General features: G+C 43.3%; 3 protein-coding genes across 3 annotated transcripts; 2 read left to right on the forward strand and 1 right to left on the reverse strand.

Moving 5' to 3' along the window:
- Positions 1-3506: 3506 nt before the first annotated feature.
- On the reverse strand, positions 3507-4366 carry LOC110735321 (histone H1-like). Its single transcript, XM_021915494.1, has 3 exons — positions 4171-4366; positions 3931-4005; positions 3507-3625 (listed from the first exon to the last, which is right to left on the reverse strand). Exons 1-3 carry the CDS (start codon positions 4364-4366, stop codon positions 3507-3509), a joined length of 390 nt encoding a protein of 129 aa, XP_021771186.1.
- A 33926-nt stretch (positions 4367-38292) lies between these two features.
- Positions 38293-42278, forward strand: LOC110735322. Its single transcript, XM_021915495.1, has 3 exons — positions 38293-38302; positions 40844-41183; positions 41916-42278. The coding sequence occupies exons 2-3, from the start codon at positions 40845-40847 to the stop codon at positions 42276-42278; spliced, it is 702 nt and encodes a 233-aa protein (XP_021771187.1). The 5' UTR covers positions 38293-38302; position 40844.
- Positions 39319-40442, forward strand: LOC110735287. The gene is made up of 2 exons (XM_021915464.1): positions 39319-39774; positions 39862-40442. The coding sequence occupies exons 1-2, from the start codon at positions 39337-39339 to the stop codon at positions 40012-40014; spliced, it is 591 nt and encodes a 196-aa protein (XP_021771156.1). The 5' UTR covers positions 39319-39336; the 3' UTR covers positions 40015-40442.
- Positions 42279-72089: the final 29811 nt, after the last annotated feature.

Consider the following 72089-nt stretch of genomic DNA (forward strand, 5'->3'; position numbering starts at 1 on the left):
CCCATTATCCGGTCAAAGTCCACTACTTGCAAATCAGGTATGGAATTTTTCTCCGACCGGGTGAGGGTCCTCACCATCCCGTTTGGCGAAACCAACAAGACCCGGCTCGTCAGATGTAAGATCTGCACCAAAAGAAGTATAAGTACTTGGTGAGAAGGAAGCAGCATAGTTGGCATTCATCCGTTGCTGGCTGCTGACTGAACCCCCAGAGGGGTCTACCTTAGTCTTGACTCTCATGAAGTCAAGTGGCGAAGGTATTTCAATCTTGTCCTTACCTTGGGTATCCGGATGGGGCGCAGGAATCTCCTCCCCATTTGTTGCCGCACCGGCTGCAACATTAGGTGGCGGGCCACCCTTCGATGCTGTAGAGGCATCCGGCGCATTCTTCTGCGAGCGTTCTTAGTTTTCCCTCAGAATTTTCATTGCAGAAGGCGATTTGCCACCGGTCGTGGGTCGGTCGGTTTGGGCAGTAGAAGTTGACTTGGGGGAGGGGTCCCTCCTGGCGGCCTTGGCAGCCGGGGCCTTTTCCGGATCCTCTCCTTGCCTTTTGAAAAGCTTGGAGAAGGAGCGTGGAACGCGTTTAACAGAGTCTTGCAAATTAAGAGTTAAACATACCCAACCGGCGAAATGCCTTTGCAAAAAAAAAAAAAAAAAAAAAAAAAAAAAAAAACCTAAAGTCAGGCGGCCTTACCCCGCCTTTCTTGGTATCTTTAGCCTCAACGGTTGCTTTCTTTGCAAGAGCCGCTTCTTTGCGCAGCAACGCTGCTGACTTAGCCGGAGTTTTAGCTAGGTCAACCATTTTCAAGGCGTCAGCTGCGAGAAGAAAATAAAAGTTAGAAAAAATCATGAAAAGATTGTAGTACAATATAAAAACTACAGAAATGCCGGATACAAGTGGATCTACCCTTAGGAAACATGAGACTTAACCCACAGGCGGACATAAAGCATTCGTCTTTGAAGTAGTCCGGGTGGGGGATCCAGTTTTTTGGAACAATGATGTGAGACCCATCCCCAATGGGCTCAGTAGTGGTTTCAAAGAAACGCGACTCCATTATTTGCTCCCGGGTACTAGTAAAGAGCGCCGGGAGGGGGCATTTCCTGCCCTAAAGAACCAGTTCCTGATTGTACAGGCGTAGTGTCCGGTTGTGTCTCAGAGTTGGTGAAGAGATTAAGTAAAACTTGTCTTTCCACCCTGTCCACTTGGACACCTTGTCCAAACTCATTAAGTACTGGGGCAAGGTGGAAAGAGTGTACCAGCCCCGTGACCGCCTGGGGCTTTGCTCAAGTAGTGCATGTGAGCAAAGGCAGAGAAGTTAGGAGCAAGATTCTAAAACTCCCAGATCATACCCCTTCAGGATCTTTCTAATCCCGGTATGGAGGGGGAACCGGAGGCCGACTTCTATAACCGCCTCGTAGCAGACGAAATAGTGGTCTGCATACTCAATCTCATCGTCCGACGCCATCATTGCATCTGCAGGCGAGACGATAATATCCCACCCCTTCCCAAAGGGGTGCTTCTCCTTAAAATCCCTAAAGCCACTCTTCAACAGGGCTATGTCACCCGGAAGCCTTATCTTCTTCGGGTTGGGTTGTCAGCAACTTTCGCTGAATGTTGATAGTCAGCCGCGGAATTATCCTGATCAGAGCCAGAAGTTTCGGCCCTCGATCTTTCATCGGCCTCACTACCATCGGATCCATTAGAGGAGGCAACTTCTTCACCGCCTACCTCCCGTACGCTAGAGCTCCCGGAAGAAGAAGGAGCCTCTTCATCAGAATTGCCGCTATCCCCCAAATCCTCATGTTCCCGTTCCGGAACAACCTCGTCGGCAGGCATTTCCATAGTGTGCCGACTCTTAGATTTTCTGGCCGTTTTTTTAACTCTGGCCATTGTGTCTTGCACAGACACAGAGAGGGAGGAATTTGGAGTTGAGCTTAGCAGTTCCGACAGTCCAGAAAAGGCACCCCCTGTTCTAGACTCAGCCATTTTGGGAGATCGGCTGAGTGTCCTAGGAAATGCCAAGTTTGTCGATTGAGAACTCATTTTATTTCTAAGACAACTTATACAGACGAAAAAAAGAATGTATACAAGTTGGAAAAGAAAAACTAAAAATGGTACAGGCGGTTACCTTACTTTTTACTCTGGAAAATCTGAAAACAGCTACAGAAGTGACCGGGTGTTGCAATGTTAGCACACGGAAATCTGGAAAACTCTAACGCAGACGGAAGCAGAGAATCTCTCTCTAAAAAACTCTCTTTCTCTCTCTAGAAAGTCAAATGAAAATATGGTGAGGAGAGAGGGAAGGGGGGGGGGGGAAACTTCTATTTATAGAAGGTGAAATGGGGGCATCCTCGTTTCAATTTCAAATTTCACTATCCGTTGTTACTGTTCACCTTTGATAGGTGGACACGTATCACAAGCCTCACATGACATGCACGTGACCCCAGTGTGGGGAAAATGTTTAGGGTAAAAGTACCCTAGACATGTGGACCAATGAGAGGAGGCCACGTGTCGAGTTCAGGATGGCCCAAGTGGCCCAATAACCTTTTGACACGTGTCCCCTTCAGATAAGCCTCTGAAATGGCGGCCTTCAAGGACCCAAATCCCAAGAAGCGCCGTAATTCGGCATAGCTCACCAAAACCTTGGTCAAATGACCTAGATAGGGGCACTCCTACCAATGACCCTATAAATAGGGAGATATTTCCCCATTTTGGGGACACATTCAATCATTTATCAAACCTACTTTCTCTCTCATCAGAAAAACACCTGAGCTTGGAATCCAAGCAGATCCCCACCTAAATTTCTGTATTCTTTATTCTCTTTCAAGTTACTAACTTGATCGTTGGAGGCGGAGCTCCACCACTCGGAGTCTTCGTTGTTTTTGCAGGTACAGCTCAGCCTGACCAATCTTTGTGACGTAACTCTCCCGAGAGACAAAAACACCCAAAACATAATTGATTATCTTGTAATCAATCACTCTATTTGCAACAAGGGCCAAGAATGTGCTGCAAACATACATCACAAAGAATCTTTTAAAATCCTCCCCTCCTTCCTTTAGACTCTTTAATTTGTTCTCCAAATTATTCACAATTATCTCATCATCTTCCATTCTTTTTAAATCGGCAAGTTTGATAGAGGTTGCTTCCTTAACTGAAAACTCACCTTGCTCTCAGTTACATGTGGAAGCAAGAATATATCTTCAACATCGTAGGAACTCACTGAAAATTCTTCAATGTTGAACATGCAGCTGCTTTCATTGAAATGGTGACAAAGCCATGGAAGCATCTTTGTTGAAATTCTTCTTAACTTTAGTTCAAGCAGTCCTCCAAAACCAATACTTATGACATCTTTTTTTTTGCTGCTCACTAAAATTGTTGATTAAATCAACAACTGCATTGGGTCTGCATTGTGTTTTCTTAATTTCCAAATTACCATCATCATCATCATCATTAACATCAATAACTTCATGTACATCAAGGTCAGAATTGTCAAGCTTCATTTTTTTCTTTAATGAGCTTTTCCCTTTTTTCTGTCTTCTTCTGATGAACCATCAGAATCCTCATTTTGATCTTCTTCTGGTTCATAATTGCTATCTTTCACTTCAGATTTTACCCTGTTCTTTGTTCCTATAATTTGTTAAAACATGTTAACCAACTTTGAAAGCATTTATATTTACTTTATAAACATTTTTGTTAACTTTATTAAAGTTATCAATAAACATCATAGACATATAATGATTTACTTTAAAACAGTTTACTTTAAAATTGTTTTCATTTACTTTAGAAGAGTTTCTATTTACTTTATAACAATTTGTACTTATTTTATATCAATCTTCATTTACTTTATAAACTTTTATGTAATACCTTGGTGTAATACCTTGGTGCAATATAATACATAACATATGAATTTAATTATATAAACTTTTATGAACCTTTTGATGCTTCTAGTTCCTTAATTCTTCTCTTTATCAATATTCGCTTTTTTGAAATCCTTTGAAGCTTAGCACCTATTACATTTAGTTAACACAATCAGTTTATAAGTATAGACATATTAAATATCTTTTAAAACATATATATTTACCCTATAAGCTTTTTTAATGAAGATAAATGATTTACCTTATAAGTGTTTCTATTTACTTTATAACAGTCTCCATTTACTTTATATTATATACCTTTAATTGGAGATTGCTTTGTATTTGTAGGAACTTTCTTGGCTTTAGGAGTCACCTTGGCCGCATGAGATTTCTTGGTTGCAGGATATTTCTTGACTGCAGTAACTTTTTTACTTGCAGCAGCCTTCTTTGCTGTAGCAATATCCTTTGCTGGATCTGGTTTTGTTGTAGGTTTTTTCTTTGTAGTTTTGGCCATTTTAATTTGTGAACAATTCAAAACAAATATGAGATGACCAAGAATAATGTATAGGGTAATGTAATGAGCAATGATTATCATCATTTTTGATATGTTATACACAAGCCATAATAGTAACATCAATTGATTGATTTATACACAAGCTACAATAGCTATAGATTTCATAGTAATTCAGTAACAATTAATAAATTTACTTTTAGGCAATTTCTGTGTACTTTTAACAAATTTATATCTACTTTTAACAAATTTCTATGTACTTTTAAAAAATTATGCACTCAAAACTATAGAAACTCAAACAACTACTTTTAATTTACTTTTAGTCAGTTTCTATCTAATTTTAATAATATTTTATTTACTTTTAGCAAATTTCTGACACTCAAATAGTAGAACATAAGTACTATATCAACAATAATGCACTCAAATATTACTCATAAATTAACCAAAATTATTCTAAATTAGTATGAGTTTAAGTAAAATTACTTAAGTTCATAAATATAAACGGTTCTAAAGTTTTTCAAATATTTTTTCAAAAACACTTTACTATAATTTTATACCTAATTTATGAAAAACCTAATATTAATTTATGTAAAACTTTGAATAATTTTCTCATCCATGTCGATTTTGCCTAAAATTATTTTTCCGATTCAAGTTCTGCTACTTCAATTCTTACATAATCAAGCAAAAAAAAACATAAATATAATTAAAACTTTGAATAATTTTCACATGCATGTCGATATTAACCTAAATTACAACAAATTTGCACAGAAACGATAAGTTAATTAATCATAATTTGAACAAAAATGAACTAATTTGTGATAATACTTTTTTATGAAGAAATCGAACTGAAAACACTAAAATTGAACTTCGAAATTCTCGGATTCAAGTTTTGCTACTTTAATTCTAACATAATCAAGCAAAAAACACAAATATATGTATAAAATTGCAACAAAATAAAAAAAAAATAGTATGAACTTCGAAGTTGTGATAAAATACCTTTTATTCGTCAATTTTCAAAAATTTTTGTTCTAAAATTGAAAAATGTAGACAGTAGAACATGAAATTGTAATTTTATAGCAAAATTGAGTAGTTGATTTGACGGTTATGGCGGTTTTCAAAGGTTTTTGCTGTTGAAAATGGCGATCAAGAGAGAGAAAATCGCGGAAAGAGAGAGAAAATTGCGAAAAAAGATAGATAGATGGAGAGAGAGAGAGAGAGAGAGAGAGAGAGAGAGAGAGAGAGAGAGAGAGAGAGAGAGAGAGAGAAAAGGCGCCTGAATTGAATTTTGCATTTAATTTGTCTGAACAAATATGGGCCGTCAGATCGCGCGCCTCTTATCCTACATTTGACAATCCAGATTTGTACCTAGTTCCTATTCTAGAATAAGTTCTCATTATAACCTGGTCATATATATTGATTAGGGATTTTCCCCCACCAATCACCATCTGACAAGTGGACCAATCAGGTTCCGCCATGTGTCCGTCACATGGGCCAATAAGAGCCTGCCACGTGTCAAGCATTGATCCGTCCACTATGGACCAATTACGACACGACACGTGTCCTTCCCATGACACCTGGGATAACCGGTCACCTAGGCCCAACTTCCGAGGGAAGCCCAATCAGCCCAAGTTTAACCTAAACCTAGATTGACACGTTTCCCGAGGTTATAAATACCTCCCTTAATCCTCATTAAGGGAGATTACACGCTAAAAACGCAAATTACACACATTAAACACTCTCACCTAGAGAGACCCAATCACTTTAATTTCCGCATTAATTACTCCTTAATCAAGTACTAACTTGACTGTCGGAGGCGGATCTCCAATCATCCGGAGCATCCGTTTGTTTTGCAGGTACAGGCGTCCGGTTCCAGTCTCGGAATTGTAACTCTCCCGCAGGACATCGGAAAACTCCAAAACATATATATATATATTTATATATATTATATATACATATATATATATATGTATATATATACATATATATATATACATATATATACATATATACATGTATATATATACATATATACATGTATATATATACATATATATATATATATATATACATATATATATATATATATATATATATATATATATATATATATATATATATACATATATGTATATATACATATGTGACCAGGTTATAATGAGAACCAATCCTATGATAGGAACTAAGAACTAATCTAGACCGTCAAATCTAACACAAAAGGCGAGCGATCTAACGGTCTACATTAAATCAGACGAATTGAACGAGTTTCATGGAATTCTCTTCTCTGCCATTTATCTCTCCTCTTTCTCATATCATTTTACGCCATTTTCTCTCTCTAGAATTATTCAAGCTTCCTTAATTCAATCAACAACTCCAATATTAGGAAAAAGGTGCTACAATTTACATAATTCTTTAATATTGTGCTGAATTTGTTGCAAAATTTCTCGACAACACAGGTAAGCATTGAAATTTTATATTAATCGATGTTTAGGGTTTAATACTTTTTTTGCCTAATCATATTATATATTCTATCAATTTGGAGCATATATTTGCAAATTCGTCAACAATTTGGTGTTTTTTCAGTTTAGTTTAGTAATTATAACTTTTTTATGGTGAATTTGAAGTTCGTATATATGCGAGACTTCATAGATGTTGATTTGAATTTGTTTGATTTTTGGTAGTTTATGGTGATTATGATCAATTTAAGGTTCATTATAGTGAAATTCGAATTTAATTCAAAAATTTGAGGTAAAGAATGATTTTCGTGATTGATTTTCTTGCTTGAATCCTGAATAACTAGATCTGAACACTAGCATTTAAATTTAAAAATCAATTAAATCTAATTAAATCTGGTTGCAATATTGGTGAGAGAAGTGTGAAGTTTTGTATAAGCTGATTTTTTATCGTAAAAGTGGTATTAAATGTAATTCCACTTAAAGTAAACTACATAACTTTAATGTTGGGGTTTGGTAAGTCCAACTTACCGTGGAAACAACCCCGACCGAAAGAACCACTCGCAATTTATAAAACCATAAAGCATAACAAATAAACATAAAAGGATAAAATTGGAATTTACCTTTGACGCGTGCTTCGCCCTCAAAGACGAGCTCTTATTTGAAAGCTTAGCCCCGCTAACATGAGAGCCTCCAACAAAAGTCCACCCGCAAAAACTAATAGTGACTTTTAGGTCCGTTACCTCGAGGTTAGTGAGGTCCGACCAAAACCCGAGTATTATGTGAGTTTAAGATTTTTTGCTAATGCAATGCTCTATTGAACTCCTACTCTAGCACTCTTCCCAAAAATCCAAGATGGGTTTGTTTAGGGTAATTTTACCCCGCCACGTGGTCCAATCAGAGGATGACACGTGTCAGCCTTAGGATGGCCCAAAGTGGACCAATCCCTGCTTGACACGTGTCACTCCAGAAATTAAGGGAAAAAGGCGGCCTTCAGGCCCAAATCCCGAGAAAGCCGCAAAACGGCGTAGCCCACCAATGATTAGGGTCCAGTGACCTAATTAGGGGCACAAATCCCAAAGACCCTATAAATAGGGAGATGTTCCTCCTTTTGAGGACACGTTTTACCATTTATTACACCTGCATTCTCTCACATCAGAGAACGACCTGAGCTTGGAATCCGAGCAGATACCCACCTAAATTTCCGTACTTTATTCTCTCTTCAAGTTCCTAACTTGTGCGTCGGAGGCGGAGCACCACCCAACCAGTGTCTCCGTTTGTTTTGTAGGTACAGCTCACACCGGATCAGTCTTCGAGTTGTAACCCTCCCAAGGGACAAAAACACCCAAAATATTTGGCGCCGTCTGTGGGGAGAGTACCTCGAAGATGGTTCAAGAGTCTGTACCACCCCCTAACCGTCTGGGCAAAGACCTAGAATTCTTTACAGACCATGAGGATAAAGATCCTCAAATTGAAACCTTTACAGCCGAAGACGGCTCTCTCAGAATCAAGCGCATCCGGCCTAGAGAGACTTTGGAGCGGGGTGCCTCCCAGGCGGGTGCAAGTAGACCCCCTGGTTAGCCGGAAGGGGAAACCCTTACGGCAGCTGGATCAACGCCTGTCACCCGAGACGAGCTCATGAGATTCATGACAAGTTTCAAGGGTGAAATTAAAGAGCTGATCACCCAGAGCCGGGCTAGCCAAAGTAGAGGTCAGTCGGCCAAGAAGACTCCTCTGGAAAAGGGGAAGTCAGGCAAAGATCGGCAGCCCACTCCTCATCTAAAGGAGAAGGCAGCCGGGACCATTGATTGGTCCAAAATTCTTTTTCCTAAAGGGAATAACAATAACCCCCGCCTGACTAACAGCCGGTGAAAATAAGAAGTCATCTCTTGATGCCCGGGAGATCATCAACCGGAAGAGAAATCAGCAGCTGTCTGAGTCGGCTTCCACGTCGAACTTTCCTGTCAGCTTTAACAATACCTCTGCAGGGAATGCATCTTCCTTGCATGAGAGTCAGACAGGCGGTAATACCGTCCATTTTGGCCCTCATATGATTGGAGTTGTACCGTATGTGCCTACTCAGGTTTACAGCCAGTATCCCCCTCATTTCATGCAGTCGGCCCTCTTTGGAGGTCAGGCGGCATACCAAAATGTCCAACCACTGGAATGACAGCTTCGTTTGCTTCGCCTGGGTGAACAACCTTCTGCGTTCACCCGGGAGATAACCGAGGCGGCACAACCGTCCAAGGTTAAGAATGTGTTGTTTGGTACCTATGACGGTACCACCAATCCAGAAGACCATCTCATGGCTTATACCAACCTCATGTATCTGCAGGGGTTGGATGATGTCACTTGGTGTCGTTGCTTCCAGGCTACATTGAAGAGCATCGCCCAACAATGGTTTGGTAACCTGCTAGCTGGGTGCATTGACAATTTTTGGAAGCTTGCCTTCCTATTTGCTTCCAACTTCTCAATGAACATTCCTGCTAAAAAAACAAGCTTGGACTTGACACCATTAAGCAGAGGGAGAGAGAAGGGCTGCGCTCTTACGTCAGGTGGTTCAATCTAATTAGAATTCAGATTCAAGGACTGTCTGATGAGGTAGCTTTTACAGACTTTTTCAAAGGTCTGAGAGACGGGTCAACTTTTAAGTTCGACCTAGTCAGAAAAGGGGCTTTCACCTTACAGGCGGCCCTGAGGAAGGCGAAAAGTTACATTCAAGCTACCGACCTCTGCTCGCCTGGCAGCTAGTCGGACTCAAAGAGGTCCGACAAGCAGAAAGACAGCCGGCCTGCCCAGCCGGCCAAAAAGAAAGAAGACAACAAGAAGAGAAAAGAAATCTGGGCGGTTAGTGATTTTGACCAGCCGTCCCAGAAGAAGAAGAAAGAGTTTAAACCGTACGTCCCCAATTACGAGTTTAACAAGGACTGCAATTCCATCCTCATGGAAATTAAGGACCGGCTGTCCCTAGAGAAGCCGAATCCAATGAAAAGTTCCATTCAATCAAGGGACAAAAATAAATTCTGCCAATACCATGAGGAAGTCGGCCATGACACCAACGACTGCTTCAGCCTTCAAAGGGTGTTGGACCGTCTGGCTGACAAGGGAATGCTGAAGTCCTACATTTCCAAGTCCCCAGCCGGGGCAAAGAAGAAGAATATGAAAGGAATGGTGCCCTTCGAACAAGTGTACTATTCCGTTAGTGGGTTCAGAATTATTAGAAAACTAATATATTCAGTGAGGTCAAGTGATCGGAATGCCTGGGTGGAGGCCGCTTCCGATCAGTAATATTAATGAATAATTAATGATTAGGGGATTTTTATCCACCAATCACCGTTTGACAAGTGGACCAACCAGGTTCCGCCACGTGTCCTTCACGTAGGCCAATAGGAGCCTGCCACGTGTCAATCACAGATACGTCCTCTACGGACCAATTGAGACACGCCACGTGTCCACCCATGCCAAATGGGAAAACCGGCCAACAAGGCCCAATCCTGTCTAGAGGCCCGGTCAGCCCTAGGTTTACCCTAAACCTAGAGAGTGGCACGCTTCTCAAGACTATAAATACTTAATTAATCCTCATTAATCCAGCGATCAAGCAATTGAGAGAGCAATTGATCAAGCAACTAATCTCACCTGAAGAACGGAACAGAACAGAAACATTACGGAACACTAATAACCGGCTAATCTCGCTAACAACGCAGATTACCAACATTAAACACTCTCACCTAGAGAGATCTTATTACTTTAATTTCCGTATTAATTACTCCTTAATCAGGTACTAACTTGACCGTTGGAGGCGGAGCTCTCAGGAGTCTCCGTTATTTTGCAGGTACAGGCGTCCGGTTCCAGTCTCGGAATTGTAACTCTCCCGCAGGACATCAGAAAACCCCGAAACATTTGGCGCCGTCTGTGGGGAGAGTACTTCAGAGATGGCATCCAAGTCTGTACCGACTCCTGAAGAGAGGCGTCCCCTAAACGACCCTCAAGTTCAGTCGGACCATGACACCGAAAGTGAATTTGAAGTTGAAACTCATACAGCTCCAGACGGGACCCTAAGGGCCCGACGTACCCGTCATACCGAAAGAAGGGAACGGGAGCATCTTCAAACAGGAAGCGAGCCAGCAGGCGCACCGCCTGCTCGGCAACAGCCGACTGATGGGTCTGCTCCCATCACAAGGAACGAACTCATGACCTTCATGAGGGATTTCAAGGGAGAGATTCAAGAGTTGATCAACAGGAAGCCGTCTGCTTCAGTCAAGGAGCAGTCGGCCAAGAAACCTTCCACTTCACAGAAGAGGAAGCCAGTTCAAGGGCGAGAGGCGACTCCTCATCCTAAATCTAGGAAGCGGGAGCCACCTGCCTTTGATTTCACAAAATTTCGTTATCCTACAAGAAATAGGAAACCGGTTCGTCATATTCAAGCGGACGGGTCAAAGCAAACGTTCACAGATGCTCGGCTACTGCTAGAGCAGAAGAAGAGTGACCGATTGTCAGAGTCGGCTTCTACTTCAAATTTTCAAGACAGTTTGCGAAATGCCTCGATGAGGCATACACAGTCGTACCATGAGAGTCAGTCAGGCGGCACCTCCCGTCAGTCCGGCTTTCATAGTGCCCAGGCGGTACCAAACTTACCATTTGTGCCGCAACAACAGTATTTTATGCAGCCACCTCCATTTGGTGGACCTGTAGCAAAAAACGTCCAACCTATGGACTGGCAGCTACGGTTGCTTAGACTTGGTGAACAGCCGTCGGCCTTCTCCAAGGAAATTACTGAAGCTGCTCAGCCGGCCAAGGTAAAAAATGTACTAGTAGGCGCCTATGACGGCACTACTAACCCAGAAGACCATCTGATGGCATTCACCAACCTGATGTACCTTCAAGGGTTGGATGATCCCACTTGGTGCAAGTGTTTCCCAGCGACTCTCAAGGGAATCGCACAGCAATGGTTCGGCAACCTGCCGACTGGTTGTGTAAACAGCTTCAGGACGCTTGCTTACTTATTTGCCTCCAACTTCACCATGAACATCCCTGCGAAGAAAACGACCCTTGATTTGGGAACAATTCAGCAGGGCGAGAAGGAGGGGCTTCGCTCTTACATCAGTTGATTCAACCTGATGAGAATACAGATTCAAGGGTTACCGGATGAGGTAGCTTATACCGACTTTTTTAGAGGTCTCAAAGATGGGTCTACCTTCAAATTTGATTTGGTTCGAAAAAGGGTGGCGACTCTTCAAGAGGCCTTGATTGAAGCAGAAGCCTATATACAGACGACTGATCTGTGTACGATAAAACAGTCGGACGGGAAAAGATTCGACAAAAGAGAAGGACGACAGAAACAGTCGTCTAACAAAGATGAGAAAAGAAAAGAGGTCTGGGCGGCTGATTCCTCTAAACAGCCGGCCCAGAAAAAGAAAAAAGAATTCAAACCATACTCCCCAAAGTATGCGTTTAACAAGGATAACCAGTTTATCCTAAAAGAAATAAAGGGACGGATCTCAATTGAGAAGCCGGTCCCCATGAAGGGTTCTGCAAACAACCGGAACCAAGATAAAATCTGTGCTTATCATGATGACGTTGGTCATCACACCAATGACTGCATCAGTCTCATGCGGTACCTAGACCGCCTGGCTGAGCAAGGTGATCTTGACACTTACGTCAAGAAATCTACGGGGAACACTTCCTCAAAAAAGCAGTCGGCCAAAAAGAATCAACAGGCCGACAGCTCCGATACAGATGATGCAGTCGTCTACACCATTGCAGGCGGCTTCTCAGGAGGCGGCCCCACTATTAGGGGCAACAAAGATAATATAAGGCGGTTAGATGTAAATTCCGTTCACCAAGAACGGCCGTCCAAATATACATTTCCTGAGATTGTCATCACTGAAGAGGATCTAGGAGGAATAAGGGGGCCGCATGACGACCCTCTCGTTATTGAATGTAAAGTGGCCAACCAGAGAGTTGGCCGAATCCTCATAGATACCGGGAGCTCCTCAGATCTCATCAGCAGCAAATGTCTGTCAAAACTGAAATATAAGACGGACTGCATACATCCGGCCTCCCACCCTTTAATAGGGTTTGGAGGAGGAGTCGTCCACCCACTGGGACGAGTAGATTTACCCATTCGCCTGGGCGAAAAAGGGGAAGGACGACACATGGTAGTCCGGTTCCTAGTAGTAGAGGAACTCTCGGCCTACAACATGATTCTGGGTCGACCAACCCTGAATAATTCCAAGGCTGTTATAATCCCGTCTCTTATGCTGCTCAAGTTTGAGAGGGATAATGGAACAGTCGGCTCCCTAAGGGGAGATCAGAGGATGGCCCGAGAGTGCTATCTCTCGGATGTCAAGCCCACTGTTATGGCCACTGGGTCAAGTGGAGAAAAAACAGACCTTGACAATGTCAAGGAGAGTGCGCCTGTTCAAGAAACAGGCGACAAAAAGAGAAAGGTGTCCCAGACAGAGTCCGCAAGAAAAGCAAGAAAATAGCAATCATTGGCAGAGGAGCGGCCGGATGAGTTCCGCCCTCAGCCGGCTGGTGAGCATGCGGACCTGATCTTAGACGACTCACGTCCTGACCGAACAGTCAAAGTTGGGACGACTGCTCTGAGAAACCTTGGTGACGACTTTCACAACTTATTGAAAGAATACAAGGACATCTTTGCATTTGAAGTCCATGAAATGCCAGGCATTAGTCCTGATCTGGCGCTACATAAACTCGCTGTGGATCCGAAAAAGAAGCCGGTACGACAAAAGAAGCGGAACCATGGCGAATAAAGAAGTCAGGCGGCAGCCGCCGAAGTTAAAAAATTACTTGATGCAGGGTTCATTCGGCAATGTTACTTCCCAGACTGGGTTGCAAATGTGGTGCTCGTTAAAAAGCCGAATGGCACCTGGCGAATGTGTGTAGACTACACAGACTTAAACAAGGCGTGCCCCAAAGACAGTTACCCTCTGCCTAAAATTGACAACCTGGTCGACTCAACAGCCGGCCATGCCTTGATGAGTTTCATGGACGCCTATTCTGGTTTCCATCAAATTCCCTTATGGAAGAAAGATCAGGAGAAGACGGCCTTCGTCACTGATCAGGGGTTATACTGTTACACGGTCATGCCGTTTGGTCTTAAGAATGCCCCGGCTACCTTCCAACGAATGATAAACACTGTGTTCTTTGATCAGATTGGGAGAAACGTCGAGGCATATATTGATGATATGATTGTTAAGACTAAACTTCAGAAAGATCATCTGACGGACCTCCGAGAAACTTTCGCCACACTCAGGCGGCACCATGTCATGCTCAATCCCAAGAAATGTGTATTTGGAGTTGAGTCTGGGAAATTTCTCGGATTCCTTATCAATCAGAGAGGAATAGAAGCGAACCCTGAGAAGGTGCAGGCGGTCATCGACATGCAGTCGCCTCGTACCATCCGAGAGGTTCAGAAGTTAACAGGTTGTCTGGCGGCCTTGGGAAGATTTCTAAGCCGATCAGGCGACAAATGCCTATACTTTTTCCAGGCAATTAAGAAAAAGGCAAGGTTTGAATGGGGGCCGGATGCTGAGGCCGCCTTCCAGAAATTAAAAGTTCACTTGCATTCCTTGCCGAGGCTGGTCAGCCCTTTGCCCAAAGAGGATCTCTACATGTACCTGGCCGTCTCTGATCATGCGTTAAGCGCTGTTCTCCTTGCTGAAAGGGACGGCTGTCAGCACCCGGTTTACTTTGTCAGCCACGTACTGAAAAATGCCAAGTTGAGGTATCCCCTAGTGGAGAAATTTGGTCTTGCACTCTTCATGGCTGTTAAAAAATTGAAGCCCTACTTTTTGGCACATGCAGTCGTCGTGTATACAGACCAACCAATCAAGCGGCCCCTTACCATCATGGAGTCGTCAGGACGAATGATCAAATGGGCCATAGAAATACAGAGCCTCGAAGTTACTTTCGAGCCTAGAAAAGCAGTGAAGGGGCAAGCCTTTGCTGATTTTATTGTAGAGATGACTCGTCCTCCTGACTCTCAAGTTCCAGACCAAGTATGGAAGGTATATGTGGACGGAAGCTCTACTTCAAATGGTTGTGGAGCAGGCGTCGTATGTCAATCTCCAGAGGGCGACAGGTTCGAGTATGCTCTACGCTTCAGTTTTCAGGCTTCAAACAATGAGGCAGAATATGAAGCTTTACTAGCCGGGATCCGCATGTGCAAGGCGGCAGGGGCAAGAAAAATAGACGCCTGTTCTGATTCACAATTGATAGTGAGTCAGTACAATGGCGAATACGAAGCAACCCATCCGGCCATGATCAAGTATTTACAGGCGGTCCGACAAGCAGTCGGCTCCCTTGAGGATTTCCATCTGATCCAAGTGCCGAGATCAGAAAACAACCAGGCGGATGCACTGTCAAAATTAGCATCATCCGCCTCCTCCGATACTCCTCGAACTGTTTTTTGGGAAGTAATGGAGAAGAGAAGCATCGAGGAAAACCCTATTGGAATCCTAGACAGAAGCTCAACCTGGATGGATTCAATCAGGGCATATCTGACAAACGGTACACTGCCGGGTGATCCTCAACAGGCGGCAGCACTGAAAAAACGAGCCTCCTGTTTTGAAATGATACAGGGAGAACTTCACAAGAGGGGGTACCTTCAACCCTTTTTAAAGTGTGTTACTCCTGAAAAGGGACGAGAGATACTAGATGATCTTCACTCTGGTTACTGTGCTTCTCATATAGGTGGTAGGATGCTTGCTCAAAGGGCAAGGCGACAGGGCTACTTTTGGCCTACTTTGGAAGCAGATGCAATGGAGATGGTGAAAAAATGTGACAAGTGCCAAAGGTTTGGCAAATTAATTCACCGTCCGGCTACTGACCTCACCACCATTCACAGCCCACTACCGTTTGCTAAGTGGGGCTTGGACATTCTGGGTCCATATACGCCTGCTACAGGCGGCAGAAGGTATGTACTTGTTGTCGTTGACTACTTCACTAAATGGGTAGAGGCGGAGGCTGTAAAGGGAATCAAGACGAAAGATGTAATTTCATTCATTTGGAAAAACGTCATCACTCGGTTCGGGGTTCCCATGTCTATGGTTTTTGATAATGGTCCCCAATTTGAGACGCCTGTTCTCAAAAGCTGGTTGGGAGACCAAGGAATTGCACACTACTTTGCATCTGTCGGCCGTCCACAAGCAAACGGCCAGGTAGAAGCCTTTAATAAAATCATCTCAGACGGTCTCAAGAAAAAGATTGAACGAGCAGGCGGCCTATGGGCGGATGAACTACCACATGTTCTCTGGGCCATTAGGACGACTGAAAAAGGGGCGACTGGAGAAACTCCATTCCTCCTAACTTATGGTGCGGAAGCTGTTCTTCCAATAGAACACTACGAGCCGACTCTTCGAGTAATGCTATATGACGAAGAGGCAAACTGGGAAGCCATGCGCTTGGCATTAGACTCACTTCCTGAAAAGAGGGGCAATGCTGTTTTGCGCCATGAGATCTATCGCCTGAGAATGACTAGATCATACAACAAAAAAGTACACAGGCGTCCACTCAAAGTAGGGGACTTTGTACTTAGAAAAATGGAAGCAGTTGGTAGGGCTAATGAGTCTGGCAAACTAACTCCCATCTGGGAAGGACCCTACCGAATCTATGAGGAAGTCAGGGACGGTACCTACCGTCTGGAAACACCAGACGGACAACCGTTGCCTCGAACTTGGAATGTAGATAACCTTAAAAAATATTTCTTCTGAATGATGTAAAGTAAAGAGCTACTTAATAAAGTTTGCACTTACTATTCAATTTTGTATTACGAGGGGCATGCCGTCTGTACCTTTACAGTCGGCTACTCTCCATTGAGTTTTTTCACTCTATCTTCAGAGGGGCATGCCGTCTGTACCTTTACAGTCGGCTACTCTCCATTCAGTTTTTCACTCTATCTTCAGAGGGGCATGCCGTCTGTTCCTTTACAGTCGGCTACTCTCCATTGAGTATTTTACTCACAATACTTAGCTAAAAAGATTAGGGCCTGGCCGACCCTGTGCCTAACAGGCGGCTACCCTTCTTTTACTTAGCACCTACGTTCACCAAGAACTTACCAAGGCCACCGGCCGAATGATCAGACCAGGCGACAAGCCACCTGATCAAATCTACAAAACTAATACGACCTGTCCCAACATCATAGCAGGCGTCCGACGGCATCCCTCCGGATGAAATTCGTCGCAGAGAGCAGCTCCCTTTTGGGTGGAACATTGTTCTATAAACTAATTACACGGCACCTATACGACTGTCCCCAAGGGCAACCACGTAGCCGTTTTTGAGACAAGGATAACTCTATCACTAACCAAACCAGTGGTAGCAGTTGACATCTGAGTCAGATGATCGCCTGTATTACTTGGGATAAATGCAGGGGGTACCTATTGAGTTAATAGCCAACAAACATTGGCAAATCAAGGGGTCTAGCCGGCCTACGCCGCCTGGTACCTCTACTTCTCAAACAAAAGTGACGGCGACTGAGTAACTCCAACGTTAACTCATAGTCACTCCTTCAAATTTGGTATGGAACCTAAAAGGTTTGAGTCGTCCGCCTGTTTTAAACAAACAAGGGCACTCAAACCCCTATTCCTACTAGGTAACCTATTGAGTTAATAGCCAACAAACATTGGCAAATCAAGAGGATCAGCCGGCCTCCGCCGCCTGGTACCTCTACTATTCAATCTAGAGTGTGACGAAGACTAAGTAACTCCTATGTTAACTCAATAGTCACTCAAACTTAGTATGGAGCCTAAAAGGTATGAGTCGTCCGCCTGTTTTTAACAAACAAGGACTCTCAACCACTACTCTTGCTAGGTTAACAAATTACGAGTTAAAAGCCAACATTGGCAATAAAGGGAAACAACCGGTACCCGCCGCTTGTTATCCTACTTACTTAATTCCTTGGCGACTAGGTAATACTATTTACTTGGTCAGACCGATTGAATAAATAGTTCGAATACCGATTGAATAAATGGCCAACTGATCGTCTATCCTGGAAACAGACAACCAGTCGTCCAGGGGCATAGGCGGCGTACTTACTATTTGTACCTGTCTGCAACGTTCGGCCATGTACAACAGTCGGTCTAGTGAACAATGGGATATTAGATATGGAATACTTAGACAAATTTGAATCAAAACAAAAATTTGATTAAAAATAAGCCGGTCATTAAAGACCAGCAAAATATTCAAAGCCCCGGCCCCCTGGCCGGGTAAATACAAAGCAAACGGCACGCAGGCCGTGAAAAAAAAAATACATTAAGCTTAAGAAGGGGGCAGTTCAGTATTAGCAGCTGCCGCCTGGTCAGCACTCTTCTTGTTGGACTCGGCTTCAGTTGCATCCTCTTTTGATGCCTTACCCCCAAGTGGCACAAGCGCCACAACCGGCTCTTCCTCCTCCTCCAACGCATCTCCCAACGCCTCTTCTTCAGCAGCCGCCAGGATCTCTTGATTATATGTTTCCGAACACTGGCGGTACGTTCTTTCCCAAGAGGCAAAGTCGGCATTGGGGAACAGGCGGCCCCAGGTCATGCGCTGGATTTGAGTGGAGTCTTCCACCATCTCCCGGACGAGCTCTTTCTTCTCTTGCTCGGCCTTTTCCGAGAGCTCTTGGGTAAGACTCTTCTCTTGGCTCACCAGGCGTTCTTTTACGTTGGCCAAAGATTTCTCCATGGCTTCGTAAGAGTGCATTTTTTGGCGAAGAGGTTTCAGCTCGGCCTTAAGATTTGTGACGGTCGCCTCCAGCTCGTCATTCTTCTTCTGGGCCGCCTCTAACTGAGCCCGAACAGCGGCGGTAGCCTGCGCCTGATAATAAAGAATATCAATGGTCAGTACTTCATTTTGGGCAATTTGAAACATTGCCTTATCACAGTTGGAGGCGGCCATAGCTTTTGCAGCCTTTACCTCTTTGTTTTTCCGATCAAGCGGCTTGCGAAGGCTGTTAACTCGGAGCAGGGCCTAAGTACAAAAAGAAAACAGGCGTCAGAGTCCAAACAAAAAAGATAACAGGCGTCCTGGAATTCAAATACTCAAAAAAGTATACCTCAGCAAGGACCCCTGCAATCCCATCAAGGTCAAGGGTGCCGGCACCCCTGACCGCCTCCCTTTCAGATGGAGGAACTACTTTGATCATGGACTTGGCTACCTCAACCAAGTCAAGCCCCTGAGGGCCGGCTGCATCAAGCGCAAAAAAGCAAGTTAGATCTAGTCAAGAAGGAAGCAAGTGTAAAAGTTTTTACAAGTAATTGTCCATACTTCTAGGCGGCCCCGCCGGGGTTTTAGAAGAAGTGGCCGGCTGCTTCTCAGCCGCCACTGTTTTCCTGGAAGACCCAGGAGAGCTTGCAACAGTCGTCCTCCGGGCCTTGGGGTCCGGCTGTTGCGAGGAAGAAGCTCTTGGAGTGCCCGACTGAAAATAAAAAGAGTTAGTATATGCATAAGACAACTCCTAAAAGCAGAAGAGTTTTCGAAGCCTACCAAGGGTGCCCCCTTGTTGGGGGAGTCGGTACAAGACTGTTGCATAAGAGAGGCCCGCAACATGGCCGCCGCAGTCTTGGATGCTGTTATTTTACTCATGGCGTCAGCTGCAAAAAATGAACAGCAAAGTTAGAAAAATCCCAAGTAAACAAAGCGTGAAAAAACAGAGTATTTGACAGGCCGGCTACCTCTAGAGCACCTACTGCTGAGGCCACAGGCGGCCAAAAAGTACTCGTCATAGAGCCACTTGAAGCTCGGGACGCAGTTTAGGGGTACTTGCTCTCGTACCCCTGAAGTAGAGTTCACCCTAGTCTCTACTTTGAAGAGTCCTTTGTCTAGGATCTCTTTTTTAGCCTTTGGGGGAACAGGTGGCATGCTGCGGCCGCCTGCGAGAAGAGGTGGATCCCTATTCCACTTGTTAAAGCGTTGGTTCAGCTCCGTGTCTGAACCCTCGATGATAAGGAAGGTGTTCCGCCAGTCCTTCCATTTGTTCGCCTTACCTCTCGTCATGAGGTAACCCCTATGGCTTGTTAATTGATACCAGCCGGTACCTCCCGACTTAGGGGTCCGGCTGAGATAGTTCATGTGGGCGAAAGCCTCAAAGCTTGGCTCCACCCCGTACATTTCGCACCCGGCCACATAGCCGAGTACGTTTACCCAAGAGTTGGGGGCTAACTTCCATAACCCCAAATCATACCCATCTAAAATCCGCTGAACAACCGGATGTAATGGGAAGCGCAGTCCAGCTTTGATAGCCGCCACATAGCAGCCAAAGCAACTGTCATCATAGCTGGTACCAGCCGGCCAGACGACAATGTCTTCTGGATCCGGCACGAACAGTAAAAATTCCGGGCCCATTCTGTGGTTAGCAATAAAGCTCTCCACTTTGTCTTGCATGGTTGCGATCCGGCCCCGGGGTACCATGCAGTAGTAGGGGGCGTTTTCCTCTCTGTAAGAGGCGGACGGCTCCGCCCAATTGTCCCCCTTCTCAACTGCATAAGAAAGCCTCGCCTCTTGTAGGCGGCTGTTTCTTTCTTCTGAGCCTGGAGAACTGTGGCCAGAAGAGCTGGACTCGGACTCGTCCTCTGACGAGTCCGAAGAGGACGACTCCTCCCCTCTCCCAGAGGGGCCTGCCTCCTCTCTCTTAGAAGGAGCAGGAGGAAAATTAGACATATCAACGGTCAAATGGGAAGGGACCACCTTGACCCCTCTCTCAGAACTGTCGGCTTGGCAGTCGCCTCGTTTCACTTCTACATCTGGCGCCTGGTCAGATGTTTCACTAATGAGCACCCTTTGGGAGGAGCCGTCCGAGTTTGAGATCATAGCAGTCTTTTTTGTTCTGGCCATCACGTTCTGCATAGACACAGATACAGTCGGACTTTGTATAAAGGGCAAAGATGGGTCCAGAAAAGGGCAGGCGGCACTCCTAGTCCTAGATTCAGCCGTCCCCGGTGACCGGCTGATCACTAACTTAGGTCGTGTCGTGTGCTTCCGTGGTGCCATTTCAAAAATTAAAAAGAAAATTAAGAGTAAGAGAACTGAGTTACCTGAACGAGTGACGGTTGATGAAGTTCTGGAAATCCGGTGCAGTCGGCTTGTCAGAACAGGCGGTAGGCAGAAAAGGTCCGAAATGTCAGAGCAAGTTCAGGGGTCCGAATGTTCTCGCAAAGTTCTCAAAAGTGAAAATGACCGAAGTCAGCACTTCCTTATATAGGCAAAGTGAGTGGACCAATCACCGTTTGACAAGTGGACCAACCAGGTTCCGCCACGTGTCCTTCACGTAGGCCAATAGGAGCCTGCCACGTGTCAATCACAGATACGTCCTCTACGGACCAATTGAGACACGCCACGTGTCCACCCATGCCAAATGGGAAAACCGGCCAACAAGGCCCAATCCTGTCTAGAGGCCCGGTCAGCCCTAGGTTTACCCTAAACCTAGAGAGTGGCACGCTTCTCAAGACTATAAATACTTAATTAATCCTCATTAATCCAGCGATCAAGCAATTGAGAGAGCAATTGATCAAGCAACTAATCTCACCTGAAGAACGGAACAGAACAGAAACATTACGGAACACTAATAACCGACTAATCTCGCTAACAACGCAGATTACCAACATTAAACACTCTCACCTAGAGAGATCTTATTACTTTAATTTCCGTATTAATTACTCCTTAATCAGGTACTAACTTGACCGTTGGAGGCGGAGCTCTCAGGAGTCTCCGTTATTTTGCAGGTACAGGCGTCCGGTTCCAGTCTCGGAATTGTAACTCTCCCGCAGGACATCAGAAAACCCCGAAACAATTAATATTATAGCTTAATCTTGACTGAACCCTTCGGGTCACACCCAAGCATTCAACAAACCGAAACGACGAATTAATTCGGAAGGAATTAATGAGTCGACCGAGTAATATTTATTTAGACGTCGGAAATTCGAGCATAGAGCGTCGAAACCGAGCGTTGGAAGTCAAGTCAAAAAATAGTGAAAGACGAGATGAGAAATAGTAATAAATCAACAAAAGACCAAAATACCCCTAGCATCGGAATGCCCAAGCAAACCGAGTGCTAAGGGCGTATGGCCTAGCATGGTGGCTAGCATGAGCACCAAGCCGAGCCTAGGCTGGCTGTTGCGTGCTAGCGCACCCATGCTAGCATCGCAAGGCTAGGCGTTGCCTAGTGCGTGCTAGCATGCTAGGCGCAGCCTTGTGCGCGCAATGGCTAGCAAGCCATGCCGCAACAAGCTGCAGCAGCTAGCACGCTCGGCGCGCCAGCTTGCCATAGCTAGCAGCAGCATGGCTAGGCCACTGCTTGCTGCCTAGCAGCGCTGGCCAAGGCACAAGGCCAGCAGCAGCCCGCACAAGCATGTTGGGCTTGCTGGCCAGCAGCGTCTGGCAGCCCGCATGCGAGTGCTGGGCCTGCTGGGCTTGCTGGGCGTGGCTGCCACGGACAGCAGCACATGGCAGCCAACCTTGGCTGCCTTAGTGCCCAAGGGTGGGTGCCATGTGGCTAGTGGTCCTTGAGTGTGTGTGGAGTGAGGTGGCCGGTTATGGGAGAGGGCGTGGGGAGCAAGTTTGGTCCCCCCCTTCTCCAAACGGTCCTCACCTAACCGCTCACATGAGCTTGCCACTTGTTGATTTATTACTAGCTTGATTATTAATTTTATTTTAGTTTTAAAATAAAATGGAAAAATCATACTATCCCACATTGCTGGGAGAGTAAATAATACTCCCATCATTCCTATAAATACCCAAGTATGAGCATTAGGAATGATGCTTGAGTAAGAGTTGGAAAAGGCATCACAATTAGTGAAAACCTTTGAACTCAATATAATTACTCGGGTTTTATTAGTCGGGTCTTCCTAACCCCAAGACATTGGACCTAGTCGGTTTTGTTGGTGCGGGTGGACTTCGTTGGAGGTCTGCGTGTGAGCGGGACTTGAAGCTTTTAAGTAAGAGGTCATTTTGGAGCGAAGCATGGTTAAAGGTAATTAGCTTATCTTAATCTTGTGATTAATATAATTATGTTTATGGTTTTATTTATTGCGAGTGCGGTCTTGTTTTTGGGTTTGTTTCCGCGGTGAGTCGGACTCACCATAAGGGTCCTTTCTCCAAGACTACCCCCCAGCCTGCTAGTAGCTCGGATACCGACAAGGAGCCGGTCTACACAATAGCAGGCGGGTTCTCCTGTGGTGGTCCTACCATCCGGGGCGCCAAGAGCCATCTTCAAAAGATGGACAAGGATGATGATGAGCAGGCGTCTGCAAGCACCTCCTTCCCAGACGTCTTGATCACAGAGAAGGACAGGGGCAGCGTCCGCCGTCCGCATGATGACCCGGTCGTCATTGAATGTAAGGTTGCCAACCAGCTGTTTGGACGGATCCTTATTGACACCGGCAGCTCATCAGACATCATCAGCCTTCTGTGCTTGCAAAAGCTGAAATATAATGTTAGCAGCATGCATCCGGTCACTCACCCCTTTGTTTGTTTTGGGGGTGGGATGGTTTACCCAGCCGGAAGAATTGACTTACCCATCCGGCTGGGAGAGAAAGGCCAAGGACGACATATTGTCGTCAGGTCGTTAAGGAGTTAACCGCCTACAACATTATCCTTGGCCGGCCGACCCTCAACGTAGCCAAGGCAGTAATCATCTTGTCTCTCATGCTCATCAAGTATGTGAGGGATGACGGCACTGTTGGTTCCCTAAATGGGGATCAGAAGACGGCCCGAGAGTGCTATCTCTCAGCCGTCAGAGACATTGTGGCCCCAGGCGGCCAGGAACCAATAGACCTTGACAATGTCAAGGATACCGACCCAGCGCCTGCCCCACCAGCAGCCGGGAAGAAAAGAAAGGCACCTCTGTTGGTGGAGGTAAAGAAAGAGAAGAAATAACAATCACTGACTGGTGAATGGTCAGATGAGCTCCGTCCCCAATCGGCTGGTGAACATATTGATATACCTCTGGACGACAGCCGTCCAGAGCGTACCGTGAAGGTTGGGACGGTTGCTTATGCTAAGTTGGGTGTAGACTTGCACCTTTTGCTGAAAGAATTCAAAGACATTTTTGCCTTTGATGTGGAAGTGATGCCAGGCGTCAGCCCGGATCTTGTCGTCCACAAGCTCGCTGTGGATCCTAAAAAGAAGCCCATCCGGCAAAAGAAAAGAAACCACGGTGAGGAAAGAAGTCAGGCGGCAGCTGCCGAAGTCAAAAAGCTGCTAGACGCCAGGTTCATTCGGCCTTGTAACTTCCCCGACTAGGTGGCCAATGTGGTTCTTGTTAAGAAACCGAATAGGACCTGGCGCATGTGTGTTGATTACACAGACCTCAACAAGGCGTGTCCAAAGGATAGTTATCCGCTTCCAAAGATCGACAGTCTAGTCGATTCTACAGCCGGTCACGCCTTGATGAGCTTTATGGATGCCTACTCCGGCTTTCATCAGATACCTCTGTGGAAAAAGGATCAAGAGAAGACGGCCTTCGTCACTGATCAGGGGTTATTCTATTATATTGTGATTCCGTTTGGCTTGAAAAATGCGCCTGCCACTTTCCAACGGATGATTAATACGGTCTTCATTAATCAAATTGGGAGGAAGGTGGAGGCGTACATCGATGACATGATAGACATGAAGTCAACCCGTTCTTTCAAGGAAGTGCAGAGACTCACCAGTTGTCTGGCCGCCTTGGGGAGGTTCCTCAGCCGGTCAGGCAACAACTGCCTCTACTTCTTCCAAGCAATTAGGAAGAAGGCCAGATTTGAATGGGGGGATGATGCTGAGGCGGCATTCCAGAGGTTGAAAGAGCATTTACACTCTCTACCTAGGTTGGTCAGTCCCTTGCCTAGGGAGACGTTGTACATATATTTAGCTGTCTCAGATCATGCCCTCAGTGCCGTTCTCCTTACTGAGCGAGACGGCGTGCAGCTCTCGGTTTACTTCATTAGACATGTTCTTAAAAATGATTAACTCCGGTACCCCATGGTTGAAAAATTTGGCCTTGCTTTGTATATGGCTTTCAAAAAACTGATGCCTTACTTTTTGGCACATCTGGTGGTGATTTACACCGACCAGCCACTCAAGCGGCCAATGTCTACCTTGGACTCATCCGGGAGAATGTTGAAATGGGCTATTGAAATACAAAGTCTTGAAATCACTTACGAACCAAGAAAGGCAGTGAAAGGTCAGGCGTTTGCCGACTTCATTGTTGAAATGACCCGTCCGGTGGCTCCGGATAATCTTGATCAGGTTTGGAAAGTGTATGTAGACGAGAGCTCTACAAAGAACGGCTGTGGTGCAGGCGTAATCTACGAGTCTCCTGAAGGGGACTGATTTGAGTATGCACTACGCTTCAAGTTTCAGGCCTCTAACAATGCGGCGGAATATGAAGCCCTGCTAGCCGGCATTCGCATGTGTAAGGCGGCATGGGCGACGAAAATTGACGCCTACTCTGATTCTCAATTGGTTGTTAGCCAGTATGAGGGAAGCTACGAGGCTACTCAACCGGCTATGATCAAATACCTTAAGGCAGTCAAAGAAGAGGCCGGGGCACTTGAAGAATTTCGGCTAAATCTAGTTCCTAGGTCGGAAAACAACCAGGCGGATGCATTGTCAAAACTGGCGTCTTCCGCTTGCCATGATACGCCTCGGTCAGTCTTTTGGGAAGTTCTTGAAAAGAGAAGCATCTATGAAGATCCCATTGGAATTCTGGACCAAAGCTCTACCTGGATGGATGGCATCCGGTCCTATCTCTAAGACGGTACACTTCCTGATTCGCCACAGGAAGCAGACGTCCTGAAAAAGCGAGCTGCAAGCTTCGAGTTGAAAAATGGAGAACTCTTCAAGGTGGGGTTTCTGAAGCCTTTGTTGAAGTGTGTCACCCCAGAAAAGGGGAAGGAAGTTCTTGAGGACTTGCACTCGGGATTCTGTGCCTCCCATATAGGCGGCAGGTCCCTAGCCGTCAGAGCCAGACGACATTATTTTTGGCCTACTCTTAAGGCAGACGCCAGGGAGCAGGTAAAGAAATGTGAGAAGTGCCAAAAATTCGGCAAACTCATTCACTGTCTGGCTACTGACCTGACGGCCATCCACAGCCCAATCCCGTTTGCAAAATGAGGCATGGACATTCTAGGTCCTTACACGCCTGCTCCAGGCGGAAAGCGCTACATTTTGGTGGCTGTGGATTATTTCACCAAGTGGGTAGAAGCTGAGGCAGTTAAAAACATCAAAACCTCAGACGTGATTTCCTTCATTTGGAAAAACATTATCACCCGGTATGGGGTACCTATGTCTATGGTGTTTGATAATGCTCCTCAGTTTGAGACGCCTCAGCTAAAAACTTGGTTGGGAGATCAAGGGATCTCAAGCTATTTTGCATCTGTTGGCCGGCCCCAAGCAAACGGCCAAGTTGAAGCCTTCAATAAACTCATCTCAGACGGCATTAAGAAGAAAATAGAGAGAGCCGGTGGCTTATGGGCAGAAGAGTTAATCCATGTCCTATGGGCCATCCGGACAACAGCGAAGGGGGCAACCGGTGAAACCCCGTTTCTCATGGTTTATGGTGCTGAAGCCGTCTTGCCCATTGAACATTACGAGCCGACTCTCAGAGTCATGCTATATGATGAAGAGGCAAACTGGGAAGCAATGCGCCTGGCATTGGATTCACTCCCGGAGCGCAGGGGCAATGCCGCCTTGCATCATGAGATTTACCGTTTGAGAATGACGAGAGCCTACAACAAAAAATTACACAAGCGTCCCTTGAAAGTTGATGACTTAGTGTTACGAAAAATGGAGGCAACCGATAGGGCCAATGAGCTGGGGGAAGCTAACTTCAAATTGGGAAGGCCCCAACCGGATCTATGAAGAAGTAAGGGACGACACCTACCGCCTGGAAACTCCAGATGGAAGGCGCCTGCCTAGAACTTGGAATGTAGACAATCTGAAAAAGTACTACTTCCGAGAATGTAAATTTTTTGTAAACAATGAGTTTGTTAATGAAGATTCAGACTTTGTTTGCAAAATTGATTTGTTGTTTTTTAATTATCCATCCGGGTAATACCCAGACGGATTCTTCTTTTACCTAACTAAGTTCGATACTTAGTAAAGGTTACATTTGTTTGACCGCCTGGGTAATACTCGGATCCCTTGTTTATTTAAGTTTGATACTTTGTTTATTTAACTAAGTTTGATTATCCGCCTGGGTAATACTCAGACGGATTTTTCATTTACCTAACTAAGTTTGATACTTGGTATGATTCAATAATTGCCTGTCCGTCTCGGTAATACCCAGACAAACTCGTTTGTTTAAACAACTAAGTTCGACACTTGGTGTAATTCGGCCAATGCTCCGATTAAAAACTAAGCACAAAAATGCTTAGTGGCTATACAACCGGTCCTAAACAAGACCAAAGGCTGAATTGGCCGGATGGTTGCTCATTTTATAAAATCGCCTGTCCCAGCATGGACAAAGGCGTCCGGCGACACCCCTCCGGGTGCAATCATCGCAGAGAACAGACTATTTATCGGTTCTACGTACCCATGCAGACGGCAAAAATTGAACGACCAAATTAGTCAACTCATAGCCGTCTGACCAGAATGATCTGTGATGAATGATCAAGTGACCAATACCGGATGCCCTGGGGCATCAATCGGTCTCTGACTGAAGTTCTCACAGGTTATTTATTCCAAAATTTCACTCTCTATCCCAATTAGGGCAAAATAGTTATTCAATGGCTATGAAATCTCTACCAAGATGGACAAAAAGCCGTCTACGTAGTGACTGGAACGCCTGTTGGTGAACGGATGTGCACTTGGTTTGGGGTAATCACTATTGTGATTGATTGACTTACACAACGTATCATGCTCTTTGCAGCATCATACATTTCCAAGTCAATCAATCTCCACTTGAAACCAATCACACAGCCGTCCAGGGGCAAGGAGAGTCGGACTATTGATTAGTTAGGCAAAAAATCGCCGCATGCTTTTGATAAGTTTGGCAAAAATGAAAAATTAAAATTTGCAAAAATTAAAATTCAGACACAAAATGATCAAAACCGACTTAGTCGGTGCATTTCATAAAAGTCCACCCAACCAAACGGTTGTAGTGGATTAAATGTTAACCGGACCTCGTCCGGGAGAAAGAGAAATTGTTAATTAACCCGGCTCCTTAACCGGTAAATACAAATATACTCGGCACGTAGGCTGGAAAAAACAAGTTTTGGCATACTGCCGCTGAAAGGTCACTTCTTGCCTGCAGACGGTGCCTCCTAGTCCTCCTCCTCGTCATCTGACGGTATATCTTGTGCTTCACCCGGACCAGGTAGCTGAGGCGCGGAAGGCTCGTTGTTGGAGTTGACCCAGGCTTCAAAAGAGTCAGGATTTGGCTCGCCTCTATCCCTTAAGTACACCACGTACTCGGCATAGCTGTGAGCCAGTGCCCAGACGCTGTAATCCGCGTTTGGGTACAGAGCAGCCCAGAAGATCTTCATACGGGCGTAATTATCAGCGTCACTCTCAGCAACCAGGCGGTTTTGCTCCGCCTCCAGGGTTGCTGCAAAGTTTTTCTGAGCCTGAGCAGCCTCCTTCTCCAGCCTCGCAACCTTGGTCTTCATCTTGGTGTTCTCTTCAGAAACACCTTGAAGTGTGCCAAGGTCCGTCTGGGCCTTCTTGAGCTCCTCATTAGCCTTCTTCAGGCTCTCATCCGCTTTCTTATGGGCCTCCTCCGCCTTCTTCTGGGTCGTCTCAGCATCCTTCGCCCGCTGTTTGGCCGTCTCCAGATCCACCTCCAGCTGCTGGATTCTAGACGCTTGTGTCATTATGATTGCTGTAGTTTCAAGTTCATTTACGATAGTTGAGTGTAAAGCAATATTATCAGCGTCTATGGAGGACTTCTTGGCCCTTTTTACCTCTTCCCATTTGCGGGAATAAGGACTTTTGAGCCCGTCCACTCGCAGCATAGCTTGCAAAAAAGCAAGCGGTATGAGTATTGCAGGCGGGATAAAACACTTGGAAAAAATAAAATTGGAAAGTTTCTTACCTCAGCCAGAAGGGATAGAATGTGTTCCAAATTGAACGTCTCTATCCCAGGGATGTTGTCTTTATCCCTCTTCCGGACGGCGTCAAGCATGGCCTTGGCATGCTTCTAGACGTATGGCCAGTAGGGAGATTGATCTGCACCACAATCAATACGTGGTGAGTGCGAAACTAAGGCAACACCTATTTGTTGCCGACCGTCTGAAGACGACGTCTATTGAGAGTGGGATTTCACCCGCAAAGGCCACCCCAACTCAAGCGGGGATTCAAAAGGGTTCTTACCTTCAGAGCCAGCCAAGCGAGAACCGCTTGCAAGCGTGGTGAACCCTGACAAGGTAAAGTCGTATCCCCTAATCAAAAGTAAATACCTATATTTGAGTATGAAACAAAACTACAAAGAATAGGAATAGGGAGAAAACAATATAAAAAAGGATCTAGGGCATAGGTTCACCAATAAATAATACTTCAGGGTAAAACATAGTAAGCAATCATTGACATTGCATAAATAACATGATTAATAGGCTCTCGCAATTTATTAATCAACATAGATCTAACAGGCTCTCGCAATTTACTAGATCTAAGTTCTTATTGAAAATAGCCTTTAATATCAAATTAAGATCTGCTCGATTCATCAATTTAATATTGCTATACTTTTACAAGCCGCAATTGTAAAACATTAAAACAATTCAATAGGAAATTATCATGCAATATCAATAATCAATAATAGTCAATCATCAATGCATCAATTAACCATATTGTAAAGGGCTTTCGCTACGTATTACAATCACAGAATTAATCTACCGGTATTAAATCTCATCTCTCGAATCTCGACTTAACCATTTATAAATTTATCTTCCTATTGAAACTTGACCTGAACATCAATTCTCATCTCTCGAATCTTGAATCAATATTGTCAAACTCATGCATAAAAGATAGGCCTAATCTAGTCACAGAGCATTAAATCAATCAATAGGAAATTAATCTAGCATTGATAATTAACAACAACAAATTACCCCTTCATATTAATTATTAGATCCCCATAAACCCTAGAAATAAAACTACTCACACATATTAAAAACTAAACAAATCAAAGCAATAAAATAAGACATGATTAAAGGAATAGAATAAATAACTAAGATTAAGAGAAGAGGAATCGTTACCAAAATAAATCTGGAATTAAGAGTAGAATTAAGAACAAAGGTTTAGAGAGAAAATTCTAAGAGAATAATTAAGAGAGTAAAGAAAATAAGAGGAGAAGAAGAAGAGGTACTAAAATCGTATTACGGAGGAGAATTTATACTCCGTGCAAAATACTGAATTAAAACAAATTAAAACTACGTTAAACATCTTCTAAGAAATACATGCGCCCGATCGGGCGCCAGCGTTTTTGGCCGGGCGGCTCTCTTGGGCCACCATTTGGACTACGATTGGGCTCCAATTCTTCGGGCCAATCTGGGTTTCCTCTTTGGGTCTTGAATACTCGGTCCAAATGAGCCGGTATCACCTACACCGAGCCCTTAATCACCGGTTCGATGGCTTTAACCGGCCCTGGGCTATAAACTCTGGTCGTGCTTCTCCATTGTTCGTGATTGCTCCAAAATATCTCGGGAAAATACTCCAAAAGCATAAATCCCTGCAAAAGTCAACCAAATCTACGAAAACACTAGAAAACACCAATTAGTAATAAAAGTGGCTCTAAAGAGCCAAAAACAGTACTAATTACGACCAAGGGACGGGGGTAAAATAAAATATAAAATAGACATATCAAACTCCCCCAAGCCAAACTTTTGCTTGTCCCTAAGCAAAGATCTCATCAATGAATCAATAAATATACTTCACCCCAAAAGTAAAAATCAAGCACAAACGATCCAGGGTAAATCAAATAAGCATGCTTCAGAATCAACCAATCAAATCCCTCTAATTACCAATCTTCCCTAACAATTGTCAAACAGAGCAAACCACAAGAGCATATAGAATTCAAGACTAGTGCTCACACACTCAACTCCCATTTATGTGGCGAGTAAAAGATGTACTCGATCGCTCTCCAACCACCCCTCTATGTGAACAATGGCCTCCCAACTCACACTCTCGTGTGTATAAAACAATGAACGCTCAATCCTACTAGTCGACTAGAAATATGCCAAATCATAACTTGCATTGATAAACAACACTTTCACATTCATACAATTATATGCACAAAGGTCGAAAGGTCTTTAAAGCTTGTAATGTAAGGCTAGGGAAAAGGGTAGGATAAATTTGGGAATAAGTGAGAGTAAAGCTATGCTTAAGGGAGCAAATCCTAATAAACATGATCAAAATAAATAATGATAAACATCTCCTACATAACCAACTCTAACATTAACCAAATATACTCCAATCATAATAAATAATCCCAACACTTACAATTTCACTCACAAAATATAATAATGAAGAAGTAGAGTGAATAAACAAACTTTATTTTCCAAACTTTAATTTTTCATTGAAGTTCTTATTTTTTCCTTTGATCAACCTCCAAATAGAACATTTGAACATTTTTTTTCTTTCATAATATCATGCTTTTTTCAAGAAAATATAACTCTCAAACTCATCAAAAATAAACATGAATAACAACAAAACAACTTCTCAAACCCCACCAAAGTTGTGCAAATAATAAGCACACAACAAACTCCCTCACCTCACTCCCTAATAGCTCCCCCAAGCCAAGCTTAGGACTAGTAACCAATGGGGCAAAATAGGCTTGTAATGTGGCTAATAAACAACAAAAGAAAACAAGCAACAACATGGGTAGCAAGAAGGGAACGAATGCATCTACAATCATCTAGAGGCTACCTAAAAGAACAAATGCCTTCGTCCTCCACAATGTGCATAATAATGAATCATACAAACATTACTCATAGTAGCAACCCAATACTCAAATTCATTGACATACCAGGAATTATGGAACTATCACACATTCCTTACCAAATCACCTAGTCAAGCACTATATTCACAAGTAGTTGGACAAAATTGATGCATGTTAAGGTTTCAAGGCAATCAAACATCAAATCATGATTAACTAATCCACAATGCCTATCATCAAATACCAAGAATCAAAACAATTTTCTCAAGTAAGGGGCACATGGAAGCATAATTTATAATTCATTGGAACGTATTTTTGGATAATTTTTTTTGTTTTTTTTGTATTTTTATATATAAGAAAGCAATAAAAACTACACTAGGAAAGCAAGAAATCTAACCTAAGAAAACACACAAAAAATAAAAGAAAAGAGAAAAAGAAAAATACCAAACCAAAATCTCCCCCAAGACAGAATCAAACAATGTCCTTATTGGCTTGGAAACTAGCCCAACATAGCTAGTCCTCATCATCCTCATCCATCGAGCCGAAACCCGCACCTCCACTTCCACCTGCACCACCTGCACTAGAAGAGCTACCACCAAAATAATCAGCGTGAAAAGTCCCCCCCGCCGGTCCCCCGAAAGGAATGTCCTGCCCGTACCCGAAGAAAGAAGAATAGTCAGTGTAAATACCACGGGCAGTGGGATCCCTATCGTATCCCTGGGGTGGTGGATGAAACCAGTCAGGGTGAATAGCGTCGTCGGGAATGTTGCCCCGATGAGCATAATCATCGTACAGAGGGTAGAGAGCTCTACCCTGGTTCCTCTCTAGATACCCTAACCTCTGGTCTAAGGAGCCTACCATCCTCCTAAGGTCAGTATGTGAATGCTCGATACGGCCTAGGGCCTGACCTATACTCTGAAGATCCTAAACTGGGTCAGAGTCAACATGAGGGACGGAATGGAACATATGAGGTTGAGAGAATGCCACCTCGGGCTGAGGCTGGGGTGGTGGAACTGGTGGTGGTGGTGCCTGCCCCCTAGCGTTGGCAACTAAAGCATCGTAAGTGTAAGAATGTTGCCTTGGGGGAAAGGCGGTCAAGCCTGGACTAGGTAGGGGAAAAATGGGCAAGGGTTACTCGTTCCCATTCCGAATACACCAAAAGGGTGTTTTCTCGCTATCCGGTCTAACCCACCCCACATCCTCAAAATACCTAGCATTCATGTAGGTATCTGGTCCACAGTTAGTCAGCTGGTGGGGTCCGTCTACTACAAAACCGGCCTTTTTCACCGCTATTCGAGTGATAAGGCCACCTAAACAGATAGGGGACTTGGAAGTGGTGCTGGCTGTGGCATGCCTACTAAAATGGTGAACTGTAAACCTGCCTATGTTCAATTCCCCGAACCCGTACACATAATGTCCTATGACAGCTAGTTCATTTGTTTGAGCATTATGAGGCTCGACCCTACCTAAAAAACACAAACCCGCAAATCTTTGCCAGATTTTTGGGACAGGGTGGTGAATAGGTTTGGTACTAGCATGCTGGGGGTCGGGGACAGGTAAACTAGTCAAAGCATAATATAAGTCACCCATTTTATAGTTCGCATGCCACTGGTGAGACAATTCAGAATTTAATTCAAAAATTTAACAAAATTCAACAAAAGTTAAACTAATATTTCTATTATTTAACCTGAAAAATAAATTAGGCCCATTCCTACTACTAACAACATGAAAAGTGGACAGGAATTCACAGGTAAGTTCTCGGTATGTAGGATAGTGCATGTCAACAAATTTTCTCATGCCAATGTCATTCAAAAATCGTTTAACAAAATCATATAAACCAAATGATTCTAAGGTAGGGCGGTGTAACCACCGAGAAGGAATTACCTCACGATCGACCAAATGCTCCAATCGTTCCTTTTGTTCCCGGCTCACAATCCGGATCGTCGGCCAATACAGGAGTTGCAAGTCCGGGTCGTATTCCTCCCTCGAACTGGAGCTCCTACCAAAAATGGACCTAGCTCTTTTTGAAGCCATGTTGAAGAAATGGGTTGAAAATTTATTGAATTAAAACTGAAATTTTTTTATATGAAAGAGAAGAGGGTGAAGAGAGGATCACAAATATGTAAAGAGTTTTGAATTTGGGTTGGTAATGGAGGAGAAATCTTAGAGAGAAGTTACAGAAAATTTGAGTTTTAGAGAGAGAGAGTAATGAAGGAAAGAAGAAATGGAGAAAGAAAGAAGAAAAGGGGGAAGAAGAAGACGCGGATGTGCTCGCGCCCGGTCGGGCGGTGGGTCGCCCGTTCGGGCGATCTGTGCTATTTTGTGAGTTCGTTCTCGCGCCCGGTCGGGCGTACGTAGCCTGGTCGGGCGTACGTGGCCCGATCGGGCGTACGTAGCCCGGTCTGGCGATCTTATACGCATTGATTCGTAACCTTTGGCGCCCGGTCGGGCGCCACTCGCCCGGTCGGGCGATCTAATAACTTTAATTCTTCTTGCTCTCACGCCCGGTCGGGCGCCAGTCACCCGATCGGGCGATTTTTTAATCCAAAATTTTCGCCCTTCTAGCGCCTGGTCGGGCAAGGCTTGCTTGATTAGGCGGACAAATTAGTCCGTATACGACAAATTTCGCGCCCGGTCGGGCGCCACTCGCTTGGTCGGGTGAAATTACTTTATTTTTGAACCTTGCTCTCGATATTTTCTTCTTTTCTCCAAAATTTGGCTAACTCTTTCCTTCAAACCTGTACAAACACTTATAAAACTTATTAAATTCCCTCATTTCTCCTCTCATAAGAAAAAGAAAAGAAAAACTAGTCTAAAAAGCATTAAAAATACGGGTTGCCTCCCGCAAAGTGCTGTTTTATCTAGGTCCCGCACGACCTTCTTACCAAGTACAATTTCTAGGACCCTTGGCCTAACGCTTGATCAGGTGGTTTCTCACCCGGTCTAGCGATGTTTAAGCTGCGATGCAGCTTCCTGACATAACCTGTGGGACTTTAAGTCGCCTTATCTGGTGGATCCTCCTTGTCTTGGACTGGGGGTTCTTCAATGTTACGCACTAAAAACCCTTTTTCAATCGAATGTTGCTTCAAATTGTCATTGCGTTCAACACTTGCAACTCGATCTGGCGGAACACTTACTGTAGGCTCGATTTGCACAACTTGCTCGATCGGTTCCACTTGTTCATCCTCGAAACCAAGACCAACATTGTAGAGTGCTTTTTCTATTGCATCAACTTCCTTCTGCCATTTGTCTATCTCATCTGAAAAAGATGCAACACAAGATACCGCCTCCAAGGGATCTTTTTCAAGAGCTTGGGGCTTGTTAGAATAATTTACAACCACATTAACACTGAAACATTTCTCCTCAATCATGGAGCTTTTAGGGGCATTATTTAGATTAAAAACAACTTTATCATCCCCTACTGATAGTGTTAACTTACCACTTCTTACATCTATGACTGCTCGTGCAGTGTTAAGGATTGGTCTACCCAAAATAATTGGGGTTTGCATATCCTCAGCCATATCAAGAACAACAAAATCTAAAGGTATATAAAATTTACCTACTCTAACGGGGACATCCTCTAAAACACCTAAGGGGTATTTGAAAGAACGCTCGGCCATTTGTAGAGTTATATTAGTAGCTTTTAATTTACCCATATTCAACTTAGAACATACAGATAATGGCATGACGCTAACACTAGCACCCAAATCACATAATGCATTATCAATCAAGATATTGCAAATATGACAAGGGATAGAAAACTACCCGGATCTTTTAATTTCGGTGGAGACTTATTTTGAAGTACGACACTACACTCTGCAGTGAAAGCTACTGTCTCTACCTCACTAATAGACCTTTTTCTCGTCAAAATTTCTTTCATAAATTTTGCATATGAGGGGATTTGTGTGATCAATTCAGTAAAGGGAACTGTTACCTTCAAATCTTTAACCACCTCCAGGAACTTACCAAACTGCTTATCCAAGTTTGACTTCAATTGACGATTGGGGAAAGGAAGTTTGACGATTGGCTTTGGAGCATTCTTATTCTTGTCTGGAGTAGCCACCTTCTTTGGAGTTGTACCCAGTAATTTAGAGTTAGATATGTTAGCATTATCCGTTAGCCTTGCAGGGCTATCAACTACATTGTTTAGTTTAATGGAATCAAGATTAGCATTATTTGGTAAAACAGGTTCATCAACTCTGGGCATAGAGGGCCCTTCATAGTTCGAACCACTCCTTAGAGTAATTGCAAATGCTTGATCCGTAGGCCTTGTAGGCTGTGCCGGCAAGGGTCCCTGTTGGCGACCTTGTAAAGTAGCGGAGAGTTGCGCAATTTGATTATCTACAATTTTATTATGCGCTAAAATTTGATCAATTGTCGCATCTCTGCTCTCCATGTGCTTTTGCATATTGACCAACATTGCTACAATTTCCGCCAGAGAAGGGTCGGAAGATGAGGAGGGTTGTTGTGGTTGGTTCTTCTGGCTAACATTGGGATGATAATATTTCTGCTGCTGTTGCTGTGGCGCCTGTGGTTCTTGTGGTGGTGGATTTTGAATATTAGTGCTCCGGTAGGAAAGGTATGGATGATTCCGATACCTAGGATTGTAAGTGTTGGAGTATGGGTTATTCTGCCTATAAGCTTGGAAGGCATTAACTTGCTCCACGGAACTCCTGCAATTCTGCTCCCAATGACCTACAATACCACAATTTTCACAGAAAGCCTCATTAGAATTATTATTAATCGCAGAAACATTAGCTACATTAGCAGTGCTCAGGTTATCTAATTTTTGGCAAATAGAGGTTAATTGAGCTTGCAAAAAGGATACAGAGTCGACACTATGCTTCCCCTTGTTAGAAAATCCTCTAGGATTCCCATGTTGGGAATTGTGTATCTCCATATCTTCAATAACCTGACCTGCATCATCAACATTAAGATTCATAAATCTCCCACTAGCTGTAGAGTCTAAAATTATTCTAGAGGAATTTCCAATGCCGTTATAAAAGGCTTGGATTAACTGCCATTGTGCTAAATTATGGTGAGGGCATTCTCTTTGTAAGTCCTTGAACCTCTCCCAAGCCTCATATAAAGACTCATCGGCTTCTTGGGCAAAGTTCTGAATCGCATTCCGTAGTACTGCTGTTCTCTCTGCAGGATAATACTTGTTATAGAAATTCATAACAAGAGTTTCCCAGTCAGTTATACCAAGTGTAATTCTATTTAATCCATTAAACCACAATTTAGCTTTTCCAGTTAAAGAGAAAGGAAAGAGAATCTCCCTGATTTGGTCTTGAGTGACCCCGGCTTGCCTGATGGTGTTGCAATATTGACAATAGTCGGCAATGTGAAGATTTGGGTCTTCACCCTTGGCTCCACTGAATTGCTTCCTCTCTATCATCGTTATAAATTGAGGTTTGATTTCAAATTGAACCCCATCAAGAGCCGGAGTAGGGGTGAGATGTGGAAAATCCGTAAGCTTTGGTTGTGAATAATCACTAAGCTTCTTTGGAGCCGTCATCTCTGATTCTGCGTCTGATGATGCCACTAAATCGCTGGAATCAGTTGGAGGGTCGCGGTGATTATTGTTATTATCACCAGAATCCGCTAGGATTTGCTTGTAGAAGTTTTTCTGTCTATGGAAGGAACGTTCGATCTCAGGATCGAATGGGATGTAACCTGATTTGGAACACCTGGGCATAAACAAAAAAAAAAAAACTAGAAGCAAATGTGAGACTTGTCTCATAGAACTAACGCTCTCTGAGACAAAAGGGGAAATAATCTAGACTACAAAAACAATCAGAAATAAAAATAAAACCGTTCCCCGACAACGGCGCTAAATTTTGACAAGGTAAAGTCGTGTCCCCTAATCAAAAGTAAATACCTAAATCCTCTAACTAAAGTAGAAAGGGAAGTAGGCTCGATCTCCACAGGGAAACAAGTCTTTTTACTCCTAATTAATTAATCTAAGTAACCGATATTTATATTTGAGTATGAAACTAAACTACAAAGAATAGGAATAGGGAGAAAACAATATAAAAAAGGATCTAGGGCATAGGTTCACCAATAAATAATACTTCAGGGTAAAACATAGTAATCAATCATTGACATTGCATAAATAACATGATTAACAGGCTCTCCCAATTTATTAATCAACATAGATCTAACAGGCTCTCGCAATTTACTAGATCTAAGTTCTTATTGAAAATAGCCTTTAATATCAAAATAAGATCTGCTCGATTCATCAATTTAATATTGCTATACTTTTACAAGCCGCAATTGTAAAACATTAAGGGGATGTTTGGTATGGGTTTTTGATAGAGTTCGAAACGGAATCTGTTACCGTTTCCTTTACATTGTGTTTGTTTAATGGGTAAAGAAACAAAAACCGTTTCTTGGCTCTAACCCTTTCCATCATTTTGTTTCCAGAGGAAAGCAAAGGGAAACAAATACCTTTCCTTACTGTAACAAAAGAAAACAAAGTTTTCTCTCTCCTCTCTCCTCTCATCCAACCCTTCTCCTGAGAATTCCCAACCTCCTTCGACATTTTTTCTGAAAATTTTCCTATGAAAATTGCAATTCTCCTGATTTCGCTGCAAAATTTTCAATTTTCTACCTAAAATCTACATAAATCTACAATCTCAAGTACGGCAAATTCTTTAATTTCGCTTACTCAATTACTAGGGTTTATATGATATCAATTTCGCTTTCTGATTTGAATTCCTTATTTGCTTGTTCGATTGAAGTTTTCTCTTCTCTTTCGTTGATATTTTGCTGAATTTGATTGTATATATTACTATTATTGCATGTAATTGTTGGCTATTTTGTGGTTCCCCAATTTGATGGTATATATTGCTATTATTGCTTGTAATTGTTGGTTATTATTGCCTGTGATTGCTTTGACATGAGTAGAATACAATCGCCATGACACGTGAAATCGAATAAATGCAAGTTTTGAACTTATGATACTTGGAACTTTGGAAGGGGTTTTGAAGCAGAACTTTCCTTGTCATCATAAACTGATTGCTGAGGAACTTAGGTAGTGGCCAATCTTGAATGGCTTTTATCGTCTTAGGTTGAAGGCAGTTAGTCTCTTAATACTACATGAAGGGTAATTTGTATTCATATTTTTATTTTCTCCATTATATTATTGATTTGCTGCCAAAATAATAATAATGATTTGGTTATTATAAATTTTGAGACATTGTAATTTGTTTAGATGATTCCAACAATCTTGAGCAATTGGGTTGATGTATATTGTATAATGTTCATGTGGATGTATTGGATGTGTTGTATTAGCTCTAATCCTTTGGTAGCTTATTCCCATCAAGTAGTTTGTCTCTAGACTGCCTTGAATCTGCTGCTCTTTTTTTTTCTTTTTTTTTTCTTTTTTTTTTCTGAAGACTGTAATGCAAAACTGAATGCTATTGAAGGCCAATCTATAGTTTTACTGCTAGACAGTTCATATGAGCAGAGAGCTTAGTCAGAATCTGATTTCCAACTCTGAATAAGGAGTTTATTATTTTGATGTTATTTGTGATACTAGTGTATATTGATACTATTGTATATTTTTTGGACTAGTTTTTCAAGATTTCTACAATGCCCCGACTTATGCGTTCCACAAGGAAGAGAAAGCTAAAACAAATACAACTAGTTATTTCAATGATTATTATTATTTAATGATGTATTGGATGTGGCATATGATGTGTGTTGTTACAATAAAGGGTGTTCAATTGAAAGAAAGAAAAAGAAACAAAAAGTTGCTACGAATGTTAGTTTTGAGAGGGCTTTATAAAGAGAGTGATGTGAAATGCAAGAGTGAGCTTCGCGTTAATAGAAGAACTTTCAATATTATTTGTGAGATGCTTAGAGACATTGGGGATTTGAGTGGAACAAAAAATATGTCACTTCAAGAGATCGTAGCCATGTTTTTATACACGTTGGCTCACCATAAGAAGAATAGGTCTATTGGACAATATTTCTTTAGAAGTGGAGAAACCGTGAGCCGACAATTTTACCTTTGTCTAAGGGCTCTTCTCAAATTACATGAAGTATTACTTTACAATCCCACACCAATATTGGATGATTGTGAAGATGAAAGGTGGAAATTTTTCAAGGTATTGGTCTTTTTTAAGCCCCTAAATTTTGCTAGGATTTTCTTATTTTTGATTGTATGTAAGTAATATTTTTTCTTATTTTTGTAGAATTGTTTAGGGGCATTAGATGGGACTTACATTAATGTAAATGTGCCTTCACAAGAACGACCAAAGTATAGAACAAGAAAAGGAACAATTGCTATGAATGTATTGGGTGTTTGTGCACCCAATTTGCAATTTATTTATGTTCTTCCTGGTTAGGAAGGTTCGGCCCATGATATGCGTGTACTTCGCAATGCTCTCTCTAGACCAAACGGTTTTAGGGTAACTCGAGGTAAGTGAAGCTCATTCTTTTGTGAATGTATAAGTTTTGTTAGTTTTGGTAGGTAGTAATCCTTTCCTTTAATAACTTTGAAGGTAATTATTATTTGGTTGATGCGGGATATACGAATTGTGAGGGTTTTCTTGCTCCATATAAAGGTCAAAGATACCATTTAAAAGAATGGACGGATCGACAACCCAAAAGTGTCGAGGAGTTCTATAACATGAAACATGCTAGGGCGCGAAATGTGATTGAGAGATGTTTTGGCCTACTTAAAGGAAGATGGAGTATTCTTATAAGTCCTTCATTTTTCCCTATAAGAACTCATGGACGTATCGTGATGGATTGTTGCTTATTGCATAATCTACTTAGAAAATGCATGCCTACCGATGATATAAACGAAGATGAATTGAATGAATCCGATGATGATTCCGAAAGTGATTCTGATGATGAAAGGGAATTTATTACAAGTGTTGCTACTTCAGATCATTGGACCAATTTTAGAAACAAATTAGCCCAAGATATGTTTAATGATTGGAGGGCGAGAGGTAGACATGGTCAATAGCAAAAAATGTATGATTTTTTTTTACCTTCGATTATATTATACATATAGATGCATTTTTTTTTGTTTTTGTGCATTTTAAAGCCACTGCCAATTTGAATCTGCCTTTTTGTTCTGTTCATTTCTAATCTGCCTTATGTTCTGTTTATTTCTAATTTGTCTTCTATTATTTCTAATCTGCGTTATGTTATTTCTAATTTGCTTAGGATGGAGGCTAGCAATCGAGGAAGAGGTAAAAATAAAAGGTATTGGACGTATGAAGAAGATGCGGTTCTAATAAGATATTTGCATGAGTTGAGTTGCGATCCGAAGTGGAAGTGTGAGAATGGGTTTAAGAATGGTTACATGAATAAGTTGGAAGAGATGATCAATGGTGTACTTCCTAATTGTGGCTTGAGAGCGGTTCCCCACATTGAGTCGAGGATCAAGCATTGGTCGGAGAAATATAGTGCATTTGCAGAAATGTTATCCACCTCAGGATTTGGATGGGATGCTGAAAAGAAATTGTTGCAAGTAGACAAGGTCGTGTACGATGAATGGGTGAAGGTATGAACTGCTATTTCATTCCTCTTTGTTCATTTTTTTCAATTACACTTTAGAACTGCTGATGGACAGTTCATATGACCTGAGAGAATTGATGCTCATAGTGAATATGAGAGAAGTAGGGAGAGAAGCAGTGTGTGTAAGGGAAGGGGGCAGGGAGGGGAATAGGTGATAGGGGAGGGGATAACTGATAGTTAAGGTTCTCGAAGTCCATCTTCACTGATTTGAGTTTTTGAGTTACCTTGAACATAACAGTCCCTTGTCTAGTTTGCACCCATGAATCCTCCACAACTTTACTGAAACTAGCATATTCAGCCCAAACATTGAAGAAGTTGATTTATTAATTTACTGTTTTAAGTTGATTTTATGATTTTGCAATTCTGAGTTGTTTGAAACAGATTGGTTCACAATGTGATTAACAACTTTGTCAAAGTTTGGTTGGGATTTATTCATTGTAGATGGAGTAATTGTATCTTGTTTATGATCACTTGACGGTGTGATTCTATTACTTTTTTTTTATAAGCTGTATTTATTTTAAAATTATTAAGCTGTCTTTGTTTTTGAATTTTTAGTTTTTGCAGCGATATGGGAATATGTAGGATAAGCAGAAAGTTTATATCTCAGAATCTAGTATGTACTGCTGCTGAAGCACTCTGCTACAGTATGTGTGGTTATAGTTGCTTGGTTCAATTCTGATTTTCATGTTTTGACTTGTTGCATTCTCTTATATGGCAGACTCATAAGAAAGCTAAAGGGTTGTTTGGAGTTCCATTCATTCACTATGAAACTCTTGCGGAGATATACGCAAAAGACAAAGCTACCGGAGATGCAAGTGAGTCGTTTGTTGATGCTATAGAAGAAATGGATCAAGAGATTGATAAGCAACCATTCAATGTCCAGAGTGATGAAGAAGATGATGTGAGTTCTACTCATTCGGACACTTATTCTTCTATAAGTCAATCCGGAAAACGCCCCATGAAGATAGAGGATGATCATATAACTCCTTCAAAAATGGAAAAAGTGAAGGCTTCTACAATTCATTCTTCCGCAAGTGATTCTACTACTCAATCCGGAAAAACCCTCTATAAAGGCAAATGAGACTAAGGTGAAAGGAAAGAACAAGGTAAATTTGAAGAGTTTGTGTAGGAATGATGATGATGATTTGGTGGCCTCCCTCCGTGATTGTTCCAACAATTTTGGGAAGATATTTGAAAATATCAATGTTAATCTCGGGACTATGGCTAGTGCATGGTCTAAAGCGGAAGAAAGGGAGCAAAGGATGGATGAAAAGGTGAACAAGGTATTGGACGAGGTGATGAAGTTAGATGGCATTTCTCCATCCGAAGCTTTAGAGGTTGCTACTATTCTCATGGTGGAAGAACATAAGCTTCGCATCTTCTATCAAGCACCATTAAATATGAAAAAACAATATGCAATTGATCTTCTTAAGAAGTAACAACTTGAGCAATGTCTTTGTTTTTTTGTTAAACATATGCAACTTGAGCAATATAGGTTATGTCTTAGGATTATTCTTATGATGATTGACATATTATTAGTCAATGTTTGGATAATTAATGAGTGCCAACTTTGCTTTATATATTTATATGCAATACAAGTTATTTATTTATTTTTATCTTTTTTTTACCGTAAAATATGTAGCATAGACAATATTGTATTATTCTTTCTTATTTTTCATTTCCGTTTGTTATACCAAACAAGAGGAAATGGAATGGTGATAACTGTTTCCGTTTCCTTTGATGTACCAAACAACTAGTAAGGGTAACACTATTTGTTACCCTTTCCCCTCCTAATTTATTTCCATTCCGTTTCCTATACTAACTCCATACCAAACACCCCCTAAAACAATTCAATAGGAAATTATCATGAAATATCAATAATCAATAATAGTCAATCATCAATGCATCAATTAACCAGATTGTAAAGGGCTATCGCTACGTATTACAATCACAGAATTAATCTACCGGTATTAAATCTCATCTCTCGAATCTCGACTTAACCATTTATAAATTTATCCGCCTATTGAAACCAGACCTAAACATCAATTCTCATCTCTCGAATCTTGAATCAATATTGTCAAACTCATGCATAAAAGATAGGCCTAATCTAGTCACAGCGCAATAAATCAATCAATAGGAAATTAATCTAGCATTGATAATTAACAACAACAAATTACCCCTTCATATTATTTATTAGATCCCCATAAACCCTAGAAATAAAACTACTCACACATATTAAAAACTAAAAAAATCAAAGCAATAAAATAAGACATGATTAAAAGAATAGAATAAATAACTAAGATTAAGAGAAGAGGAATCGTTACAAAAATAAATCTGGAATTAAGAGTAGAATTAAGAACAAAGGTTTAGAGAGAGAATTCTAAGAGAATAATTAAGAGAGTAAAGAAAGTAAAGAGGAGAAGAAGAAGAGGTACTAAAATCGTATTACGGAGGAGTATTTATACTCCGTACAAAATACTAAATTAAAACAAATTAAAACTACGTTAAACATCGGGCGGCTCTCTTGGGCCACCATTTGGACTACGATTGGGCTCCAATTCTTCGGGCCAATCTGGGTTTCCTCTTTGGGTCTTGAATACTCGGTCCAAATGAGCCGGTATCACCTACACCGAGCCCTTAATCACCGGTTCGATGGCTCTAACCGGCCCTGGGCTATAAACTCTGGTCGTGCTTCTCCAATGTTTGTGATTGCTCCAAAATATCTCGGGAAAATACTCCAAAAGCATAAATCCCTGCAAAAGTCAACCAAATCTACGAAAACACTAGAAAACACCAATTAGTTATAAAAGTGGCTCTAAAGAGCCAAAAACACTACTAATTACGACCAAGGGACGGGGGTAAAATAAAATATAAAATAGACACATCAAACCCCCCGGTCGCTGTTACGGGGTTAACGAGGTCGATACCCAGGCTACCGCCTACCCTCTCGATCTGCCCCGCTATCCGTAATTGTTGTTTCCCGGCTGAGGCGCTAGGAGTTGAGGCTGAGGTAGATTTTTTGATTTTGTTGAGAACGGAGGGGGTCTCCTCCCTAGCCCGTTTGAGTTGTTTCTCAAACATTTTTCCAACCTCTCCTCCTTGCGGAAATAACCAAGTCAAAGTTAGCATCCGGGAGAAATAATTTTTAAGATTGATTTACGAAAGGGTCAGGCGTTTATTACCTTGACTTTGACCTCAGCCCCAGCTTTCTCCGCAAGCTCCTTGCGGATGACTGTAGAGGACCGCTTGGGAGTCTTCTCTGTCTGTAACATTTTCAATGCTTCTTCTGCAAAAAGAAAGAAATTGATCAGCATCATAAATCAATTTTGGTACAAAAGCACTACAGGCATATATAAACTCAAGCGCATACGTTTGGGGAACATATGCCCTAGCCTGCAGGCGGCTAGGAAGCACTCATCCTTGAACCAGGTGCTTTTGGGGATCTAGTTCTTGGGAACTTTTATTGTTTCCCTGGTTGACAAGGTCACATCTGTGAGGCCAAAAAAGTCTGCCTCAATTATCTTGTCAAAATCCTCCTCAGGGATTCGGGGAAGAGCGCACTTCCGGCCCATCAAGTCGGGCTTCTTATTGTACAGACAATATTCATAATTCTCCCGTCTGCTTAGAGCTGACATCAGGTAGAACCTGTCTTTCCAGCCGTCGAATTTAGAGACCTTGTCCAAGGTCATCATGTATTGGGGATGAGTGGTTAGAGTATACCACGCCCTCCAGCCGCCTGGGCTTCTGCTAAGATAGTGCATACTAGCAAAAGCCTCCCAGCCGGGGTTAAGCCCCTAGAACTCGCAGGCGGAAACATACCCCATAATGTTGTCCAAGAGTTGGGGGTAAGTTGCCAGACTCCGAGGCCGTAGCCTCTCATAATTGCCTTCACCGCCTGGTGAAAAGGGAAGCGAATACCAGCCTTGAACGCCCCCTCATAACAGCCGAAATAGATGTTGGCGTTTCTTAATCGTCCTCCCAGGCGATGGTGCCATTCTTAGGCAGCACCCAGATCCTATTGTTGGGGTTTGGTGAGTCCGACTAATCGCGGAAACAAACCCAAGAACAAGACCGCACTCGCAATAAATGAAACCATAAACATAATTAAATTAATCACAAGATTAAGATAAGCTAATTACCTTTGACGCGTGCTTCGCTCCAAAATAAGCTCTTACTTGAAAGCTTCAAGTCCCGCTCACACGGAGACCTCCAACGAAGTCCACCCGCACCAACAAAACCGACTAGGTCCAATGTCTTGGGGTTAGCAAGACTCGACCAATAAAACCCGAGTAATTATATTGAGTTCAAAGGTTTTCACTAATTGTGATGCCTTTTTCAACTCTTACTCAAGCAACATTCCCAATGCCCATACTTGGGTATTTATAGGAAATGAGGGGAGTATCATTTACTCTCCCATCAATGTGGGATAGTATGATTTTTCCATTTTATTGTAAATCTAAAATAAAATTAATAATCAAGCTAGTAATAAATCAGCAAGTGGCAAGCTCATGTGAGTGGTTAAGTGAGGACCACTTGGAGAAGGGGGGAACCAAACTTGCTCCCCACGCCCTCTCCCATAATCGGCCACCTCACTCCACACACACTCAAGGACCACTAGCCACATGGCACCCAACCTCGGGCACCAAGGCAGCAAAGGTGGGCTGCCATGTGCTGCTGTCTGTGGCAGCCACGCCCAGGAAGCCCAGCAGGCCTAGCACTCGCATGCGGCCTACCAGGCGCTGCTGGCCAGCAAGCCCAGTATGCTTGTGCGGGCTGCTGCTGGCCTTGTGCCTTGGCCAGCGCTGCTAGCTGCTGCAGCTTGTTGTGGCATGGCTTGCTAGCCATTGCGCGCACCAGGCTGCGCCTAGCATGCTAGCACGCACTAGGCAGCGCCTAGCCTTGCGATGCTAACATGGGTGCGCTAGCACGCACCAGCCAGCTTAGGCTCGGCTTAGTGTGCATGCTAGCCACCATGCTAGGCCATACGCCCTTAGCACTCAGTTTGATTGGGCATTCCGATGCTAGGGGTATTTTGGTCTTTTGTTGATTTATTACTATTTCTCGTCTCGTCTTTCACTATTTTTCGACTCGACTTCCGACGCTCGGTTTCGACGCTCTAAGCTCGAATTTCCGACGTCTAAATAAATATTACTCGGTCGACTCATTAATTCCTTCCGAATTAATTTGTCGGTTCGGCTTGTTGAATGCTTGGGTGTGACCCGAAGGGTTCAGTCAAGATTAAGCTGTAATATTAATTATTCATTAATATTACTGATCGGAAGCGGCCTCCACCCAGGCATTCTAATCACTTGACCTCACTGAATATATTAGCTTTCTAATAATTCTGAACCCACTAACGGAATAGTACACTTGTTCGAAGGACACCATTCCTTTCAATCTCCCACTTGTCCTTCCGGACAAGTGCGCATTTTGTGTACAGCCATTTTCCTATGTCGCTTAATGTCTCTTCATGAACTATAAGGTAAGATTTGTTTTGTCATCCTTATTACGTCTAGAAGTGTTTCCCGATTCCGAGTCCGACTGTCAATAAACAGATGATTTCTAAAATCCATCCGAGCACGGCCATGCATTTTTACAGTCTCGCTCCACGAGAGGCCTTGTATACAACAAAGACATCTTCCCTATTTTAGTAGGGGGACATTCCCAGTCTTGTAATGTAGCTCCTCTTACTGAGAGGACCTAGTCGCCCGAGTGTTGTCGTTATAATCCCCTATTACGGCAGACGTTTAACAACATCAAAGCGAACTAGTACTCAAACAAGAGAACTCACAATACTCATGGTCGAGGAAATAGGTTCCGATAGCTATAATGAGAAGTATACTTATGACAAATTTATAATTTCTTAAAGTATTCTCATAGGTCGATCCAGTATGGTTATAAACCAATACATGTGCAAATGATTTATGACAATCATGTCCTTGTAGCACATGAAACGGTGCTATAAATCAGACTACACACTAATCTCAATTGGTCATTAATCGTCCATCGTATAAATGACCTTGATTAGGGATAATTTTTTATTATAATATTCAATGTTCACTTAATAGGTGTTTCCTTACCAAGACTAGTCTTGATACCCTATTTTGAATATTCTCAGAATCAAATGGACTCATTATTTAATCCTAAACCACAATTAAATAGCATAACGGAGTAATAAAATATTGCATGAAATTTTATATTACTCCAAAACTTGAATGGTTTTCCTTAGCGTCTTACATTAATTTTTCTCAAAATTAACTTAAACACTAAACAAGGAAATCAAAGCCAGTCTCCTACATGCTTGATTCCCATTGCCTCAACGTGCTTGTTGTGCTTCACTTGAGGCAAAGGTTTAGTAAGTGGATCGGCTACATTGTCATCCGTTCCAACTTTGCAAATTCTGATTTCACCCTCTAATTTCCATTCTCGAATCATGTGGAATCGCCGCTTGACATGTTTGACCTTCTGATGTTCCCTAGGCTCTTTGGCCTGAGCAATAGCTCCATTGTTGTCACAATAGAGGGCTATTGGACCCTTTATAGAGGGTACAACATCAAGTTCACCAACGAACTTACGAATCCAAACAGCCTCTTTAGCTGCTTCAGCAGCTGCTATGTATTCGACTTCAGTTGTAGAATCTGCAGTTGTACTCTGCTTTGCGCTCTTCCAACTAAACGCCCCTCCATTTAGACAGAACACATATCTAGATTGCGATTTGAAATCGTCTCTGTCTGTCTGGAAGCTTGCGTCGATATAACCTTCCACAACTAAATCCTCTGCACCACCATACACCAGGAATTTATCCTTGTTCCTTTTTAGTTACTTTAGGATATTTTTGGCCGCAGTCCAATGCGCCTCTCCTAGGTCTGATTGGTAACGGCCTAGTACATATCATGGCATACGATACATATGGCCTAGTACATATCATGGCATACATGATCGATCCAATAAGCGAAGCATATGGAATCTGATTCATTCTTACCCGCTCATCAGGTGTCTGTGGACACTGCTTCTTTCTTAGGGTTATGCCATGTGACATTGGCAGGTGACCTCTCTTGGCCTCCTCCATGCAAAATCGAGCAAGAACCTTATCAATATAAGTACTTTAACTCAATCCAATCATCCTTTTCGATCTATCCCTATAGATCTTGATGCCTAGTATGTACTGAGCCTCTCCCAAGTCTTTCATTGAGAAGCACTTTCCAAGCCAGGCCTTTACAGACTCTAACAACGGAATGCTGTTTCCAATGAGCAATATGTTATCGACATATAAGACTAGGAAGGCGATGTCACTCCCACTGACCTTCTTGAAACACAAGATTCATCTGGATTCTTGATAAAACCAAACTTACTGATGGCTTCATCGAATCGCAGATTCCAACTTCTGCTTGCTTGCTTTAATCCATAAATGGACTTCTTAATCTTACAAACTTTCCTAGCATTGTTTTGGTCGACAAAACCTTAGGCTGTGTCATATACACAGTTTTTTCCAAATAACCATTAAGGAAGGCGGTTTTGACGTCCATCTGCCATATTTCATAATTGTAATATGCAGCAATCGCTAGGAGGATCCGAACGGATTTAAGCATTGCAACTGGTGAAAAGGTTTCATCGTAATCAATACCATGAACTTGTCTATAACCTTTTGCAACCAATCTAGCTTTGTAAATGAATACATTTCCATCTTTGTCGGTTTTCAACTTGAAAATCCACTTACATCCAATAGGTGTATAACCTTCGGGTAAGTTAACCAAGTCCCAGACTTGATTTTCAAACATGGAATCCATTTCAGATCTCATGGCCTCTTGCCATTTAGCAGAGTCGGTGCTTGTCATCGCTTGCTTGTAGGTTGCCAGTTCATCTCCATCCATAATCAGGATGTCCTGATTCTCGGTTAATACTAAACCAAGATATCTATTAGGTTGAGATCTCGGCCTCTGAGACCTACATAGGGTTGTGGATTGAGCATTTGCATTGTCGGTTCGATTTTGCACATTTTGATCATTTTGACCTGCGTCAACAGACGCTGTTTGAGCACTTTAACTGTCATTATGATTTTGTTGCTCATCCTCACGAACTTCGTCGAGTTCGATTTTCCTCCCACTTGTCATTTTGGAAAGGTTCTCCTTCTCCAAAAAGACACCATCGCGAGCAGCAAACACTTTGTTCTCCGATTTGTTGTAGAAGTAATACCCTTTGGTTTCTTTTGGGTAGCCCACAAAGTAAACCTTGTCAGATTTGGGATGAAGTTTGTCAGAAATAAATTTATTGACATATGCTTCGCATCCCCATATCTTTAGAAAAGATAACCTAGGAGGTTTCTTCGTCCATAATTCATATGGAGTCTTTTCTACAGCTTTTGATGGAGCACGGTTCAGTGTTAGTGCCGCAGTTAGAAGTGCGTGTCCCCAGAAAGAGATAGGAAGATCACTAAGACCCATTTTTGATCGTACCATGTCTAACAAGGTTCGATTTCTCCTTTCGGATACTCCGTTCCATTGTGGAGTTCCTGGAGGTGTCAATTTTGAAAGTATACCCTTTTCTTTCAGATGATCATCGAATTCTTGGCTCAAGTATTCACCACCTCGATCCGATTGAAGGGCTTACATTTTCTTTCCAAGCTTATTTTCAACTTCACTCTGAAATTCTTTGAACTTTTCAAATGATTTAGATTTATGCGACATGAGGTAGACATAGCCATATCTACTATAGTCGTCTGTGAAAGTGATGAAATATCGATGTCCATTTCTTGTGGTTGAGCTCATTGGTCTGGCGAGGGGAAAAACTAGGTCGTTATCTAATCTTCCCTCGGTCAAACTAAATTTATAAACACTTAACAAACCTAAGTACGAGTATAGGGGCATGTCAAGGGTCGAACCCAAAGGAACGATAATGTTCAAGCAATTTCAATTATGCGCCTAAGCTAGGTTGAAGACGAAGGTAAGAGAGAATACTAACAACTAACAAAACAAGTAACCAAGGAAATAAAACACTAGGAACGGGGATCAACAAGTAATCATGTCAATTACAACAACTTGGGAAGAGCATGCCAATCAAAGGTTGTGAGGACTAAAGATAAGAGCAATAAATAGGAATCAAAGAGCTATCTCCTAATTGTTAAGCTAAGGTTCACTATGAATAACAAACTAAGAGAATCATAATCAAAACCAATTGATAATTGCAATTTCTAAATTAATTGTTCATGTCATTAGCAATTACAATGCAATCTAGCATAATTCTCAAGGCCTAATTGAATTACACACATGCAAACCTTCACTAATCACTTTAATCTCAACAATTAATCAACACAATTCCCAAATTAATCACAATTAACCAATCATACAAGTTTCACCCAATTCCTAGCCAACAACTACTCATACAACATCATCAAATCAACTATCAACTATAGAGAACAAGAATCAACGAAATATCAAGAACAATTAATCTAATCAAACATCAAATATCAAAATCAAACCAAACAAACACAAATTAAGAAGATCTCCAACACAATTGTCACACTTGCATCTTCAATCTCTCAATCACCATTGAAATTCCTCACTTTCTCTCTCTAAAACTAATCCTAATCTAGCCTAATCTAGAGAGAGAAGCTCTCAACCTAAGAGAGAGAAAACTATTCTAAAACTAAAGAATTACATGAATAAAGAATAAAGGAAACCAAAAACTATATAAACAAAAGGAGAAAAGAACCTTAAAATCGTAAAAGACCCAGAAACCCGCGCCCGCGGAGAAATCGGCCGCGCCCGCGAAGGGGAACGGACACCCCGATAGCCACGTCCGCGGCCCAAGCCCGCGCCAGCACATTCGCGCCTGCGGGTACTGTAGCCCGCGCCCGCGATAGTTTTCCAGGCCCAACTTCAGAAGGCTGTAACTTCCGATCTAAGATTTGTATGAAGGTGTGCAACCTATCATTGGAAAGCTCTTCAAGTCTAGTTTCCAACCTAACTTGAATTACCCTAATCCGATCTGTAGAACTTGAGATATGACTAAAACAATGGACACAGATCCTATTTGATACTTTGCAATCCTTCGTTTTCCTTTGTTTCAAACTCAAATTCAATTCCGAAAAGTACATATTGATCCTAGTGGGTGCTATTTGTTTCGGGATTTTCTGATGTCCTGCGGGAGAGTTACAATTCCGAGACTGGAACCGGACGCCTGTACCTGCAAAACAAACGGATGCTCCGGATGATTGGAGATCCGCCTCCGACGGTCAAGTTAGTACTTGATTAAGGAGTAATTAATGCGGAAATTAAAGTGATTGGGTCTCTCTAGGTGAGAGTGTTTAATGTGTGTAATCTGCGTTTTTAGCATGTTATCCCCCTTAATGAGGATTAAGGGAGGTATTTATAACCTCGGGAAACGTGTCAATCTAGGTTTAGGTTAACCTTGGGCTGATTGGGCTTCCCTCGGAAGTTGGGCCTAGGTGACCGGTTATCCCAGGTGTCATGGGAAGGACACGTGTCGTGTCGTAATTGGTCCATAGTGGACGGATCATTGCTTGACACGTGGCAGGCTCCTATTGGCCCATGTGACGGACACATGGCGGAACCTGATTGGTCCACTTGTCAGATGGTGATTGGTGGGGAAAAATTCCCTAATCATTTGCCCCTCACAGGTGGCACGTGACTGGTCACGTGTTACCTGTGACAGGTATCGCCCTGTAACAGGCGACGGCCTGCTACAAGTGTCACTCGGCGAGAGGCCGAGAGATTCTCCCGCCAAAATTTTGAATTCTGGAAGTGACCCTTCGCCTTCTCACTTCGCCTATATAAAGGAGTGTTGACTTCGGTCATTTTCACACTTGAAAACTTTGTGAGAGAACATTCGGACCCCTGAACTTGCTCTGACATTTTGGACCGTTTCTGCCTACCGCCTGCTCTGACAAGCCGACTGCAAAGGATTTTCAGAACTTCATCAATCGTCACTCGTTCAGGTAACCGTCGGTTCTCTTACTATTAATTTTCTCTTTACTTTATTCTTTTTTGAAATGGCACCACGGAAGCACACGACACGGCTTAGGTTAGTGAACAGCCGGTCACCGGGGACGGCTGAATCTAGGACTAGGAGTGCCGCCTGCCCTTTTCTGGACCCATCTTTGCCCTTTATACAAAGTCCGACTGTATCTGTGTCTATGCAGAGCATGATGGCCAGAACAAAAAAGACTGTCAGGATCTCAAACTCAGACGACTCCTCCCACAGGGTGCCGATTAGTGAAACATCTGACCAGGCGCCAGATGTGGAAGTGAAACAAAGCGGCTTGAAAGCCGGCAGTTCTGAGGGAGGAGTCAAAGTGACCCCTTCCCATTTTACAGTTGACAATTCTACATTTTCTCCTGCTCCTTTTAAAGGAGAGGAGGCGGGCCCCTCCGGGAGAGGGGAAGAGTCGTCCTCTTCGGACTCGTCAGAGGACGATTTCGAGTCTAGCTCTTCTGGCCATGCTTCCCTGGACACAGAAGAGAAAAACAGTCGCCTACAAGAGGCGAGGCTTTCTCACGCAGTTGAGAAGGGGGACGATTGGGCGAAGCCATCCGCCTCTCACCGAGAGCAAAATACCCCCTACTACTGCACGGTACCTCGGGGCCGGATCACGGCCATGCAAGAGAAAGTGGAGAGCTTTATCGCAAACCACACAATGGCCCCCGGCTTTTTAGTGTTCGTGCCGGATCCAGAAGACACAGTCGTATGGCCGGCTGGTACCTGTTATGATGGCGCCTGCTTTGGCTGCTACGAGGCGGCCATCAAGGCTGGGCTGCGCTTCCCACTACATCCAGCTGTTCAGCGGATCTTGGATGGGTATGAGTTGGGGTTATGGCAGTTAGCCCCGAACTCCTGGGTCAACGTACTCGGCTATGTGGCCGGGTGCGAACTGCACGGGGTGGAGCCGAACTTCGAGGCTTTCGCCCACATGAACTACCTCAACCGGACCCCTAAGGCAGGCGGTACCGGCTGGTATCAATTGACGAGCCACAGGGGCTACCTCATGACGAGAGGTAAAGCAAACAAATGGAAGGACTGGCGGAGCACCTTCCTCATCATTGAGAGTTCAGACACAGAGCTGAACAAGCTCTTCAACAGGTGGAACAGGAATCCGCCCCTTCTTGCAGGCGGCCGCAGCATGCCGCCTGTTCCCCCCAAGGCTAAGAAAGAGATCCTAGATAAAGGACTCTTCAAAGTAGAGTCGAATGTGAACTCTACTTCAGGGGTACGAGAGCAAGTACCCCTGCACTGCGTCCCGAGCTTCAAATGGCTCTACCACGAGTACTTTTTGACCGCCTGTGGCCTCAGCAGTCGGTGCTCAAGAGGTAGTCGGCCTGTCGAATACTCTGCTGTTCCGTGCATTTCTTGTTATGACTTTTATTAACTTTGTTATTTGTTTTTGCAGCGGACGCCATGAGCAAAATTACCGCCTCCAAGACTTCGGCGGCCATGTTGCGGGCCTCCATCATGCAACAGTCTTCAACCGACTCCCCCAACAAGGGGGCACCCTTGGTGGGCTTCGAACCTTTCACCCTCTTTTTGGAGTTGTGTTTATGCATATACTGACTCTTTTCTTCTTTTTTAGACGGGCGCTCCAAGAGCTTTTTCTTCCCAACAACCGGACCCCAAGGCCCGGAGGACGACTGTTGCGAGCTCTCCTGGTTCTGCCAGGAAACATGCGGCGGCTGAGAAACAGCCGGCCACTTCTTCTAAAACTCCAGCTGGGCCACCTAGAAGTATGAAATTGTCCTTGTAAATTTTAGACTTGCTCCCTTCTTTACTAGGTCTAATCCGTTTGTTTATGCTTGATGCAGCCGGCCCTCAGGAGCCTGACTTGGTCGAGGTGGCTAAGTCTATGGTCAAGGTCGTTCCTCCAGCTGAAAGGGAGGCGGTTGGGGGTGTCGGCACCCTTGACCTAGACGGGATTGCAGGGGTCCTTGCTGAGGTATACTTAGCATTTTTTTGAGTATTTGAATTCCAGGACGCCTGTTTTCTTTTTGTTTGGAAACTGACGCATGTTCCCCTTTTTACTTAGGCCCTGCTCCGAGTGAACGGCCTTTGCAAGCCGCTTGACCGGAAGAACAAAGAGGTAAAGGCTGCAAAAGCTATGGCCGCCTCTGACTGTGATAAGGCAATGTTTCAAATTCCCCAAAATGAAGTTTTGACCATTGATATTCGTTATTATCAGGCGCAGGCTACCGCCGCTAACCGGGCTCAGTTAGAGGCGGCCCAGAAGAGGAATAGCGAGCTGGAGGCGACCATCAAAAACCTCAAGGCCGAGCTGAGACCTCTTCGCCAAAAGATGTCCTTATACGAAACCTTGGAGAAATCCTTGGCGAGCGTAAAGGAACGCCTGGTGACCCAGGAGAAGAGTCTTACTCAGGAGCTCTCGGAAAAGGCCGAGCAAGAAAAGAAAGAGCTGGTCCATGAGATGATGGAAAACTCTGCTCAAATCCAGCGCATGACTTGGGGCAGCCTCTTCCCCAATGCCGACTTTGCCTCATGGGAAAAAACGTACCGCCAGTGTTCTGATAGATATAATCAAGAGATCCTGGCGGCTGCTGAAGAGGCGTTGGAGGAGGAGGAGGAGCCGGTAGTGGCGCTTGTGCCGCTTGGGGGTAATGCATCAAAGAAGGATGCAGCTGAAGCCGAGTCCAGCAAGAAGAGTGCTGACCAGGCGGCAACTGCTGATATTGAAGATCTTCCCCCTTCTTAAGCTTTATGTCTTCTTCCCACGGCCTGCGTGCCGTTTGTTTGTGTTTACCCGGCCAGGGGGCGGGGCTCTGAATATTTTGCCGGTCTTTGATGACCGGCTTCTTTTTAATGAATTTTTTTTGTTTTGCTTCAAATTTGTTTAGGTATTGAATATTCTGATATCCAATTGTACACTATACCGACTGTTTTACATGGCCGATAGTTGCAAACAGGTACGGATAGTTAGTCACACCGCCTATGCCCCTGGACGACTGGTTGTCTATTTCCAAGCTAGACGATCAGTCAGCCATTTATCTAATCGGTATTCGAAACATTTTAAAGACTGGATCCCTTTTAGGCAGGCGGTCCTGTCATTTGTAAAATTAACCAAGTAGGAAAGTGGTTTCCTACTTGTCATGCTTTTAGGCTAGAGACTTTAGGCCGTCTAGGCCGACTGTTCCCCGCCATATTTAATCTAGTGTGAACAGGTGCTGTATGAACACCTTTTTAGTTTCATACTAAATTTTTAAGGAGTGACCAAGTAACTGAGTAGTAGAGGTATCAAGCGGTGGGTACCGGTTGTTCCCCTTTATTCGCCAATGTTTGTTAGCTTTTAACTCATAGGTTGTTAACCTAGCAGGAGTAGTGGTTGAGAGCCCCTGTTTGCTAAAAACAGGCGGACGACTCATACCTTTTAGGCCCCATACTAAGTTTGAGAGAGTGACTATGAGTTAACTTTGGTGTTACTTAGTCGTCGTCACTCCTTCTTGAGTAGTAAAGGTACTAGGCGGCGGAGGCCGGCTGAACCTTTTGATTCGCCAATGTTTGTTGGCTATTAACTCAAGAGGTACCCCTTGCATTTATCCCAAGTAATACAGGCGGTCATCTGACTCAGATGTCAACTGCTACCACTGGTTGCCCTTGGGGACAGTCGTATAGGTGCCGTGTAATTAGTTTATAGAGCAATGTTCCACCCAAAAGGGAGCTGCTCTCTGCGACGAATTTCATCTGGAGGGATGCCGCCGGACGTCTGCTATGATGTTGGGACAGGTCGTATTAGTTTTGAAGATTTGATCAGTTGGCTTGGCGCCTGGTCTGATCATTCGGCCTGTGGCCTTGGTTAGTTCTTGGTGAACGTAGGTGCTAAGTAAAAGGAGGGTAGCCGCCTGTTTAGGCACAGGGTCGGCCAGGCAAGAGCTCTAATTCAAGGCTTTCGGCAAAGGGGTAGTGAGACTATCTATGAAGCTTGGGAGAGGTACAAGGAGTACCAAAGAGAGTGCCCTCACCATGGAATCCCAACATACCAAGTTTTACAAATCTTCTATGGAGGCTTGAGTTCTCAAGGCAAAACAAGCTTGGATGCGGGAGCCGGTGGGCCAATCATGAATAAAACCTAAGATCAAGTGATTGAGATCATTGAAGATGTGGTAAGGCACCACATGGATTGGCAAGAAAATGAAAGAGAATCCACAAGCAAGAGTGGGGGGGCGGCTTATTCGGTAGATCACCTCAATGCTATAAACAACTTGACATCCCAAATTACAAATCTTGGAAAGGAGATGACATCGATCAAAGCTAAGCTTGAGTCCTCCACTTCGCGCCAAGACTTTTCCTCCCAATCTAAGGGGAGAGGTATGAGTTCTAACCCTTCTACTTCTACATCTAATAACATGCCCAGTGGATGCTTATTTTGTGATAATTGTGGGTCTTATGACCATGATACATCTTCTTGTAATTTTGATTCCCAATCCCAACCCCTTAATGATGATGGTAATGAGTATGAAAATGAACATGTCAATGCCTTGTCTTATGATAATAGACCTAGGAATGACAACCAACGATACTTACCACCGAATCAAAGAGGGCAAGGGAATAATTTCAATCAAAGAGGAAATGATTATGATTACCACAACCACAACCAATGGGGTGGTAGAAACCAAAGGGACCAAAATCCTCAAGGTAATTACAACCAACAAAGTGGTTATGGTAACCATAATCATAACAATCAAGGAAACTATGGAAATCAAGGCCAATACCACCAAGGGGGGAGTTCTAATAACCGGAACAATTGGAATAATAATGGTAATAGAAGCTTTAACAACCAAAATGCTAATTCCAATTTGAGAGGTCCTAGAGCACAACAAGACAATTGTTACACTCAACCACCTCCACAAAAGTCTAGCCTAGAAGAGATGATGGAAAGCCAAGCCAAAATGTTCAACACTTTCATGGCCACTAGTGATAAGAAGTTTAATGAAGTAATGACCCATAACAAAATGCTTGAAACACAAATTTCTCAATTGGCCAATGCTTTAAAACAGGGAGCTAGCACTTCTAAACTTCCACCCCAAGGACTTGACCCCAAGAAACCGGTGAATGCTATATCAACTAGGAGTGGGAAAGTGTTGGAAGAGAGTGTCCCTAAGGAAAACAATGAGAAAGTGAACATGAGTGAGCCTCCCCTTAAGAGTGATTCTGAGCATGAAGAAGAGAAAGCCTCTGAGAATGAAAAAGAAAAAGAGAATGAAAAAGAAAAAGAGAGTGAAAAAGAAACCAAACAATTGCAAAGACTTCCATATCCCCATAAATTTGTGAGACACAAATTAGATGTGCAATTCGGAAAATTCCTTGAAACACTGAAGTAAATTCACCTTTCAATCCCTTTTACCAATGCTATCAAGCAAATGCCTAACTATGCTTGGTTTTTAAAAGATATTTTGAGTGGAAGGAGAAAGTGTGATGTGGTGGAAACAGTGAATCTCACCGAGAATTGTAGTGCTATTATCATGAATAAGATGCCACCAAAGTTAAAAGATCCCGGTATCTTTTCAATCCCTTGTGCAATATATAAAATGCAAATTGATAATGCCTTGTGTTGCCTTGGGGCTAGTGTTAGCCTTATGCCATATTCGGTATATCAAAGACTTGAGATAGGGGAACTTCTACCCACTAACATTACCTTACAATTGGCCGATCGATCCATTAAATTTCCAAAGGGTAAGGTAGAAGATGTTCCCCTAAGAGTGGCAAAGTTTGTAATTCCGGTGGATTTTGTTGTGTTAGATATGGATGAAGATGTTAACATTCCAATAATTCTAGGAAGACCTTTTCTTGCTACTTCGGGTGCTTTAATAGATGTTCAAAGTGCTAAAATTTCACTAAAAGTAGGAGATGAGGTGAAAGAATTTGATTTGAATGAGAGCATGAAATATCCAAGCTCTAGTCTTGATAATTGCATGATGATTGATACTATTGATTCTATTGTAACTTCTATGCATGAGCACTTGCTCACTACTAACGACGCCCTTGAGAATGTCCTTTTGAACAAGGAAAAGATAGGTGACCAAAGCAAAGAGATGGCATTGTATGAAGAAATTCTTGAAGGAAGTACATAATCAAGCAATGAGCAAGTGTGCATGGGAATCACAACGCATGATGCATTAGAAGTAGCTACCTCAAGAGAAGGTAAGGGTGTTCCAATGGTAGAGTTGAAACCTCTACCATCACACCTAAGGTATGAGTTTTTGGGCCCCAATTCAACTTTTCCGGTTATTGTGAATTCTTCTTTGAACGAGTGCCAAACTCAAATGTTATGTGGTGTTTTGAGAGATCACCAAGGTGCTTTAGGCTATACCATAGATAACCTCAAAGGTATTAGCCCCGCTTTATGTATGCACCACATAACACTTGAGGAGGGTGCTAAGCCTTCCATTGAGAGGCAAAGGAAACTCAATCCTCAAATGGGGGAGGTGGTGAAGAAAGAAATCACCAAACTCCTTGATGCCGGCATCATCTTCCCCATTTCGAGTTCTAGATGGGTTTCCCCCGTTCATGTGGTCCCTAAAAAGGGAGGAATGACCGTAGTTGAAAATGAGAATGGTAATCTCATTTCAACTAGAACGGTGACTGGTTGGAGGATGTGCATAGACTATAGACGTCTAAATGCATCCACCAACAAGGATTATTTTCCTCTCCCTTTTATCGACCAAATGCTTGAAAGACTAACCAAGCACAAGTATTATTGCTTTCTTGATGGTTATTCGGGTTTCTCTCAAATCCTTATAAACCCGGATGACCAAGAGAAAACAACTTTTACTTGTCCCTATGGAACTTTTGCATATAGGAGGATGCCCTTCGGGCTTTGCAACGCACCGGCAACCTTCCAAAGATGCATGATGAGTATATTTGGGGACATGCTTGAAGCCGAAATGGAAGTTTTCATGGATGATTTCTCGGTAGGGGGCCTTTCGTTCGAGGATTGTTTGTCCAACTTGGGCAAGTGCTTGACAAGATGTGAGAAGGTCAATTTGGTTTTGAATTGGGAGAAATGCCACTTTATGGTGGAAGAGGGAATTTTCCTTGGTCACAAGATTTCAAACAAAGGGATTGAGGTTGACAAGGCCAAAGTTGAAGTGATAGAAAAGCTTCCGCCACCAATCAATGTGAGAGGAGTAAGGTCATTTTTGGGGCATGCCGGGTTCTATAGGAGATTCATCAAGGATTTCTCACAAATTGCTAGACCCCTAAATGCTCTTCTTCAAAAAGATGCCATCTTTATTTTTGATGAAGAGTGTCTCCAAGCTTTCAACAAATTAAAGGAGGCTTTAATCTCAACTCCAATTGTGCAAGGGCCAAGATGGGATTTTCCATTTGAACTTATGTGCGATGCAAGTGATGTTGCGATTGGAGGAGTATTGGGGCAAAGGGTAGAGAAGAGGCTTCACGTGATTTACTACATGTCTAAGACCTTGAATGAAGCTCAACGGATCTACACCCCAACGGAGAAAGGGTTTCTTGCCGTGGTTCATGCTTTTGAGAAGTTTTGGAACTACCTCATTGGTTCCAAAACTATTGTCTACACTGATCATGCGGCTATTAGGTACCTTGTGGCAAAGAAAGAGTCCAAGGCTCGTCTTCTTCGTTGGGTGCTATCACTTCAACAATTCGATGTAGAGATTCGGGACAAAAAGGGGGCCGAAAATGTGGTTGCGGATCATCTATCCCGGTTAGAGAACGTGCAAGATAATGACGATGGGGTCCCAATTTGTGATGAGTTAAAAGATGATGTGCTTTACTTGTTGGACGAGAAAGACCTTCCTTGGTTTGCGGATTTGGTGAACTATTTTGCTTGTGGGGAGTTTCCTCCAAATGCTTCAAGGAACCAGAAGAAGAAGTTGAAAAGGGAAGCAAGGCATTACATATGGGATGATCCGATCCTTTTCAAAAGAGGATTAGATGGTTTACTCCGTAGATGTGTGCCAAATGATGAAGTGAAGAGTGTTTTGAAGATGTGCCACTTCGATCCTTGTTGAGGGCACATGGGTGCCAACAAAACAGCCTTGAAAGTACTACAAAGCGGGTTATGGTGGCCTCATATCTTCAAAGATTCATGGGGTTTTGTGAAAACATGTGACTCTTGCCAAAGAACCGGTAATGTTTCGAAGAGAAATGAAATGCCTCAACAACCGATTCTTGAACTTGAGGTGTTTGATGTGTGGGGCATTGATTTCATGGGACCTTTTCCCTCATCTAATGGAAATCAATACATCCTTGTGGCGGTTGATTATGTTTCTAAATGGGTTGAAGCCATTGCCTCCCCAACTAATGACCACAAGGTAGTGATGAAGATGTTCAAAAAGGTGATATTTCCAAGATTTGGGATCCCTAGAGCAGTGGTTAGCGATAATGGTTCTCATTTTATTCATAATTTGTTTCAAAAGATGCTGAGAAAGAATGGGGTCCATCAACGCTTTGGCACGACTTATCACCCACAAACAAGTGGGCAAGCGGAGGTTTCCAATCGCCAAATCAAGAAAATTCTTGAGAAAACAGTGGCTAGGAATAGGAAAGATTGGTCGGACAAGCTAGATGATGCCCTTTGGGCCTATAGAACCGCTTTCAAAACCCCCATCGGCACTACCCCCTACCGGCTTGTATATGGTAAGTCTTGTCACCTTCCGGTTGAACTTGAACACCGTGCTCAATGGGCTATCAAAAAGATCAACTTTGATTTGGCGAGTGCGGGTGAACAAAGGTGGCTAGACTTGCATGAGTTAGAGGAACTACGGATGGATGCTTATGATTGTGCAAGCTTGTACAAAACCCGGTGAAAGGATTGGCATGACCGGAAAATTGAAAAGAAGACCTTCAATGTTGGAGATAAGGTGTTGCTTTACAATTCAAGGATGAAACTATTTCCCGGAAAACTCATGTCAAGGTGGAGTGGTCCATTCACCGTTAAGGAGGTGTTCCCCCATGAAGTCGTTGAGCTAAATGATTTGGATGGATCGAGGTCATTCAAGGTCAATGGGCATCGCCTCAAGCTTTATTATGAGGATGCTCATGTTGGTTTGATTGAGTCAATGCAATGCAATCTCATCTTTTGAGTGTGTGAAGTACGTCAAGCTAGTGACGTTAAAGAAGCGCTTCCAGGAGGCAACCTGAGTTTCTAACCCTCCTCTATTCTATTTGCTTGATGTTTTCTTTTCTTCTTTCACAACTTTGGATTGATGGTTTTGCGTGTATTTGGTTTGTGTTGGTATTATTGTTTGTCTTGCCTTAAAAAGGAATGTATTTTCCATATACCTTAGGCATGATTGTGTTGTATTTTAGTGTGTCTTGAGGGGAAGTTTTGTGCAAATTTTCAGATAGAGGGATTTAGGGGTGTTCGACCAAACTGCAACAAGGTTCGGCCGAACTTTGCAAAAGTTTGACCGAACCACCCAAGAGTTCGGCCGCTCCTCCCCTAGAACTCAAAATGGGCTAAAAACTGTCGGATTCTGGAAAATCAAAAAGTTTGACCGAACTTTTCAAAAGTTTGGTCGAACCTATGCTGGTCCGACCGAACCCCTAGAAAGTTCGGTCGCTCCTGTTCTGGAAATCAAATTAGGCTGAATTCTGGCAGTTTCTGGAAAATCCAAAAGTTCGACCGAACTTTTCAAAAGTTTGGTCGAACTTATTATGGTCCGACCGAACCTCATAAGGTCCGACCGAACCTTTTTCGAGCTTGCCCATAATTAATAGGCTTGAGCCGCCGCTTTCTCGCTCTTACTTCATACATTCGGCTCTCTCTCTCCCTTCTCTTCTCCTTCTCACCCTAATACTCCATTGTCACCCCTCCTTCAACCTCAAATCTCCATAAAAATCACTCCAATCTTTTTCCCTCCTCACTTCATTAACATCCACTACTCAATTCCTACAATCTCCTTAAATTTTCCCCAATTTCTAGGGTTTGAGTGACTTGAAACTTCTTGATTTCTACTTACTTCCAATCAATTGTGGTATGGTTATTCTAGCTTTTGCAAGCTCATTTCTTCAATTTCTCTTTGTTTTACCATGTTTTACATGTTCAAGTATGATATGTGGTATAATTGATATTGTTAGTCATGGCTTGTTTGATTTAAGTGGTTATTGGGATTTCCTTGTTGTGATTGGTTGGTTGTTGTTAGTAGAACTTGTTTCATGATGAATATGCATGTATGACTTGGGTTTTCATGATTTCAATTTGTTTGCTTGAATGTGTTAATCTTTCACTAGGTTGTTCATGCTACATTTTGATTGACAAATTCTTGAGTTGGATGGAATTTTGTGACTATTACTCATTGTTCTCGGTTTGATTTCGATGAGTTTTGAGTGGATTTCATGAATTTTAGGGGACATCATGCCCAATTTCGCCTAGGTTTTCTTAGGATTTGCATTCGATTGCCATAGGATTTTTAGCTCATGCCTAGGTTTATAAGTGTCCATTAATGCCTTGAGTTGTATTGTTGCTACCGTCTACATCTATTTCACAACTCATGGCTTTTACTCTCATTGCACACACTTTTTATCTCGGCGAGCTTCTTGTGCCTCCTTTTGGCTTGAATCTTCCTAATGTTAATTCTTGGCGATTTTTGTAGATTCACAATGCATCTTTTTGGCAAAAGCAAGTTCAAGAGGAAGAGGACGGGTGAATCTTCATCGTCAAATTTTCCACCTCCATCCGGCATCTATGATCATGGCATCATCGCTCCAAACAAACACTTTTGGGATGTCTATAAAACCCTCATAGACCGTCCCATACGATCTACAAGGTTCTTCAGCGGGAACACCTTAAGAAAGCTTCACATCATGGATGAAGTAGTCAGGCTCGCACAAAACTTTGGTTGGGGCGAGTTCATTGACCTCCACGCTCACACCTATGAGCGCGTCACATTGGAGTTCCTTGCTTCCCTCCGCAAGGAAGTCATTGAAGAAGATGATGAAGGGAATGAATCTCAAATTATTCTTCACTTTCGTATGTTCAACGAAGACCATTCCCTAACCGAGAGTGAGCTCAATGAGATCTTCCATTGGCAAGCAACCGGGATGCATCGACCTTCCGATATGACCTCAATGTGTCACATTCCCTATAATGAACAAGAATGGTGGCAGAGCATCTCCACCAAGCCCGTCTTTCGCACTAACACCGCAAAGGTCAACAACATCATCCATATTGCTTTGAGATACTTTGCCCGGCTCCTTCAGTATGCCGTATTCTTCAAGGCAAACCTCGGCTCTATGGTGAAAGATGAGGTAGCTTGCCTTTACTTGGCCGACAATCCTCAGCGTTTAAAGTTCAAATTCTCCACCACTTTTATCTCGAGATTGTTGGACACTCGAGATGGGCGGCTTGGTGATGAGATACACATGGGGGGCATGATCACCCTCATTGCCCTTTCTTTGAATGGTGGAGCTTACAAGGACCAAATTGATTTGCTCCCCCATGTGCTCCAAAACAAAGAAGAAGAGGTCGTCGGCTACCCTCCTTATGCTCTTTCTATTGTTGCTCTCCGCAACCAACGCTTCATCAACTACACCACCCAGAATCGCAAATTTATCCTCTTGGTTGATAATGGAGAAGAATGGTGTGTCCTCTCGGATCCTCCTCACACTTCGGTAGACCCTTCCAACCCGCTAAGGTGGAAGATTGCGCGAAAATTCATCCCCGATGAATTAAGGAAAAATCAAGTCCGCGGTGCAATCCCTCACCCTCAACCGGTCTACCAAGTGGAGCATCCCTTTCCCCCCTAGTGGGGGAGGTGAGACATCTTCTTCTTCTTCCTCTTCTCCTTTTGATATGAGTGCCCTGCGTAGTACCCTCGATGGTATTCGTTATGATAATCAGGCTTCTATTGAACAATGGGGGTACTACGCAAGGATGAACTATGATAGTCTTGTGCAAGCGGGCGTTCAAACGCCCTATGTTAACTATCCCTACCACCCGCCTCAAGAGGGTCCAGTTCCACATTGGGACTCCTATGACCCTAACAACCCCTCCCCCCAACACCTATGCTTATTGGGAAGGTCCTATCGACCCATCCCAACGTGTTGGTACCCCACCATACAACCCTTATCGGCCGGGTGGGTGTGACTACGCCTATGATCCGGCAAGTCCATCAACCCCGAATCCTTTTGATGGTGGTTGGGGTACACAAGGGTGGCCCTATGAGCACTTTAACCAACCTTTCCATCCATTCATGGATCGCCCGGGGTTTGATTTCATGAACCCTCCTAAGGAACGGGAGGATAGAAACCCCCAATGAGGGTTCTCTCCTTCCCTTTTCCCCCCGGACTTTCATGCCTATTCCTTTTGCTCGAGACGTGCAAAAGACTAGCGTGGGGGAGGATGTTCCTTTTGGTTGAAGTGTACATAGGAGGGTAGTGTGGTAGGATGGTAGCTTGTGCATATGGAGAACCATCAGGGATAATGAATTTATTGTAGTTAGAGATGATTTTTGGTTGGTAATATTCTTATGATGGTAGCCCATGGCCCTTTTGTTTTACTTTCACCCTTAGAATCGTGAAGCTCAAGCCATGTGGGCTTATTGTAGTTTTGATTTGAAATTTGGAAGGGAATGGTTCTACTTGGAAAGTGAAGCAGTGTTTTTGTGAATATGTGTTCAAGAAAAGCAAATGTAAATCCTAGAAAAAGCCTTTGAAGCTAAAAAAAAAAAAAAAAAAAACAGAGAGAATGTGACAAACGAAGAGTTGATGAATGAAGATGTAAGAGGAAAGAGAAAGCTCAAAAGTGTTTGGCATTATAGTTCAAGATTGTGGCAACGTAGTTTTAAAATTGGTTGATGATTGATTTTGAAAAAGAGGCTTGATCACCCTTTGCGTCACGGTTAGGCTAAGCACCAATTTCCAAATTCCTCCACACCCTTACCCCCTAGTCAACGTTACAACCCTTTCAATGCCCTGTTGACCTAGGTTGGTTGAGTCACTAGTCGGTGGAGGGAGCTGGAACTCAAGCATATGGAGAAGGCATGACTTGGTGAGATGTCGGGTTCCTCTATTTTGCAGTGTTTTATCTTTGTTCCGGCTCCTTCGAGGAGTCACTTGATGCTATCTCCAAGGGCGGATTTGAATCTAGATGAGGGAACGCGGTAAGATTGTATGGAATGCGGGGGGAGTGGTGCATGTTTGAGTTCTCTATGCTTAGCATGACTTATCCTTCAATCAACTTTCGGCATCCCCTTGCATGCTCACTTCTGCTACTCAGAAAGTTTGACACTCATTCATGTTTGTTATCTCCAAAAGCTCGACTTGGCTATGATTTGTGTTGGACTTGTTGTTTCTCTTTCCCTTGTTTTTGGTTTGTCTTGAACACAATTTTGTAAGAGTTGTGGGGTATTCTCTTTGGAAACCCTCACGAGATCACAACTCGTCCTCATCGGCGACCTTGGGGTTTAAATGGCTTGTTGCTTTTGCTAAAAGCAATTTCGGTTTTTCTTTTGTTCCTTGCATGTTTGAATAACTAATTCTTTCTCCCTTGTTCATTTTCCTTTGCTTTACTCGAGGGCGAGCAAAGGCTTAGCGTGGGGGAGTTTGATGAGTGACATTTATGTCACTCTTAGGGGTAGCATTTAGGTCTTTTTCCTCTTATTTTTCTTAGTTTTTTCCACCTCATTTATCCTCTTATGGCTTCTTTATGTATTGATGAAAAGTAATGCTTATTTGCGCTTATTTTGATAATCTTTATGCATTATTTTATCATCCCCATGCTCTCGTGAAATTTGGTATCTTCTGCAGGTTCCATGACGGTCATATGCACGGTGGGAGGCCCCTTGGCCAAGTATGGAAGCCATGGACAAAGGCAAGAGGAGCAAAAGGGAAGGAGAGGAAGCAAGAAAAGGAAGTGCAAGAGGAGGTGTGGCCGAACCTCTGAAAGGTCCGGTCGAACCTAGGTGTGGTCAAACTTTTGAAAAGTTTGACCGAACCTCCTGGGTGCAGTGAAGGCAGTGTCAAACCAGTTTTCTGCAATTTTGCAGGAGAGGTCGAACCTCAAAAGTTCGACCAAACAAGGATCAGGGAGGTTCGACCGAACCTACACAGAGTTCGATCGAACCTACCATGAGTCCGACCGAACCAACCCAGAGTTCGGTCGGACCTTTTCCCGATCTCAGCCAATTTTGTACGGACTATTAAAGGTCCTTTTGAGATCGTTTTTCGGGGGGAGAGAAGAAAAACAGTAGAATAGTTTTCAGCAAAAAAGATACTCTCTCTTAGTTAGCAACTTCATTAAATTAGTTGATTTAGTTTTAGAAACTCTCAAATCTAATCATTGTAGAAGCAAATTTCAAGATTTATCTCAAGAATTTCAGCAATTATCCAACATTTTTGAAGCTTCAATAGTAACTTCTTTCATTTGTCCTTCATTATTTTCTGATTTTATTTTTTGTTTTGTAAGCCACTTGATTTTCTCTCAATCTTGATATATTGTTGTTGCATGTTAGCTTTTTCCATAGATAATCACTTGTTTTTCCAAATCTTAGAATCGCTTATAATCCAAACTTGGAATTTGCATGTACTCACAATGAATTGTGAGTAGTCCTCTTGGCTAGGGGTTGGGTGAAACTCAACCTATTGGTGATTATGTGAGTTTGGGAGTAATTTTGATGATGGATTGCGACTAAACTTGATTATATGGGATTGCTTGTTAGTTCTTCATGATAGGAGTAATTAACCTAGATTATTGAACTTGATGGCATGAAATGTTTGGTTCGACATGGAAATGTGAGTTGAATGTTTCATTACCTATTGCAATATGATTATGTATCTTTTGTTGCTAAGTTAATGAGGGATCTAAGCTTAGTAATCTGAGTTGTTTTCATATCGTTTGATGTTGATCTTACATGTGGTCTTTGCTATTCCATTACCCTCATTCCTCCCTATTTGCCTAATTGCTATTGGTTGAGTGAATCCCATTCCCCTAGTGTTTTAATCCCTCGAATTCAACCTTTAGTTGTAGTTTGTTAGTTAATCACCACTTATACCTTGATTTCGATTTAGCTTGAGCATTAAGATTATTTAGCATTTGATTCCCGTTCTCCGTGGACCGAACCTTTGCTTGCCATTGTACTTGTTTGAGTGAGGTGTTTGTTATAAATGTGTTTGAATGAGCCTAAATTGTGCGACCAATTTAGCGCTCGTCAACTACGCTTTTAAGTTTCAGGCCTCTAACAATGAGGCGGAATATGAAGCCCTGCTAGCCGGCATTCGCATGTGTAAGGCGGCAGGGCCATGAAAATTGACGCCTACTCTTATTCTCAATTGGTTGTTAGTCAGTATGAGGGAAGCTACGAGGCTACTCATCCGGCTATGATCAAATATCTTCAGCAGTCAAAGAAGAGACCAAGGCACTTGAGGAATTCCGGATGAGTCAAGTGCCTAGGTCGGAAAACAACCAAGAGGATGCATTGTCAAAATTGGCGTCTTCCGCCTACCATGATACGCCTCGGTCACTCTTCTAGGAAGTTCTTGAAAAGAGAAGCATCTATGAAGATCTCATTGGAATTCTGGACCGAAGCTCTACCTGGATGGATGGCATCCGGGCCTATCTCTCGGACGGTACACTTCCTGATTCGCCATAGGAAGCAGCCGTCTTGAAAAAGCGAGCTGCAAGCTTCGAGTTGAAAAATGGAGAACTCTTCAAGGCGGGGTTTCTGAAGCCTTTGCTGAAGTGTGTCACCCCAGATAAGGGGAAGGAAGTTCTCGAAGACTTGCACTCGGGAATCTGCGCCTCCCATTATTTTTGGCCCACTCTTGAGGCAGACGCCAAGGAATTGGTAAAGAAATGTGACAAGTGCCAAAAATTTGGCAAACTCATTCACCGTCCGGCTACTGACCTGACGGCCATCCACAGCCCAATCTCGTTTGCAAAATGGGGCATGGACATTCTAGGTCCTTACACGCCTGCTCCAGGAGAAAAGCGCTACATCTTGGTGGCGGTGGATTATTTCACCAAGTGGGTAGAAGCTGAGGCGGTTAAAAACATCAAAACCTCAAACGTGATTTCATTCATCTGGAAAAACATTATCACCCGGTATGAGGTACCTATGTCTATGGTTTTTGATAATGATCCTCAGTTTGAGACGCCTCAGCTAAAAACATGGTTGGGAGATCAGGGGATCTCAAGCTATTTTGCATCTGTTGGCCGACCCCAAGCAAACGGCCAAGTTGAAGCCTTGAATAAACTCATCTCAGACGCCATTAAGATGAAAATAGAAAGAGCCGGTGGCTTATGGGCCATCCGGGCAACAGCGAAGGGGGCAACCGGTGAGACCCCATTTCTCATGGTTTATGGTGCTAAAGCCGTCTTGCCCATTGAACATTACGAGCCGACTCTCAGAGTCGTGCTATATGATGAAGAGGCAAACAGGGAAGCAATGCGCCTGACATTGGATTCATTCCCGGAACGCAGGGGCAATGCTGCCTTGCGTCATGAGATTTACCGTTTGAGAATGACTAGAGCCTACAACAAAAAAGTACAGAAGCGTCCCTTGAAATTCAACGACTTAGTGTTACGAAAGATGGAGGCAACCGGTAGGGCCAATGAGCTGGGGAAGCTAACTCCAAATTGGGAAGGCCCCTACCGGATCTATGAAGAAGTAAGGGATGGCACCTACCGCCTGGAAACTCCAGACGGTAGGCGCCTGCCTAGAACTTGGAATGTAGACAATCTGAAAAAGTACTACTTCTGAGAATGTAAATTTTTTGTAACAACTAAGTTCGACACTTAGTGTAAATCGGCCAATGCTCCGATTAAAAACTAAGCACAAAAATGCTTAGTGGTTATACAACCGGTCCTAAACTAGACCAAAGGCTGAAATGGCCGGATGGTTGCTCATTTTATAAAATCGCCTGTCCCAGCATGGACAAAAGCGTCCGGCGACACCCCTTTGGGTGCAATCGTCGCAGAGAACAGACTATTTGTCGGTTCTACGTACCCATGCAGACGACAAAAATTGAACGACCGAATTGGTCAACTCATAACCGTCTGACCAGAATGATCTGTGATGAACGATCAAGTTACCAAATACCGGATGCCTTGGGGCATCAATCGGTCTCCGGCTGAAGTTCTCACTCAGGTTATTTATTCCAAAACTGCACTCCCTATCCCAATTAGGGCAAAAGAGTTGTTCAATGGCTATGAAATCTCTACCAGGACGGACAAAACGCCGCCTGGGTAGTACCTGGAACGCCTGTTGGTGAACGGCTGTGCACTTAGTTTGGGGTAATCACTATTGTGATTGATTGACTTACAAAACGTATCATGCTCTTTGCAACATCAGACGTTTCCAAGTCAATCAACCAACTCCACTTGAAACCAATCACACAGCCGTCCAGGGGCAAGGACAATCGGACTATTGATTAGTTGGGTAAAAAAATCGCCGCATGCTTTTGATAAGTTTGGCAAAAATGAAAAATTAAAATTTGCAAGAATTAAAATTCAGACGCAAAATGATCAAAACCGACTCAGTCGGTGCATTTCATAAAAGTCCACCCAACCAAACGGTTGTAGTGGAATAAATGTTAACCGAACCTCGTTCGGGAGAAAGAGAAATTGTCAATTAACCCGGCTCCCTATCCGGTAAATACAAATATACTCTGCACGCAGGCCGGAAAAAACAAGTTTTGGCATACTGCCGCTGAATAAATAAAAGAAAAGATAAAAAACAGAGATTGGCATACTGCCGCTGAAAGGTCACTTCTTGCCTACAAACAGTGCCTCCTAGTCCTCCTCCTCGTCATCTGAGGGTATATCTTGTGCTTCACCCGGACCAGGTAGCTAAGGCGCGGAAGGCTCGTTGTTGGAGTTGACCTAGGCTTCAAAATAGTCAAGCTCTGGCTCGCCTCTATCCCTTAAGTACACCACGTACTCGGCATAGTTGTGAGCCAGTGCCCAGACGCTGTAATCCGCATCTGGGTACAAAGCAGCCCAGGCGATCTTCATACGGGCGTCATTGTAAGCATCACTTTCAGCAACTAGGCGGTTCTGCTCCGCCTCCAGGGCTACTGCAAAGTTCTTCTGAGCCTGAGACGCCTCCTTCTCTAGCTTCTCAACCTTGGCCTTCAGTTTTGTGTTCGCTTCAGAAACACCCTGAAACGTGCCAAGGTTCGTCTGGGCCTTCTTGAGCGCCTCATCAGCTTTTTTAGCGCCCTCATTTGCCTTCTTCCGGGCCTCCTCTGCCTTCTTCTGGGCCGTCTTAGCATCACTCGCCCGCTGTTTGGCCGTCTCCAGATCCGCCTCCAGCTGCTGGATTCTGGACGCCTGTGTCATTATTATTGCTTTAGTTTCAAGTTCATTTACGATAGTTGAGTGTAAAGCAATATTATCAGCGTCTATGGCGGACTTCTTGGCCCTTTTTACCTCTTCCCGTTTGCGGGAATAAGGACGTTTGAGCCCGTCCACTCGTAGCATAGCCTGCAAAAAAGCAAGCGATATGAGTATTGCAGGCGGGATAAAATACTTGGAAAAAATAAAATTGGCAAGTTTCTTACCTCAGCCAGAAGGGATAGAATGCGTTCCAAATTGAACGTCTCTATCCCAGGGATGTTGTCTTTATCCCTCTTCCGGACGGCGTCAAGCATGGCCTTCGCATGCTTTTGGACGTCTGGCCAGCGAGATTGATCTGCACCACAATTAATACGTGGTGACTACGAAACTAAGGCAGCACCTATTTGTTGCCGACCGTCTGAAGACGACGTCTGTTGAGAGTGGGATTTCACCCGCAAAGGCCACCCCAACTCAAGCGGGGATTAAAAAGGGTTCTTACCTTCAGAGCCACCTAAGCGGGAACCACTTGCAGGCATGGTGAACCCCTCGGTCGTTGTTACAGGGTTAACGAGGTCGAGACCCAGGCTGCCGCCTACCCTCTCGATCCGCCTCGCTATCCGTAATTGTTGTTTCCCGGCTGAGGCGCCAAGAGTTGAGGCGGAGGTGGATTTCTTCGATTTGTGGAGAATGGAGGGGGTCTCCTCCCTAGCCCGTTTGAGTTACTTCTCAAACGTATTTCTAACCTCTCCCCCCTGCAAAAATAACCAAGTTAAAGTCAACATCCGGGAAAAATAGTCTTTAAGACCAAATTAAGAAAGGGACAGGCGTTTATTACCTTGGCCTTGACCTCAGCCGCAGCTTTTTCCACAAGCTGTTTGCGGATGAGTGCGGAGGATCGCTGGGGAGTCTTCTCTGTTGGCAACATGTTTAAAGGTTCTTCTGCAAAAAAGAACGAGACTGATTAGTATCATAAATCAAATCTGGTACAAAAGCACTATAGACGGATATAAACTCAGGCGCATACGTTTGGTTAACATGTGCCCTAGCCCACATGCGGCTAGGAAACACTCGTCCCTGAACAAGGCGCTTTTTGGGATCAAGTTCTTGGGGACCTTTATTGTTTCCCTGGTTGACAAGGTTGCGTCTGTGAGGCCGAAAAATTCTGCCTCAATGATCTTGTCAAAATCTTCTCTGGGATCCGGGGAAGAGCACACTTCCGGCCCAGCAAGTCGGACTTCTTATTGTACAGACGGAATTCATAATTCTCCCGTCTGCTTGGAGCTGAAATCAGGCAGAACCTGTGTTTCCAAGGTCATCATGTATTGGGGATGCATGGTTAGAGTATACCACGCCCTCCAGCCGCCTAGGCTTCTGCTAAGATAATGCATACTAGCAAAAGCCTCCCAACCGGGGTTAAGCCCCTGGAACTCGCAGGCGACAACATACCCTAGAATGTTCGTCCAAGAGTTGGGGGTAAGTTGCCAGACTCCGAGGCCGTAGCCTCTCAAAATTGCCTTCACCGCCTTGTGAAGATGGAAACGAAGACCAGCCTTGAACGCCGCCTCATAACAGCCAAAATAGTTGTTGGTGTTCTCTTGATCGTCCTTCCAGGCGATGGTG

This window comes from Chenopodium quinoa, unplaced genomic scaffold, assembly GCF_001683475.1.
Source record: "Chenopodium quinoa cultivar QQ74 unplaced genomic scaffold, ASM168347v1, whole genome shotgun sequence".
Taxonomy (NCBI): Eukaryota; Viridiplantae; Streptophyta; class Magnoliopsida; order Caryophyllales; family Amaranthaceae; genus Chenopodium; species Chenopodium quinoa.

What these genes read in the sequence shown, in the direction of transcription:
- LOC110735321 (XM_021915494.1), bottom strand. Translation starts at nt 4,366, where the DNA reads ATGGCCAAAACTACAAAGAAAAAACCTACAACAAAACCAGATCCAGCA. An exon ending in AAAGCAATCTCCAATTAAAG is followed by an intron (nt 4,006 to 4,170) that starts GTATATAATATA and finishes TAAATGTAATAG; the next exon opens with GTGCTAAGCTTCAAAGGATT. An exon ending in GGAACTAGAAGCATCAAAAG is followed by an intron (nt 3,626 to 3,930) that starts GTTCATAAAAGT and finishes AACAAATTATAG; the next exon opens with GAACAAAGAACAGGGTAAAA.
- LOC110735287 (XM_021915464.1), top strand. Translation starts at nt 39,337, where the DNA reads ATGATGTATTGGATGTGGCATATGATGTGTGTTGTTACAATAAAGGGT. An exon ending in AAAGGTGGAAATTTTTCAAG is followed by an intron (nt 39,775 to 39,861) that starts GTATTGGTCTTT and finishes TTATTTTTGTAG; the next exon opens with AATTGTTTAGGGGCATTAGA.
- LOC110735322 (XM_021915495.1), top strand. Translation starts at nt 40,845, where the DNA reads ATGGAGGCTAGCAATCGAGGAAGAGGTAAAAATAAAAGGTATTGGACG. An exon ending in TGTACGATGAATGGGTGAAG is followed by an intron (nt 41,184 to 41,915) that starts GTATGAACTGCT and finishes CTTATATGGCAG; the next exon opens with ACTCATAAGAAAGCTAAAGG.